General features: G+C 42.1%; 1 protein-coding gene and 1 pseudogene across 1 annotated transcript; one reads left to right on the top strand and one right to left on the bottom strand.

The window, feature by feature from the left end:
* Positions 1-27,287: 27,287 nt before the first annotated feature.
* Positions 27,288-27,358, bottom strand: LOC112632310 (annotated as a pseudogene).
* Positions 27,359-66,433: 39,075 nt separating this feature from the next.
* OTUD1 (OTU deubiquitinase 1) lies at positions 66,434-69,704 on the top strand. Its single transcript, XM_025397948.1, has one exon. It carries the CDS (start codon positions 66,823-66,825, stop codon positions 68,260-68,262), a length of 1,440 nt encoding a protein of 479 aa, XP_025253733.1. The 5' UTR covers positions 66,434-66,822; the 3' UTR covers positions 68,263-69,704.
* Positions 69,705-72,089: the final 2,385 nt, after the last annotated feature.

Raw genomic sequence — 72,089 nt, 5'->3', positions numbered from 1 at the left:
TTTATCCATCCTCAGGGTGCATATTATGATGTGTTAATTATATTTCAATTTAAACAAAAAAAGGAGCATGAACATTTCTTTCTCAGAAGTTCTTCGAAAACCTCTCCTCACTTATCAATGGCCTGAGCAGAGACACGTGAACCAAGACCAGTGGCTGGGGATGCCCTGTGTCCAGTGAGTTCGGTTTGCGGGTCCTTAAGGGTATTAGCCTGTTCTGGCACTGCTATGAAGACATATCTGAGATGGGGTAATTTACAAAGAAAAGAGGTTTAATTGACCCACGGTTCCACAGGCTACACAGGAAGCATGATGTTGGCATCTGCTTGACTTCTGGGGAGGGCTCAGGAAGCTTATGATCATGGCAGAAGGTGATGGGGGAGCAGGCATGTCACATTGCTCGAGTGGGAGCAAGAGAGAGCGAGGAGGGAGACGCTACACATTTTTTTTTTTGAGACAGAGTCTTGCTGTCTCGCCCAGGCTGGAGTGCAGTGGTGCCATCTCCGATCACTGCAAGCTCCGCCTCCCAGGTTCAAATGATTCTCCTACCTCAGCCTCCCAAGTAGGTGGAACAACAGGAGAGTGCCACCACACCCGGTTAATTTTTTGTATTTTTAGTAGAGACAGGGTTTCACTGTGTTAGCCAGGATGGTCTCGATCTCCTGACCTTGTGATCCGCCTGCCTCGGCCTCCCAAAGTGCTGGGATTACAGGCGTAAGCCACCACGCCCGGCCGAGGTGATACACATTTTTAAACAACCAGATCTTCTGAGAACTCTATCACAAGAACAGCACCAAATGGATGATGCTAAACCATTCATGAAGGATCAACCCTCATGATCCAATCACCTCCCACCAGGCTCCACCTCCAACACTGGAGACTCTAATTGCACGTGAGATTTGGGTGGGGACACAGATCCAAACCATATTACTGAGTGACTTAGATTCCTCAGGGCCCAGCCCTAGAGCTGAGATCAACTCTCACCCTATGACTGCTGCCCAAAGAGGAGAGGTGCGTGGGCAAACAATCACAATTTCTATTCCCGTGCTTCTCTTCTCCCTTTTTTTTTTCTGGAAATGGAGTCTCACTCTTGCCCAGGCTGGAGAGCAGTAGTGCGATTTGGCTCACTGCAGCCTCTGCCTCCCAGGTTCAAGTGATTCTCCCACCTCAGCCTCCCAAGAAGCTGGGACTACAGGTTCATGCCACCATGCCTGGCTAATTTTTGTAGTTTTAGTAGAGATGGGATTTCACCATATTGGCAAGGCTGGTCTCGAATTCCTGACCTCAAGTGATTCATCCACCTTGGCCTCACAAAGTATAGGGATTATAGGTGAGCCACCCCACCCAGCCACTCCTCTTCTCCTGATATCCCATAGTTTGGGTATGTCTTTATGCCTACTCTTGAAGACATCCTCACAGGTTAACAAGAATTCTGGACAGCAATATAATTATAATTAAGCATTAATCAGGCTGCACTTTGATCCACTTCCTTCCTGGTCACATAACACTAGACACTGACTATTTGCATCTCCATGTTCCTATAGATAGAATTTCTGATGTTAGATAGGATCTCTTATGTTAGAATTGTAAGGCTTTTGTTTAAGAATTGCTTAAGCATAGCCAGGCATGGTGATGCATGCCTAGTAGTCTCAGCTACTTAGGAGGCTGAGGTGGGAGGATCACTTAATCCTGGGAGGTCAAGCTGCAATGAGCAGAGTGTGCCACTGCACTTCAGCCTGGGAGACAGAAAGAAAGAAAAAGAGAGAGCGAGACAGAGAGAGTGAGAGAGTGAGAGCGAGACTGAGAGAGAGAGAGAGAGAGAGAGAAAGAAATTGCTTAAGCAGCTCCTGAATTCCAGCAGAATTGCTGACACCAACCAGTTTAAAGACCCCCACAGAGGAACCAAATAAGCATGAGAATACATCTTCTTCATCTCCCTGTCCCATGACTTCACCCTGTACTCTAGAACCAGTCAACAATCTCCACACTTCAGCCCACTCCAAACCCCTTGAAAACCCTACCCCCAAACTCCTTGGGGAGATAGGTTTGAGGTTTCCTCCTGTCTCCTCATTTGGCAGCCTTACAATGAAACCTCATTCTCTGATGCAACCTGGTGTCTCAGCACATTGCTTTGCACATTGGGCAACTGACCCGTTATGTTACAGTTTTACCCTACTATAATGTATTACAATTATGTCTCCTTCTGTTGCTAAATCACACACTCTTTGAAAGCAAGGGCTTCTAGGTATCCCTAACAGTTAGTACAGTGCTTAGCCATGCAGGGTAATTGTGATCACCCAACAGGTTCTTCCTGCCTGCTGCACAGACAAAAATCAACCCACTGAGCCCACAGCACTGCAGTAGAGAAAGAATTTAATTGATGTGAGGCCAACCCATGCAGGAGAACTGAAGTTATCACCCAAACGAGTCTCCCCAAATGCTTGGAGGTTTGGGTTTTTATAGACGATTTGGTGGGAACGGGCTGGGGAATGCATGATGATGCTGACTGGTTGGGCTGAGTCTACCTCTGAGTCAGGTCACAGGATCCACTGAATCACGAGTCACAACCCCAGGTAGAGTCAGTGTGAAAGATAGCTCAAAAATACCAACTCTAGCTTCTATGACAGTGACATTATCTATAGGAGGAATCGGGACAGTCATCAATCTTGTGACCTCTAGCCCCATGACCCCTGAGCAGTAAGGGATTATAGAAACTATGCCTATCCGGAGGCCAGTTTTGGTGGCTCATGCCTGTAATCCCAGCACTTTGGAAGGCCAAAGCAGGTAGATCAACTGAGGTCAGGAGTTCAAGACAAGCTTGGTCAACATGGTGAAACGCCATCTTTACTAAAAACACAAAAATTAGCTGGGCATGGTGGCATGTGCCCGTAGTTCCAGCTACTCGGGGGCTGAGACAGGAGAATCCCTTGATCCCTGGAGGCAGAGGTTGCAGTGAGCTGAATCACACCACCTTACAACAGTCTGGGTGACAGAGTGAGACTCCATGTCAAAATAAACAAACAAATAAATGAAACCATGCCTATCTTATTGGAATGCAGGCCCCTCTCATAATCCTAACATTGTGGCCTTTCATTAGTTTTACAAAGATGACTTAGTTTTGGAAAGGGCTATTATCATCTTCGCTTTAACATTAAACCATAAACTAGACTCCTCCCAAAGTTAGTTTGGCCTACACAGGAATGGCCAAGGACAGCTGGGAAGCCAGAAGCAAGATGGAGTCAACTATGTCAGATTTCTTACTGTCTGTGACATTACGCTCTATATTGGAGTTCATTTATGGTTCCTGGCTCATAACTCCTGTGGCCTCTGTTACAGCCTTTCGTTAGAATGTTGGGTGTGTTAGGCCTCAGAGGCAGGTCTCTGACCTTCTCCTGCCCTCCTTTCACTCTAATGTGTCACATCCACCCCCACAACCATCACTACCCCCCTCACCTGCCTTTCTAATTGTTTGTCTTAAGATCCTCCCCTACGCTATGCCCTAGGGGAAGGAATGCTGATGTCATGAAGCTTCCATAAAAACCCAAGAGGACAGGGTTCACTGAGCTTCCGGATAGCTGAACAGTGGTGATTTCTGGAGACTGGCACCCAAGGAGGGCATGGAAGCTCTGCACTCCTTCCCCCTTACTTTTCCCTACACACATCTTCATCTGCATCCTTTGCAATATCCTTTATAATAAATCAGTAAATGTAGATAAGTATTTCTCTGAGTTCTGTGAGCTGCTCCCTCCAATTAATTAAACCCAGAGAGGGGGTTGTGGGAACCCCAACTTGAAGCTGGTTTGTCAGAAGTTCCAGAGGCCTGGACTTGTGACTGGTGTGTGTGGAAGGGCAGTCTTGGGAACTGAGCCCACCTGTGGGATCTGATGCTATCTCCCCAGGTAGATAATGTCAGAACTGAACTAGAGGACACCCAGCTCATGTCCACTGCTTGGTGTGTGGAGAATGCCCCTCCAACATTTGGTCACAGAAGTCTTCCCCTGTGTTGGTGATTATTGTCGTGTGAAAGTAGAGGAAAAACACAGTTTGGGGAGAGTGTTTCCCTACACATTGTCATAATTTTGCAAAAGCAGTTTTATAATCACTAAATGCTTATTGAGTAAATGACTGATGGGAAACTTGTAAATGTGACTTATTCTGCCTGATGGTCAAAATCCCCAGTATTAGCAGTTAGTATGACGTCATAGCTTCTGATACATCCTCTTTAATGCCACGCCTCCAATAGGGATAATATTGAATCACTCACAGCTTTGTGGGCGTTTGCTTTTTCAGTTCCTCTCAGACCCAAGGGATGGAGCTGGGTTTCCCAGAAGCAAAACAGCTGAAGAGGAACTTGTCCACTTGACCTTTTAGTTTGAGGCAGGCTCATATGACAAGCACATGCCACAAAATAGGAATTTCCAACTATATAAGAAATACCAATGCTTTATCCAACTTGTTACATGAACACACACCCTTCCCCTACAAACACACACACACACACACACACACACACACACAGTGTCACATATGCAGCATACATAGAAATGGCTCTCCTCAATTTCTGAAAGGGGCAAGAGGCATTTGGCCTTCAGAAGGGAATATAAAGGGGAAATCAAGTTTTATTAATTTAAAACAGTTTTTGAGATGGCAAATAAGTATAGACAGGGGTAGAGAGAATGTACCTATTGTTCAAATCCCCGAGGCCTCTGGTAAGAAGCTTTTAATAAGATCTATAAAGATCCCCTCAGCTCTAATGACTTAATATTGTAGGATTTCACCACAGAATAGTTTGTTTTGGAAAGCATTTAAAGAGCGGCCACAGAAAACAATCTCAAGCTTCAGTTCTTGAGCTAAACAACTTTGATAGTTTATAATTGATTTGGAAGAGTAAGTATACCAGGAGCTCTGAAGTTTGTGGATACAGTAAGCTCACTAAGTAGAGAATTAGCTAATCAATGAAGGCGAAAAAATTCAAGGACACATTTGTGAGCAGAAAAGTAGCACAGGAGCTTTAATTAAGGACAAATGTTAAATAATGCAATTAAAGAAAAATGATACAACCTAAGTCTGTAAACTGACGAAGTTTGAGCTATCAAATATAACCTAAAAGAAGGATTAAACATTACCATGGGGACCTATATATAGAGATGAAAAATATATTCTATAGAAATATACACCAAACTGACTGTTTATATCATATGGCTTATAACATTGAAAAACTAGAAACCCAAATGTTTTCTTACCTTCTTTTTCTTTTTCTTCTTTTTTCTTTTTTTTGAGACAGAGTTTTGCTCTCGCTGCCCAGGCTGGAGTGCAATGGCGTGATCTTGGCTCACTGCAGCCTCCACTTTCTGGGTTCAAGCGATTATCCTGCCTCAGCCTCCCAAGTAGGTGGGATTACAGACATGCGCCACCATGCCCGGATTTTTTTTTCTTTTTCTTTTTTTCTTTTTTTTTTTTTTTAGTAGAGACAAGGTTTCACCGTGGTGGTCAGGCTGCTCTCAAATTCCTGACCTCAAGTGATCCACCTGCCTCAGCCTCCCAAAGTGCTGGGATTACAGGCATTAGCCACTGCACCCAACCCCAAATGTTTTCAAAATCGAATTTCTTTAATAAATTGTCATATACTTATGCCATGATATAATATACAGGCATTAAAATGATTCTGTAACAATGAAAAAATATTTATAGCATATAGTGAAACTAAATGAGGCTACCATGTATCACATATATTTATTCCCAATTTCGGAAAAAGGAAAATAAAAACACATGCGTGCATAGGAAAGAAAAAAAGATTGGGAAGAGATATATCAAACTTTAGCAATGGGCTGAGCATGGAGGCTCACACTTGTAATCTCAACACTTTGGGAGGCCAAGGTGGGAGAAGGACTTGAGCCCAGGAGTTTGTGACCAGCCTGGGCAACATAGGGAGATCCCACCTCTACTTCAAAACAAAACAAAACAAAAAGGCATCAATGGTCATTTCCTGAATTATGAGTGATTTTGTTTCTTGCCAAGTTTTCAATTAAAAAGTTTATACTTGGCATGTACTTTTTACTATAAAAAGAATAAAGACCTTTATATTTGGGGGAGGAATAAAAATGGCAAATACATGAATAGCACTTAGTATTATCAGACAAGATTCTAAATGCTCCATATAGTGACTGTTTTAATCCTCACAACCTTATGTGGTAAGGACTTTTATTAGGTATGGTTTTTGCAATTACTTTTGCACCAACCTAATAGTATTCCCACTTTACAGATGAGGAAACTGAAGCAGGCAGGTACACACCTGGATGGAAATGTGGAAGTGAGCAAATGGTGGAAATGAGATTCAAATCCAGAGAGCCTGGCACCAGCAACTGAGCTCTTGGTTTTTGTAACTCTTGAAAGATGAAAAAGGGGTGCAGCTTCCGTGCAAAAGTCAAGTAAATGGAATAGCACAGAGGATAGCTAGTTTGACTCTGCACCTGGCCTAGGATAGTGTGCTCCCACATTCACAGCCCTTGGTGGGGGGTAAAAAAAGTGAAGCTGGAGAAGTTACAGGAAGGGGTCATGACAAAGCATTCAAGTTATCAGAAGGGCTTTCCATTTAAACACAGACTAACATGATTCAGATCCTTCAGTTTGGAAAAACAAAAGTCACTGAGTGAATGTTATTAAATTTGTTAAGACCCTTGCGTGAAAGCTACAAAACCAGCTCACTCTTGGACTTGTTACACTACAGGTGTGTCCCATGTTACTAATGAGAAGAACTGGGTGTGGGAACCATCACATCTCTTTTCCTAGTTTGTACCCTGAGTGGCATCATGGAAGCATGACTTGCCAGGCGCACATGGCTCCAGGCTTACTAGGGCACCATGCTTGGTTTAATGCTCCATGGCCTTCATAATTATACTTTTCACCTTGTATTTTCTAAGTGAACTCTGCTGGGCCCATGGAACGTGTGTGTGAAGCAGAGGAGATACACAAAATATGTGTGTCTACCATGGTCTGCAGTTCACCCTAGCTCACATGTTGTGTTTGTGCAGCTCCATGAGCACAGAATTTTGACAAAGCCACCATGGATGGGAGTTAAGCAAGACTCAATGCATGTTATGTCTGGGAGTCAGTAAGCAAAGGTGCTGACAACCTTGGTGGACCACACTTTCCTAGGACCAGAACTTGCTTCCAATGCAGTTCAGACAATGGCCATGGCATTGACAGGGTTCAGAACATGCTGCCCCAAAATATGCCACTTTCACATAGTGATTATTTTGAGTTAAAGGTACTTGAAAAACAGCAGATGCAAGAGAGGCATGCTGACCTTCTCTTTTTCTTCCTGAAAGCAGTAAACAAAACTCCCAAGTAAAAGATGTCCTCTGTACACCAGGAGGAAGGTATCACCAGAATCAGGGAGTTGAGGCCCAGAGAAATATGTTCAAATACACCTTGTTAAACTATCCCTTGTTTTCCTAACCACTTTTCAACAATTAACTGCCCTAGCCCAGACCCCTTTGTCTTGTCACATTTCACAAATTACTCCTCTAGGTCCAACCCAGTATATAAGATTTTGTTTCTAACTTCTTCTTTGGGTCTTCATTTTTATTGTGGGAGCTCCTGTGAAAATGTTACCACATTAAATCTGTATACTTTTCTCCTGTTAGTCTGTCTTATGTCAGTTTAATTCTTAGGACTAGCTGGGTAATAGGAAAAAGAGAAATTGTAGCTCCCCTACAGCATTCTGAGAAATATGGATAACCAGTGAATTCCATCATATCCTTTCTTGTATTATTTCCGTATATTAGCTGACCCCCTCATCAACAATGAGGACAAAGGAAAGGGGAAGGTGGGGCAACCCATAGTTCCTTTTCCTTTTAGTCTTTCCTTACTAACCAGTAAACTGAAGATAGAGTATTGATAGAACGTGCGCATATTAAGAAGTGAAACAAAAACCTTTGAGTTAGTTTTATGCAGTGTTTACACTGTTCTGGTAAGAACAAAATATATCTGCATGTAGGAGTTATAAAAGAAGAATTGCACCATTTCAATGATTCTACATGTAAGTTAATGTTCTCATATTTTCCTTGAAAACAGGCATTACATTATGGTATGTGAATTTATCTCAATTTTAACAAAAAGAAAAATAGGTGGTACAGATGACCAAGAAACAAGGGTTGAGGGAAGGGCTTTTCTGTTACTCATTTATCAAAACAAAATTTATTGTTGTTATTTTTTATTTTTTATAAAAGGGTGGCTGCTCCATAGCAGAGCAGGACTACCCCACAGGCAGAGTAGCCATTTTTATTTTATTTTATTTTATTTTATTTTATTTATTTATTTATTTATTTAAGATGGAGTTTCACTCTTCTTGTCCAGCCTGGAGTACAATGGCATGATCTTGGCTCACTGCAACCTCTGCCTCCCGGGTTCAATTGATTCTCCTGCCTCAGCCTCCCGAGTAGCTGGGACTACAGGTGCGCGCCACCATGCCTGGCTAATTTTTTGTATTTTTCATAGAGACGGGGTTTCACTGTGTTAGCCAGGACGGTCTCGATCTCCTGACCTCCTGATCCACCTGCCTCAGCCTCCCAAAGTGCTGGGATTACAGGCGTGAGCCACCACGCCCGGCTGCTATTTTTATTTTTTAAAATCTAATTATAAGAATAATGATTCCTCACTGTAGAACTTTTAGAAACCATAGGGCAGTACTAAATGAGAACTTAAAAAAGCAGTAACTTACTTGGTAATTACGGACTTTAGGATTTGTTTTAGAGTTAAAAACAAAGAAGAAGAAACGATAACACGTCATAAAATGGACAAAAAGGTATCTTTAATGCCTTATGGCTCCATAAAATCAATTCAAACGTACCCCTGGAAGAAAGAAGAAAGATTGACTTTGCACAAGACAAATGGTAAAACGTATACTAATAATTTTAAATTAATTTTTTTTTTTTAGGCCAGGCGCAGTGGCTCAGGCCTGTAATCCTAGCACTTTCCGAGGTCGAGGCAGAAGGATCGCTTGAGAACTGGAGTTCGAGACCATCCTGGGTGTTACAGCAAGACCCCATTTCTACCAAAAAAAAATCAAAAATCAAATTTCAATTTTTCTTTATCTGGAATGGCATCAAATAGCAAATAAAACACACCAGGACAAACTGAGAGAAAGACCATGGAAGAAAGGAAAGAGCTTTATATTTTAGTTACTTAAAAATACATTTGTCCTGCTTTTTGAACAAGAGGCTCTGCCTTTCATTTTGCATTGGATGTAACAAATTATGTAGTTGGTTCTTCTCTCATCTTGGCTTCTTTCACAATACCTCCATTTTTGTCTTCCAGGGACCATGTTTTGCTCCTTCTCAAGTCCACTTGGCAGGCTGGGGCCCCTCACACTAGCCACATTTATCAAGCAGAGATGAACACTCTCAAGTCATTTTCCAGATTCCCAGAAGAAAGCATAGGATTGGCCCAGCTGCACCATGTGACCTAGCCAGGGGAGAAGTCATGTGATACAAACGTGGCTTAAGCAAAACACCCTGTGGATAGAAGGGTGGGCGGGTATCAGAGAAACGGAGCTGGGCAAGTACCCCAAACTTGTCTGGGTTGGCCCTTTCAAGTAGTCCAAAATTGGAGGTGGGCCTGTCTAGTCCTTTATACCCCCAGTCGCTGAAGCCCCAGACTGGTGGAAAGAAAATGTACCCTTTGGGGTTGGGCTTTCTGGGGCTCTCACTCTCTAAGGTGGAAATTGTTAGTACCAGCATTCCCAGTAACTGTGGAATGAGTCCCTCAGTCCTGAAATGATGTTAGGGACCTAGGCAGGGCACTACAGCTCACATTACACTTCCTCCTTGGAAATGATTTTTTTTTTTTTGCTTGCTTGTTTGGTTAAAGACATGTCTCCCTGTGTCTCCCAACCTGGAGTGCAGTGGCATGATTATAGCACAGGACAGCCTAGAACTCCTGGCCTCAAGCAATCCTCCTGCGTCTCTAGTAGCTCAGACTACAGGTGCACACTACTGTGCCTGCCTTTCAGTGATTTTATTTTAATGGAATCTTATTTATAGGGACTGAATGGTCCTAGTAATAAGGTAAAGGAAACATTTTTCTAATAATTATCTGGAAGTGCTCTGGGAACTTGATGTATTGTTTTTATGCATGAAATTTTGGCCTGTGACTCCATGAAGTTAGTGTCAGGTGTTATTTTAAAAATTGTAAAAATTTTTAAAGTTCTGTTGCTCTAGAAGGTGTTAGTGGATTGTCTGGGGTAAGGAGGAATAGGTGGAAAGAGAAGGAAGAATCTCTGTAGTTATTTATATCTTCTTTCAGGAAACATTCCTTAACTCCACACGGAAACAAGGTGAGGAGCCAGGGCTGACACTAGCAAGACCCCTAAGGACCTGGGGCTGGGCGGTGGGGGCGGCGGGGTGGGGAAGGGGTCTGACTTTCTGGCAATGCCTTTAGCAGGTAGCTATTCTCTTAGAAATACAGCTCAGACTTTTCCAAAACAGTTTAGAAGCTATGATTAAGTAAAAACTCATTTAAAAACAAACAAACAAACATGGATAGATCTGTCACAGTGGCTCATGCCTATTATCCCAGCACTTTAGGAGACCGAGGTGGTGGGATTGATTGAGATCAGGAATTTGAGACCAGCCTGGGCAATGTAGGAAGACCCCATCTGTACAGAAAATAAAAAAGTAAAAGTTAGCCAGGCCTGGTGGTGCTTGCTTGTAAGTCCTAGCTACTTAGGAGGCTGGGGTTGGAGGATCACTTGAGTCCAGGAGGTAGAGGCTGCTATGAGCCCTGATTGTGCCACTGCACTCCAGCCTGTGCAACAGAGGGAGACACTGTCTCAAAAACAAATGAGTAAAAAATATTTCTTCCAAAGGTCTCTGGGCTCACTTGGATTACAGGTTTAGTCATTTCTAAGCATTTCCTGCAGCCTCAGAAACTCAATAGTCAATTATTTCCATGAGTACAAAGCTTAAAGATGAAGAGAACAAGAGAGGGAAGGGTAAAAGGGCACTAAAGGGTAAAAGGAACCAAAGGGCTCCTAAATAATGTGAATGATATTAAATCCGCTCTAAATGGTACTGGAATGCATTTATCTTACCCCATCTTTGTGTCAATTGCCCAGTCAATGTATTTTGCCTAAAATGTAATCATTCTTGACTCCTTCATATATTTCTACCCCCAAACAATTAATCCAATAAACATTTATTGAGGCATTTGTATGTACAGATGCTCTTCCACTTAAGATGGGGTTACATTCTGATAAACCCATCAAAATGCGGTAAGTTGAAAATGCATTTAATACACCTAACCTACCAAACATCATAGCTTAACCTAGCCTACCCTAAACATGTGCAGAACATTTGTATTAGCCTATGGTTGGGAAAATCATCTACCACGAAACCTATTTTATGATAAAGTATTGAATATCTTATGTAATGTTTTGAATACTATACTGAAAGTGAAACACCGAATGGTTGTATGGGTCCCTGAAATACAGTTTCTACTCACGTGTATCGCTTTCACAGCACTGTAAAATTGAAAAATTTAAATCAAACCATGATAAGCCAGCGACTGTCTGTACAAGGCAACATACAAGAGCCTCTGATAAAGAAAACACTGATAGAACATTGTCCCTGATTTTGTGTGATCCCGAGGGGGAGGTTGACACATTTACAACTTTTAATAAAACCCACACAATACCTAATAACAGAGGGCAAAGAGCCATGGAAGTAGAGACAAGGGGAGTGAGAATTCCACTCAGTATGTTTACTGTGATTAATTCTCAAGTTGTTCCTAATCCACTAAAGTCAAATGACCTACGGGGTGAAGTGATGTTCAGTTAATGAGTCAATTCCCTGCAACCTTTCAACAATATGGGGCACCAAAGCCCTGCATGTGTAAGAGTGGGCCTTTCCGAATACATTCTGTGAAAATTGTATACTCCAATCTGATTTATATCATATCATGTTATGTAACAAATAATTAGCTACAAATGTATCCATGGCACGAGGCTTCTTGCTTTTGCCCCTGAAAAGAAACCACATCATAATTGCTAGGTGTCCTTGGTGATTATTCAGAAAACCTTTGAACTTGTGTTTCACAGAATAGAGAGGGGCATTCTCTTGACATTGTATGATGTTTTGCCTGTTATTGCAAGAATGCATTGCATGCTCCCCGAAATATTTTAACAGTGCCAACTCTTCCAAATTGTTCAATCCCTATATGACAAAGCAAAATAATCTGAATATTGTTTCAATAATAAAAGTTTCCCAAAATACCTTGCAATATTCGTATTAAAAGAAAAAAAAATCCATAAAACATGTGTTGAATCTTATTTGAAATAACATGCCACAAATAATTTCTCAGACAGCTCAAGCCTGTTCTATTCAAGCAGGTTCTCAAGACCCAACAAGTCATGTGGTGACTCAGGCAGCTCCTGAGAAGAAATAAAATGCTCTGTCCAACTTGTGTTTCTGAAGCATTTAGTGGGTGTGTAGCATTTTGTAATCTAGCTGGATTCTTTTTGCAAAACATGCAACAAAGAATTTAATCAGCAAAGCAAAACAGGTTTGTGGCATTCCAAAGGGATTCTCTAATCAAAATATAAATTATGTAAGTTCCAACCAATCTAGCAAATCACAAATGAACATGGGAAGGATTGTGATTAACCAATTACAAATCTAATGGTAGGCCAGGCACAATGGTTCACATCTGTAATCCCAGCACTTTGGGAGCCGAGATGGGGTGGATTGCTTGAGCTCAGGAGTTCAAGACCAGCCTGGGCAACATGATGAAACCCCGTCTCTATTACAGTTGGGATCGACTCAGTGGGCAATTGGTTTAGATTAACTTTATGCATTATTCAAGTTATTAAGAAAATTATAGGCTGGGCGTGGTGGCCTAACAAAGAAGAGATGGGTTCTTGCTATATTGTTTAGGCTGAAGTGTAGTGACTATTCACATGTGCAGTTATGGTGCACTACACCCTTGAACTCCTGGGCTCAAGTGATCCTTTTGCCCCAGCCTCCCAAGCAGCCAAGATTACAGGCAGGCACCACCGCACCCAACCTCAGCTGGCTATTTATACATATACACACATATGGAGAGGAAGAGAGGGAGAGAGATTGTCTAAGAATAAAGATATATTTTATATAACCAATCATAATATCACACTTAAGAAAATTAACATTACTTGTGTATTATCTAATATACAGTCTATGTTTGAATTTCTCCAGTTATTTAAAAAATGTCTTAGAGCTGGGTTTTATTTTTCTGAATCTGGGTTCCAAGCAAGATTTGTACATTGCATTTGATTATTTCTCTTTAATTCTTAATCTACAACAATTTTTCTGTCTAAAAATATTTCTATAATAATGACATTTTTCCCAATAGTCTTAAACAATGTCCCACATTCTTGATTTTTCTACTTTTTTCATTATTAGGTTAAGGTTAATAAAGTTTGGCAAAATACTTATATTACTGTCAAAGTAATGTTTAAAATGAAATTTTGAATTTTCTTTGCTTGATATTATGGCTTCCCCCAAATTCTAGTGTATAGAAACTTTGGTTTAAAAAAGTATCTATATAATAAACAGTATGGTCCTACTAGCAAATACAATATATGTTTCTTTAGTATATTTTGTTCTTTTGAGGACAGGAGATGTGTCTGCAGACTTTCATTTCAAACCTAACTTTCTAACACTGACTGTGGTCCCAGCTACTCAGGAGGCTGAGGCAGGAGGATCTCTTGAGCCAGGAGGTCAAGGCTGCAATGAACTATGACTGGGCCACTACACTCCATCCTGGGCAACGACAGAGCAAGAACCTGTCTCTAAGGGAAAACAACAACAACAACAGCAACCAAACTGCCAGGCATAGTGGCTCACACCCGTAATACCAGCACTTTGGGAGACTGAGACAGGAGGACCACTTGAGTCCAGGAGTTCAAGATCAGCCTGGGCAACATAGTGAGACCCTGTCTCAAAAAAACAAATCAAATTAGCCAGGCATGGTGGTGCGTGCCTGTAGTCCCAGCTACTCAAGAAGCTAAGGTGGGAGGACCATTTGAGCCAGTAGGTCGAGGCTGCAGTAAGCTATGATCATACTACTGCACTCCAGCCTGAGTGACAGAGTGAGACTCTGTCTCTAAGAAAAAATAAAAACAAACAAAAAACCCCCCAATATTTCTAATACCAAGCAAATCCAGAAAATGTTGAGTATAGATAGGTCCTCACTCTTGCTCACACAGTGAACACTTATGAGCATGTTTGTACAGCTTATCATCTGTATCATGGTGAGCCATCGCAGTCACCAAGAGAATACATGGTCAAAGTTAATATCAAGTAAAGGACTCTGCAGATAAAGAAACATGTTAGTTTATGACATTCCAATCTTAGGCAATTTTTCTTAGTTACTAAAATTTCCATAACAGTGCTTTTCTTCATAATTGTTAGTCCATTTGGGCTGCTATAACAAAATACCATTAACTGGGTGGCTTATGAACAACTGAAATTTATTTCTCACAGTTCTGAGGGCTGGGTGGTCAAAAGACTTGCTGTCTGGTGAAGGCCAACTTCTTGCTCTACACAGAAAACCTTCTCACTGTGTCCTCACATGGTGAAGAGGGCAAGGGAGCACTTTCAAATCATTTTTATAAAGCCACTATAAAGGAAAAAGAGGTCAGGCACGGTGGCTTATGCCTATAATCCCAATACTTTGGGAGGCCAAGGTGGGTGGATCACCTGAGGTCAGGAATTTGGTAGCAGCCTGGCCAACATGGTGAAATCCCATCTCCACTAAAAATATAAAAATTAGCCTGGCGTGGTTGTCCATGCCTGTAATCCCAGCTACTGGGGAGGCCAAGGCAGGAGAATTGCTTGCACCCAGGAGGTGGAGATGGCAGTGAGTGTGCCATTGCACTCCAGCCTAGGTGACAGAGTGAGACTCCATCTCAAAAAAAAAAAAGAAAATTATCTCTACTTTCATACTCCATATGGCACACTTTTGTGACCAGAGATATGTGGGGTTTTTCCTCATAGACCAAGCAATTCTCTAGTGGACACCAACTGGGTGTCCTGTAATTCAATTTGATTCTGACACTATTTCAAATAGTGTGAGATCCCACAGGTTAATGGCACAGTCTCAGAAGCCTGGCCCCATTTCAGAAGCCAATCTCAAGTCCAGGCCTCCAGTATTGTTGAATGACAGGTTATAAGTCAGAGGGTCGCATCACCCCCTCTTCAGGATTCGTTACTTTGCTAAGTGACTCACAGAACTCAGAAAACCCTTTACTTATGTTTACCAGCTTTTTACAATTTATTTTTTATTTTTATTATACTCTAAGTTCTAGGGTACATGTGCACAACGTGCAGGTTTGTTACATATGCATACATGTGCCATGTTGGGGTGCTGCACCCATTAACTTGTCATTTACATTAGGTATATCTCCTAATGCTATCCCTCCCCCTCCCCAACCCCATGACAGGCCCCAGTGTGTGATGTTTCCCACCCTGTGTCCAAGTGATCTCATTGTTCAATTTCCACCTATGAGTGAGAACATGCAGTGTTTGGTTTTCTGTCCTTGAGGTAGTTTGCTCAGAATGATGGTTTCCAGCTTCATCCATGCCCCTACAAAGGACATGAACTCATCCTTTTTTATGGCTGCATAGTATTCCATGGTGTATATGTGCCACATTTTCTTAATCCAGTCTATCATTGATGGACATTTGGGTTGGTTCCAAGTCTTTGCTATTGTGAATAATGCCGCAATAAACATACATGTGCATGTGTCTTTATAGCAGCATGATTTATAATCCTTTGGGTATATCCCCAGTAATGGGATGGCTGGGTTAAACAGTATTTCTGGTTCTAGATCCATTTACCAGCTTGTTTTAAAGGATACCATGAACAGTCAGATGAAGAAGGGCAGAGGGCAAGGTATGGGGGAGGGGGTGCAGAACTTCCATGGCCTTTCTGAGCACCCTCACTCCCAGCACCTCCAAGTGGTCAGCAACCTGGAACTCATCAAATATCATTGTTCAACAGTTTTTTGGCCAGGTGCAGTGGCTCACACCTGTAATTCCAGTGCTTTGGGAAGCACAAGTAGGAGGATTTCTTGAGCCCAGGAGTTCAAGAGCAACCTGTTAGGGAGACCTCATCTCTACAAAAAAATCATAAATTAGCCAGGCATAGTGGTGCATGCCTGTAGTCCCAGGTACTCAGAAGGCTGAGACAGGAAGATCACTTGAGCCCAAGAGGTTGAGGCTGCAGTGAGCTCTGATTGCACCACTGCACTCCAGCCTGGGCAACAGAGTGAGACCCTGTCTCAAAAAAAGAGTTTTTAAAATAAAGTTCAATCTCCAGTGGCCCCCATTTCCTGCAGGTTGGTGGGTGGGGCTGAAGTTCTGACCCTCTACTCCTCTAATTGCATGTTCTTTTTGGGGAGCAGCCCCCTGATAAAATTATCTGGGGACCCCACCCTAAGTCATCTTGTCAGTATAAACTCAGGTGTTATCAAAGGGCCTCATTATAAATAACAAAAGACACTAGGGAAACTCTAAGTTTTAGAGCTCTCTGACAGGAACCAGAGACAAAGGTCAAATACATTTCATATTACACCACAGTCAGTAATTCCATCCACAGGGGCTCTACTCTCAGGACCTAATCATCTCCTAAGGGCCTTACCTCCTAATAACTTCATCTTGGGGGTTAGGATTTCAACATTTAAATTTGGCGGGGGGACACTGCATTAATCCGTTCTCACACTGCTATAAATATACCACCTGGGTCTGGGTCTGGGTAATTTATAAAGGAAAGAAGTTTAATTGACTCACAGTTCCACATGGCTAGGGAGGTCTCAGGAAACTTACAATCATGGTGGAAGGTGAAGGGGAAACAAGGACCTTCTTCACACGGCGACAGGAGAGAGAAGTGCAATGGGAAAATACCAGGTGCTTACAAAGCCATCAGATCTTGTGAGAACTCACTTACTATCATGAGAACAGTGTGGGGGAGACTGTCTCCATGATCCAATCACCTCCCTCCCTTGACACACGGGAATTACAGGTCCCTCCCTCAACACATGGGGATTACAATTTGAGATGAGATTTGGGTGTGGACACAAAGCCTAACTATATCAGACACACACATTCAGACCATAGCAACAATTAAACCTATAGTAAGCATGATTTCCTATGATTTCCCTTGAATTTTATAGAGCTATCAATGAAGCCAAGCTGCAATTGGGGAGATTATATTTTCTTTTTCTTTTCTTTTCTGTTTTTTGTTTGTTTGTTTGTTTTGTTTTGTTTTGTGTTGTTTTGAGACGGAGTCTCACTCTTGCCACCCAGGCTGGAGTGCAATGGCACAATCTTTGCTCACTGCAACCTGTGCCTCTGAGTTCAAGGGATTCTCCTGCCTCAGCCTCCAGAGTAGCTGAGATTACAGGCACTCACCACCACACCCACCTAAATTTTGTACTTTTTAGTAGAGACAAGATTTCACCATGTTGGCCAGGCTGGTCTCAAACTCCTGACCTCAGGTGATCCGCCTGCCTCAGCCTCCCAAAGTGCTGGGATTGCAGGCGTGACCTCACCCAGCTGGGGAGATTATATTTTCTAATCATTAATGAATTGGCCTAAGCAACAATAGAACTGGACTCTGTCAATATTGTCGTTATCACTATCCAGTCATATTTACTGGATCACCAACAGGTTTAATACTCCTCCATATCATCAGAGTTTGACTGAGACCTTGAACACCACTTTGAGGTTGTGATCTCACCATTTTTAGCATAACATTTGCCATTCACTTACACAAATGAAAATGATCCTAGAATCATGAAACCAAAAGAAATTTCAAGAGGCTATTGATTACATTCTACTTGGCATCAAACATGCCAAAGCTCTCTCCTACCTACTGTTAGCAGCAGTGAATATGGATGAGTCTGCAGCAATCTCAATTCTTGCCTCCTCAGAAGAAAGAATTTTACTAAGGGGCAGAAGGCAGAAAGAGAGAGAGAGAGACGGCGGCAAGTTTTAGAGCAGGAGTGAAAGTTCATTAACAATGTTTAGAGCAGGAGGCCGGGCGCAGTGGCTCATGCCTGAAATCCCAGCACTTTGGGAGGCCAAGGCAGGTGGATCACGAGGTCAGGAGATCGAGACCATCCTGGCTAATATGGTGAAACCCTGTCTCTACTAAAAATTAAAAAAATTAGCTGGGTGTGATGGCGGGCACCTGTAGTCCCAGCTACTTGAGAGGCTGAGGCAGGAGAATCGTGTGAACCCGGGAGGCAGAGCTTTCAGGGAGCCGAGAATGCGCCACTGCACTCCAGCCTGGGTGACAGAGCTAGACTCCGTCTCAAAAAAAAAAAAAAAAATTTAGAGCAGGAAAGAAAGTAAAGTACACTTGGAAGAGGGCCAAGAAGGTGACTTGAGAGATTCAAGTGGGTGATTTGACTTTTGACTTGGGGTTTTCTACATTAGCATTCTTCTGGGGTCTGTGTCTCTTCTCCCCTGATTCTTCCCGTGGAGTGGGCTGTGCACATGCACAGTGGCCTGCCAGCACTTGGGAGGGGCCGCACGAACAGTACGTTTACTGGAGTTGTACACATGCTCGCTTGAGGCATCCTCTCCTTACTAGTTGAGTGCTTCTAGAAGAAGGTCATATACCAGCTATACTCCACCATTTTGCCTCTTCGTGGGCATGCTGGAGCCCACTTGCCTAGCTCCTGAGGTCTTATCAGGAAGCTGCCGATCACCAGTTTCAGGTGTTTGTCTACTGGGAGACTGCCGTTCCCTGGTGCCAGCTGTGACCAATTATTACTTTAGTGAGCCAGCTTAACAACTATCTGATCATCAACTGATGGTTGCCTAACAGTCTCTTTGGGGGTGGGAGGGGCCCTCTCCTGCCCTGCTCATGTCCACCTGTGTACTGTAACACCACCAATTGAAAATCTACTCTTTTCTTTTTTAATAGAGACAAAGTCTTGCTATGTTAGCCGGGGTGATCTTAAACTCCTGGCCTCAGGTGATCCTCCCGCCTTGGCCTCCCAAAGTGCTGAAATGACAGGTGTGAGCCACCATGCCCAGCCAAAAATCTACCCTATTTCTAATGGTCCTTTGCACAGTGCTTTTCGATGGTCTTTTGGGTAAATCATCCCATTGTGAGGATATTTAATATTTAACTTAAATTCTTTCTATATGGTAGCAAAGATATTAGCTGTCCTTCATTTGAAAGCTTTCCTCCGATTTGGGCTCACATTCTGTGCCACCAGCAGAATAAGCAAAGCCTCTTTAAGCTGAAGCTCATGGAGCTTGTTTTCCAAACCTTTAATCATTTTTATGGCTTTCCTTTAAACTCTCTCCAAGTGTTTCGTCTTCTTTTCGAAGGAAAGCCGAGAATTAAATATAGTATGTGAAAGGATATGATTAGTACCAAATTTAGGAGACAATTACTGCACAGTTCTTACGTTCTGAGCTCTAAGCTCTTTTGTTGATAGTTTAAAAAAATTATCAGATTTTCTAAACAACAACGCACGTTCCAAAGAGTAATCTTAAATAGTATATGGTCATATTTTAAAACTTTTTGAGCCTGGACATTGTGGCTCACTCCTGTATTCCCAAGCAGTTTGGGAGGTCCAGGCAGGAGGATCACTTGATCCCAGGCAGTCGAGGCTGCAGTCAGCAATGATTGCACCATTGCACTCCAGCCTAAGTGGCAGAATAAGACTCTGTCTCAAAAAAACAAAAAAGACAAAAACAAAAAAGCAAAATTTTTATGGCTATGATTCACTTTAGTGAGACAAAAGGACTCAAAGCCTACCTACCTGCCGAGTGTCACTTCTAGTGGAAAAGCTACTCAAACTGTAGAACAGATCTTAGAAAGAAGTGTAATGATGATTCATATTTGAACCACTATGCTTTCATGTCTTAAGGTCTAGTTATTGCAAAATTACAGGTTCAAAATAGCTGATATAAATTTACATTACTGCCTACTCTAGAATTAAACAAGCAACCCACAACAGCAATCGTATCCTGATGAAGTTACTCCAAAGTACTTGATACTTAAAATTGCTAGAAAATGTTGCCTTTCATTTCATTTTATAAGAGCCAAATGTCCCCTTGCCAGCAATGCTTCATAAGAAACCTGCGACAAATACATGCATTTTCCTTCAAAACACAGATTAAAAGCTTAAAAGAAAAAACAAGCACTATAAATAAAGGCAGATATACCATACCTTATTTTATAAATTAATATATGCTTAAAATTTATTGATAAAATGTAGATCCGTTCTTATTTTCTCAGTATCATTCTGTGAACCCAAAAGTATCTAAGACAGATCTCAATCAATTTAGAAATTTTATTTTACCAAGGTTAAGGACATGCCTACGACATGGCCTTAGGTGGTAACTGCCCAAGTTGGTCAAATACAGCTTGGTTTTATACATTTTAGGGAGACATGAGACATCAGTCAATACATGTAAGATGTACATTGGTTCAGTCCGGAAAGGTGGGACAACTCAAAGTGGGGAGGGGGCTTCCAGGTCATAGGTAGATTTTAAAGTTTTCTGATTGTCAATCGGTTGAAGTAATTATTGTCAATAGAAAGGAATGTATGAGCTATGATAAGGTGTTGTTGAGACCAAGGTTTTATCATGCTGCTGAAATCTCTAGGTAGCAGGCTTCAGAAAGAATAGATTGCAAATGTTTCTTATCAGATTTAAAGAGTCTGTTCTACCAGTAATTCCAAAAAGGAGGAGGGTATAATGAGGCATGTCTGGCTCCCACTTCCCATCATGGCCTGAACTAGGTTTTTCAGGTTTACTTTGGAATGCCCTTGGCCAAGAGGAGAGTCCATTCAGATGGTTAGGAGGGCTTAAAATTCTACTTTCGGTTTACAATTTAAAATGGAATTCAAGGAAGGAAAATACAGCTCAGTAGGAAAACAAGCTCACTTATGAATGTATCAACCTTTGAAAGCATATTCCTTAAGGAATATGCTATTTCTTGTTTAAAATGTTAACATTCTGCCAGAAGTGGTGGCTCAGGCCTGTAATCCCAATACTTTGGGAGGCTGAGGCAGGAGGACTGCTTGAGCCCAGGAGTTTGAGGCCAGCCTGGAAAACGTAGGGAGACCCTTATCCCTACAAAAAAATTTTAAAAAATTAGTTGGGCATGGTAATGCATGCCTGTGATCCCAGCTACTCAGGAGGCTGAGGTGGGAGGATGGCTTGAGCCTGGAAGCTGGAGCCTGCAGTGAGCTATGATCATGTCACTGTACTCTAGCCTGGGCAACAGTGAGACCCTTTCTCTAAAAATAAAAAATAAAATAAAATGTTAACATTCATATAAGCTAAGTACAATACAGTCAATCTGGCAGGTATTTCTTAGATTTAGAAAAATATTCTAGATTCAAAGGAAAAACCATCATCGATAAATCATTTGAACTCAATGATGTGGACTGCAGTTTCTGTTAATACTGTCTCCCCAATGTTGCAGAGCTAGTAATATATATATTGCGTTGCCAAAACTGTATATCCTGATGTGTTGGGAGTATATCTGGTTTTTACAAATGATTTTTTGTCGTTATTTTATTTTTATTTTATAGACAGGGCCTCACTCTGTTGCCCAGGCTGGAGTGCAGTGGTGTGATCATTGCTCACTGCAGCCTCCATCTCCTGGGCTCAAAGAATCCTCCTGTATCAGCCTCCAAGTAGCTGGGACTACAGGCTCAAGCCACCATGCCCAGCTCTATTGTTGTTGTTTTTTAAGCAAAACAAATATAGAAAAACACACAGTACTCAAGAAATCAAATTAAGCATTTAAAAAAACATTCCTGAAAGTCATCATATATATTTTTAGTGATTTCCCTGAATTTTAATGTCAAAAATTAGTCTTTTAGTGTACACATTTCTAAAAGAAAAGGCAAAATATGGCCAGGTATGGTAGCTTATGCCTGTAATCTCAGCATTTTGGGAAGCTGAGATGGGTGGATGGGTTGACACAGGACTTCCAGACCAGCCTGGGTAACACAGCGAGACCATGTACCTACTAAAAAAATCCCCCCAAATTGGCCAGGCATGGTGGCACACACCTGTAATTCCAGTTATTTGGTGGGCTGAGGTGGGAGGATCGCTGCAGCCCAGGAGGTTGAGGCTTCAGTGAGCCAGGTTCATGTTACCATACTCCAGCCTGAGTGAAATCGAGACCCTGTCTCAAACAAACAAACAAAACAAATAAAAGATAAAATATATACAGTTTATTTGGTGCCTACCTGACTCTCATTTTCGCAGGTTTTGTTTGTTTTTTGTTTGTTTTAGGTTCCACCCAAGGAACCTGGTCTTTCTCAGCATATCAACTCTCTATGCACCCAGTCTCTCAACCCAGGGAATCTACTTGTTGTCCACTCACCTTCTCTTAACACCCTGCCCACCCTCATCCCTCAAATGCTCCTCTTTTCCTTGGTTAAAAATATCTGTGATGCAAAAACCTAAGAATACATGAAACCTAGGCTGGAAGAGGAACAAGGAATTTTTCTTAAGGAAAGCTAAGCGGGTTCACATAATTAAAAGCTGGGAGAAGAAAAGGAAGTGAGAAAAATAAAAAAGAAAGAAAGGGAAAGGAAGAGGAAGGGAAGTAGGGAGGCCAGAGAAATTGACCTGGGTATTACAGGGAGAGACTATCTTTCTTGATTAGGAGGTATGTGTGGTTGGAGGGCCTTTGGAGCCAGTGAGATGGTAGAAAATTGTGAAAAGAGGAGGATTGAAGAATTATTTCTGGGATATATTTACTGGATAACTGTAAAAATTTTTTATTTTATTATTTTTAGAGATAGGCTTTAATTCTGTTGCCCACATTGAGTGCAGTGGCGTGATCAAGCTCACTGCTGTCTTGAACTCTTGAGTTCAAGTAGCTCTTCTGCCTTAGCATCCTGAGTAGCTGGGACTACAGATGCAAGCCACCACACTCAGTTAATTTTTAAAATTTTTGTATAGGGCTGGGGTCTTACTATATTGCCAAGGCTGGTCTGGAACTACTGGCCTCAAGTGATCCTCCCACCTCAGCCTCTCAAAGTGCTGGGATTACAGGCATGAGTCACCACACCCAGACAGCAATGGATGACTTTGAATGTTTTAGAGTCTAGGCAAGGTTAAAGGATGGGAAATAGTTTTAAAAACTAATATTGGCGCCGCCATGGGGGCTCACATCTGTAATCCCAGCACTTTGGGAAGCTGAGGCAGGAAGATTGCTTGAGGTCAAGCATTTGAGACCAGCCTGGGAAACATAGGGAGACTCTGTCTCTACAATAAAATAAATAAAATTAGCTAGGTGTGGTGGTACACACCTGTGGTCTCAGTTACTCTGGAAGCTGAAATGGGAAGATTGCTCAAGCTCAGGAGGTCTAGGTTGCAGTGAGCTGTGATAGTGTCACTGCACTCCAGCCTGGGTCTCAAGACCCTGTCTCAAAAACAAACAAACAAAAAACATAACAAAAAGCAAAAAACAAACTAATATTGGTTGATTCAAGGATGCCGCTTTGTTTTTTTTGTTTGGGTTTTTTTTTTTTTTTTTTCCGAGACAGAGCCTCACTCTGTCCCCCAGGCTGGAGTGCAGTGGTACGATTTCGGCTCACTGCAACCTCCACCTCCTGCGTTCAAGCGATTCTTGTGCCTCAACCTCCTGAGTGGCTGGGATTACAGCTGTCCACCACCACATCTGGCTAATTTTTGTTGTATTTTTATAGAGATGGGGTTCCACCATGTTGACCAGGTTGGTCTCGAACCCCTGACCTCAGGTGATCCACCTGCCTTGACCTCCCAAAGTGCTTGGGATTACAGACGTGAGCCACTGCACCTGGCCAAGGATGCTTCTTTGAATTTGGCTCTGCGCCACAAGCAGTACTCTGGGCCCTTAGGCCCAGCAGGAGCAGCCCTGAGCATAGCGGGGCCTTGCTCTGAACTTTCTCCACTGTAGCCTCTGGATGGGGAGATGCAGCTCAGGTGCCATGCCCTACCCAACAGTCACATGGCCCCTGTCTAGATCAAGCTGCAAAGTACGCAGCACCCCTGACTTCCCTGCCAAATGGCCTCAGGTTGATTTACAGGCCTTGCTCCAGCTTCTTCCTGGGGGCCCTCTTCTTAAGAGCAGATGGTGCAGTCAGGCATGCACCCAAGACCCTAGAGGGTGATGCACAGCTCAGAGCTCCTGTGGGTTGGAGGGCTGGAGGTGCAGCACACGATTCTTCATTGCGGAGGAAGAGGAGTGCCTCATGCTCTCACCTCCGGCTTGTCATGCTGAGAATTAGAAACTGAAACCTGGCCTTCCACACATCCTAAAGATATGTTTATCTAGGTAGAAAGATCGAACATAATCTATTTAGCAGCATGTTAACTTGGTTTGTGTTTACACATTTAGTCATATGGTATGTGGGCCTCCACCCATACTTGTGCCTTGGACCCACAAATAACAGGGACAGCCATGCACTTGACCAAACAGAACCATGTGCCTCCGAGATGCCTAAGGATTATCCTTAAAGACAGAAGCTAGAGTGTAACTTTTCTGATATGTTTCATCTGTTCAGAAGTCCCCTTGAGGAAGCACTGTAGTCTCTAGTCTGACTGACGGACCTGCTGCCAAACCCCACCTCCGTGCCTCTTACCTGCCTGATCTCGGGCAAGCTTCTTCAGCTGTCTTAAGATTCATCGGAAAACTGGTTGTAACAGGATTAAGTGAGAACACCCTTGGCTCACTTAGGCGTGACAGCTCACACCTGTAATCCCAACACTTTGGGAATCGAGGTGGAAGGATCCCCTTGACACCGGAAGTTCAAGACCAGCCCAGGCAACCTACAACATTGCAAGATGCTGTCTGCAAAAAAATAAAAAAGAAAAAGAAAAAAAAGATAACATTCTTGAGGCACATTTTGCACCATGCCTGGTATACAGCAGGTATCCATGAAAGTGGCATTTAAATCCACTTCTGTCTTTGACCTATTTCCATATTCACATTTTAGGCTAAAGATTGTAGAATCATTGAGCCGAAGGAATATGTGGTCACTTCATAGAATATTCTATTTAGGAGAACAAACTTTGGAGTCAAAGAAACCAGGGTGCTCTTCTTCCTTCATCCCTGACCAGGACCAGGTGGGTCATGAGGGGTAGTCACTTATCTCAGCATCCTCACTTGTAAGACGGCAGTAATAGCGGTAACTAAATCACTGTACCATTATAAGGATAAAATGAGAAAACTACACAAAAATGTCACCCACCAAGTTGATGATTTTCTCCAAGTGTTGTGCCTCAAACTTACATTGAACTTCATTCTATTTTAAATTATTTCTCTGATTTACTGAGATTCTGAATGTTGCTGAGTGAAAGTGAAATTTTATTAGCCCGGTGTGGTGGCACCTGCCTGTGGTCCCAGCTCCTCAGGGCAGGCTGAGGTGGGAAGACTGCGTGAGCCTGAGAGTTCAGGTTGTAGTAAGCCATTATCACGCCACTGCACTGCAGCTTGGGAGACAGAACGAGAATCTGTCTCAAAAACAAAAAAAGGTGAAATTTGTAATTATTTGGTACATTTAGAATTATTTTTAAAAATTTTTCTGCATTAAGGGAAAAACAAATACTTTTTTCCTTTCTACTCACCTGCTCAATGAAACATAGAACACAGTTCTATGACCAGACATAGGTTTTTCCCAACACACCAACCAACTGGGTGTCCTATAATTCAATTCAATTCTGACACTATCTACCTAGAGGCAGTGTCAGAGCCCACAGGGTGAGGTCTCAGTCCCCAAAGACAACTGCTTCTTTAGATCCCAATCTCAAGTACAGGCCACCCATTCTGACTCAATTGCCACAAACCAGAGCTCCAACAGTCCCCACTTGGGTTCAACTAACTTGCTAGGACAGCTCCCAGAACTCAGAGAAACACTTGGGTTTACCAGTTTCTTATAAAGGATATTACCAAGCATACAGATGAAGAGATGCAGAGGGTGAGTTTTGGAGGAGAGAGAGCAGAGCTTCCATTGTCCCAGAGTTTTTATGGAGTTTAATCTCCAGTGCCCCTGATGACCCTTTTGCTGGAGGTTGGTGGGAGGGGCCGAATGTTCTCATACTTTACAGTTGGTGGGAGCAGCTGAATGTTCTGATACTTTAGTCCTCTAATCATTTGTTCTTTCTAGTGACTGATTAGCGCCATCTTGAAGCTATCTAAGGACCCCGTCATAAGTCACCTCATTAGCATAAACTCAGGTGTGATCAAAAGTGCTTGGGGGGCCAGGCAAAGTGGCTTATGCCTGTAACTCCAGTATTATGGGAGGCCGAGGTGAGATGATCGCTTGAGCCTAGGAGTTCAAGACCAGCCTGGGCAACATGGTGAGACCTTGTCTCTAAAAAAATAAAAAAATTAAAATAAATGAATAAATAAAATTAGCCAGGTGTGGTGATGTGCACCTGTTGTCCCAGCTACTTGGCAGGTTTAGGTGGGAAGATCACTTAAGCCTGGGAGTTCCAGGTTGCAGGGAGCTGTTTGTGCCACTGCACTCCAGCCTGAGTGGCAGAGCAAGACCCTGTCTCAAAAAACACCCAGCAGTGGTGAGTTTCCTATCACTCAGGAAATTCGGAGGTGTTCAACAACTTTCTACAAGCAACAAATATTCTAACAGAAGATGCACCTATCACCATTATCGCTTGGGCAATTACAAGGCATTTAGGCGCTCCATGTCAGGAACTGGGGACAAAGCTGAAATGTATTTCACATTATACCAGTTTGTCTCGTTGTGCGACTGATTTTATTTTTCACTGGAGAGAGTTGTGTTAGCTTCTGCTTTGATTCCATTTGTATGGCTGGTGCTCACCTTTCGGACTTGGGCCTTCAAATGTAAAATGCAATTATCACCCACACAAAATCGTACAACTATTGTGTTGTTTCTGGCACTTTCTTTTCTTTCATGTCAGACAGCTAATATGCTGATGTCATAACAAGGTTCAAGGGTGGTAGGTCTCTTCCTTTTTTTTTTCTTAGACAGAGTCTAGCTCTGTTGCCCAGGCTGGAGTACAGTGATGAAATCATGGCTCACTGCAACCTCCACCTCCTGGGTCAAGGGATCCTCCCACTTCTGCCTCCTATATAGCTGGGACCACAGGTGCATACCATCACGTCTGGCTAATTTTTATATTCTTTGTAGAGACAAGTTCTCAGTTTGTTGCCGAGGCTGGGCTCAAACTCCTGGGCTCAAGCCATCCTCCTGCCTCAGCCTCCCACAGTGCAGGGATTACAGGTGGGAGCCACTACACCTGCCAGGGTGGCACATCTCACACATGTGCGTGAATACCCAGTCATTCATGCTTATGAACTACCAAAGGATCTCTGGCACTTTTTAAAAAGCCCAATAAGACAATTTCAATTGAAGTCACAGTAAAATGTGACAAAAGATCTGAGAAATGTGCCTACTGGAGTCTCCGAACTGTTTCTTGACCGTGGCACACATCTCTCCCTTTCTTCCTAGAGAAGCACTTGACGAAGAGAGGTGAGTCAGTCCAGGTCACTCAGACACAGCCACATGGAGCTCGACTCTGCCTTGGCAGCAGACATGCAGAGCCCAAGGCCAAGAGCAACGGGAATAGGGACTGACGTGACATTTGGATTGGGACTGGTACAGTTTGGAGAGATTAAGGGCCAGATACTCAGATTCACTTTCTGGGCGTTATTTAGTAGTCTGTTGAGCACTTGCTTGCTCTAATAATAGCCATGGGCCTGAATCACCCTCGTCACTGAGTATTACATGGAATCCTCAGCTGTTTCTATGACTTGCATGGTTGGTGTTCAGCACTATCTGGAAACCTCTAAGAATGTGCAGAGTAATCAGTGATTTTAATTTTAGCTATGCGTGACGTGAGGGATCTTCTATGTATTTCTACTGACCTGTCTTTAAAACACGTTGTATAATGATGAGAGAAATTCCACAGAAAAACTTCAGTATGAATCCCTACACAATACACATGTAAGTATATACAAATGTGACTTAAATATATTAATAGAAAATGTACATTACTATTATTACTGCTATACATACGATCAATTTTCGGATGTAATCGAGACAGATACCTGTATAAATGAGAACTTATTCAGTGGGTTTCTGGGGTACTAAGAATATTCAGTTTCTTGTTCTGGGTGCCAGCTCCATAAATACATTCAGTGTGTGAAAATTCACTGGAACAAAGACTTACAATATATGCCCTTTTCTGTGTTATGTTATACTTCCACAAGGAGTTCTCAACATTTACTATGTAATTTAAGTTTTTTGAGGAAAAACTTGAGCAACTGCAACAGTATACCATATACATATGACAATCCATATTTGAGCTATATCCAAGATCAAACGATTTTTGAAACTTTTGCAAAGTCAAGTACGATAGACCTAAATCTCCCATTTAAAGGGGACTCTGTTTTATCTTTCCCAACCTTCCCTCCAAAAACAAAAATAACATTTGTCATCTCACAATTACAGAGATGTAATAAATCGAGTTTCTAAATAATCCTCTCTTTAGTCATATGTATTTTGTTGCACAATTCCACATGTTTTGGAAAGTGTGGGAAACTAGGCTCTCTAATTCACTGTTGATGGAGTACAAATTAGTATAAACTCCTCACAGATCAATTTGGAGCTCTCTATAAAAATGTAAAATGTTCATGAATTTGATCAAGCAACTATACTTAAGAATTATTTCATATCATTGGAAGTGAAGTCATCGAAAATAATGATAATAATAATAAGAATTATCCCAGAAAGACACTGAGAAATCTGTAGCATTTTTGTTATTTAGTCATTCATACACTCAACGTTCAGCTGACATATATTTATTGAGTACCTGCTATGTGGGGGGCTGGGTTCTGGGGACATACTACTGGTGACCAAGACAGCTGCAGTCCCAGCTTTGGAGGACTCTTAGAATGTCTATATGCCAGTTGGAAACATAATTATCAAAATATGAATCACACAATTTTTGACTATTACATGTTTAATTTAAAATTACAAAGCCTCTAATCCCAGCACTTCAGGAAGCCAAAAAAAGGAGGATCACTTGAGTTCAGGAATTCGAGGCCAGCCTATATATCAGAGTGAGACCCGCTCTCTACAAAAAAATAAAAGGCTGAAGTGGGAGGATCACTTGAGCCCAGGAGACTGAGGCTGCAGTGAGCTGTGATCGCACCACTGCACTCCAACCTGAGTGACAGAAAAAGGCCTAGATTCCAAAAAATAAAAAATAATAAAATAAAATAAAATTACAAAAGAAACCAATGACAAAATATTCAAATGATTTTAATTATTATCCCATTTCAGTGAAGAAGTATGTATAGAACACATATAGAGAAAATTTAGAAGACATTAATAGGGATATTATCTCTGGATGGGGTTATGAAGTACTATCACTTAGGATACTTATTTCTTACTTAAATTAGAGGGAGGGTCTTGCTATGTTGCTCAGGCTGGAGTGCCATGGTTATTCCCAGGCTTCATCCTTGAACTTTTGGGCTCAAGCATCCTCCTGCCTCAGCCTCCCAAGTAGCTGGGACTATAGGTATGTACCACTATGCCTGGTTTAAAATGTTTGAATTTTTAATGATTACTTATAATTTTGTGGCTGGATATATATGTACATAGCACATTCTAATTGTCTTTTTTTTTTTTTTTTTTTTTCAATTGAGATAGAGTCTCACTCACAGGTTGCCCAGGCTGGAGTACAGTGGTGAAATCATAGCTCACTGCAACCCATAGTTCCTGGCCTCAAGCGATCCTCCTGCCTCACCATCCCTAATAGCTGCAATTACCAAGCTATTTGTTTTATTATTTTAATTTCTAATTGTCATTTTTTATTGTTTTGAGATGAGGGTCTCATTATGTTGCCCAGACTGGTCTCAAATTCTTGGCCTCAAGTGATCCTCCCAACTTGGTCTCCCAAAGTGCAGGATTACAGGTGTGAGCCACTGTGCCCTACCAGATCATCTTCTTTTTCCTTTTTTTTTTTTTTTGTTTTTGAGATGGAGTCTCCCTCTGTCACCCAGGCTGGAGTGCAATGGCACAATCTCGACTCACTGCAACCTCTGTCTCCCAGGTTCAAGCGATTCTCCTGCCTCAGCCTCCTGAGTAGCTGGAATTATAGGCACCTGCCACCACACCCGGCTAATTTTTGTATTTTTAGTAGAGATGGGGTTTCACCATGTTGGTCAGGCTGGTCTCGAATTCCTGACCTTGTGATCCGCCCACCTCGGCCTCTCAAAGTGCCGGGATTACAGGCTTGAGCCACTGTAGCCAACCCAAATCATCTTCTTAAACTAAATTCAGAGGGATCAGAAGTAACTCTGATGTTAATATGGGTTTAGTAGCTACTGCTATGATAGCTGATTAATAGGCAGTATACAACTGAGGCCAAAACATGCAAATATAACTGCATCCGTATGTGTAAGTCACTGATAGGAAAGCAATACTAAGAGACAGCTCCTTTTAGATAAACTAAATAATAAGATTAAGATACAGAGTGAAAAGCTGGAGGGGCGGGCAGGTAAACTTTCACTGACCAGAGGCAATTCTCCCCAAAGGCTTAGACCTGGGCACAGTATTTTTTAGATAGTTATGCAGAAAGCCCTCTTAACCTCAAATCCAGGCCTGAAAAATCCCAGTGTGGTGAGGGTTAGTGGCATGAACCAGTTAGTCCCAGGGAACAGATGTTAAATTGTGTCATGATTATTCAAGAATTGTGCATCTGAATTACTATTTTACTTGGGACACTTTGTATCTCAGGATTTCTTGGTCAGGTCGGATGGCTCATGCCTATAATCCCAGCACTTTGGGAGGCTGATTCGAGAGGATGGCTTGAGGCCAAGAGTTGGAGATCAGCCTGGGTAACATAGTGAGATCCTGTGTCAAAAAAAAAAATTAAATTAAAGATTAGCATAAGGGGATTTTAAAAAATTGTTTGTCTGTTTTAATTCCATAACGCTGGCTGGCTGTGAGTTACACCAAAGGCGCTCAAAAGGGAAAAATGTCCTTTAAGGTTGTTATTTATATTTGTTGACATTTATTGATTGCTTTTGATGGGCCAAGCACAGTACTAAACAAATTGTGTGCGTATTGTCTCATATAATCTGTGTAACATATGAGCTAGATACTAATATTAAACTCATGTCAATCCTCCCAACAACCCTATGAGGTGGTTACTATTATAAGAACCATTTCACAAATAAAGAACTTTCCCAAGGACACATAGCAAATAGGTGGGAAGAGTCAGAGTCTAAACTAAAGTTTGTTATAACTCTAAGCTTGAACTCCTGCTCTATGTATAAGGAAATACAAGGGAAGGGCTCTCAAGTATGCATGGCCTCAGGAAGAGACAGCCTCATTTCACAAGCATAAAGCTGCATGGACCTTGGAGATCTCTAGAACAACTTATTGATCATCCAAATAGGGAAACTAAGGCACAAAACTCTTGGTCACACACTTAGCAGTAGAGCCAGGAAGCCTGAGCAGGACTTCCTGACTCACAAGCCAGTTGTTTTTCCATTCCTCTCTGTGCTTGTATACATTGGAAGTGTGTACCTGCCAACAAGAGGATGATTGTGAACTAGGTGCAGTAGTGCACAACTGCACTCCCAGCTACTTGGGAGGCTGAGGTGGGAGGATCACTTGAGCTCAGGAGTTTGAGACCAGCCTGGGCAACATAGCAAGACCCCATTCCTATAAAAATATATATATATATTTTTTGAGACAGAGTTTTACTCTGTTACCCAGGCTGGAGTGTAGTGGTGCAATCTCGGCTCACTGCAGCCTTGACCTCCAAAGCTCAAGGGATCCTCCCACCTCACCCTACTGAGTGGCTGGGACTTCAGGCTTGTACTATCCCACTTGACTAATTTATTTATTTATCTATTTTGTGGAGGCAGAGTCTCACTATGTTGCCCAGACTGGTCTTGAACTCCTGGGTTCAAGCGATCTTCCCACCTCGACCTCTCAAACTGTTGAGATTACAAGAAAAAAGAATGTTTGCAAGCCTTCCATTATTGGAAACTAAACTTTTCCTCCTGAGCATTGCCAGTTCCTGATCTCCCACCCTTCTTTCACTTAAGCTTAACTTTGTGTCTCTGAGCAAGAATTCCACGTCTAAAGCTGTTACAGAAATATACCCATTGTTTCTAAATATCATTTTAAAAAATTCTAAATGTATAATCTAGACAAAATGTTTGACTCTAAGAGCACGCAGTTGCCATGGTATTCAAGACAGCATCTACAGCACACAAACATATTCCTAATATAGTTGTTTCAAATTACAATAGAAAGCTGCAGGCAGTGAATTCAGGTAGGGTGAGGGGATGAAAAAAATAGAACACACTTCGTGATTTTTTTACTGTTTTCAAAACCATCATTTCCAACTGCTGCCAATATCATAACTGTCATCATCTCTAGTCACAGGACTGGCATTTGCTTCTGTTTATTGGGAGCATCTGGGGCCTGTGTTACTGTTAGCTATAAATAGATGATCCTCAAAACTACTTATTGACTACTTACATAGAGCAAATGCTCAGTCACTAAACATGCAAGTATTGTCTTGTCGGATACAGAAGGGAATGTCACAGCTTGGCTGAGAGAGAAGGACTTTATTTCACTTATTTTATTTGTGTTTGTTTTGTTTTGTCTGTTGCTTTTGTTTTTTTTGTTTTTATTTATTTTTTTTGAGACAGGGTGTTGCTCTATTGCCCACACTGGAATGCAGTGGTGCAATCATAGCTCACTGCAGCCTCCATATCCCAGGCTCAAGCAACCCTCCCACCTCAGCCTCCCGAGTAGCTGGGACCACAGGTAAATGCCACCAGCCTGGGCTAATTATTATTATTTTTTGTCTTGAACTCCTGGGCTCAAGCAATCCACCATGCCTGGCCACAGCTGATTTTGAACCACAGGAAAAAATAACATAAAATAGGACTGGGAGCAGTGGCTCGTGTCTGTAATCCAAGCACTTTGGGAGGCTGAGGCAGGAGGATCTTTTGAGCCCAGGAGTTCGAGACCAGCATGGACAACATAGTGAGATTCCGCCTCTATCAAAAATACAAGAATTAGCTGGGTACGGTGGTGCACGTCTGCAGTCCCAGCAACTTGTCGGGCTGAGATGAGAGGATCCCTTCAGTTTTGGAGGCTAAGGCTGCTGTGAGCTGTAATAGCACCACTGCACTCCAGCCTGGGTGACAGGATGAGATTCTGTCTCAAAAAAAAAAAAAAAAAAAATTAGCATCAGCTGTAAGGGAGGAGCTTTATACAAAGAGGAGTCCCTGGCTTTCAGAAGCTGTCCTGGCAGCAACAGCTGGGCTCTGTTTCCCTGCTCTTAGACATAGATGATCTCACAGATAGCAAACTCTGACAAGGTTATCCTGAGACCATGACAGAATGAGACAAAATAAGCCTATTTCATAAGTTTGTTTAAGCACTTACAAAAGCAAGGCCACTGTACGATCCACAAAATACCAGAGTTTTTCTCCTCTCTTGTTAAATGAGTGACTGCAGCTGGGAATAGTGTCTGTGGTCACAGCTACTCAGGAGGCTGAGGTGGGAGAATTGCTTGAGCCTAGGACTTTGAGGCCACAGTGAGTTATGATTACATCACTGCACTGCAGCCTGGGTGACAGAGCAAGACCCTGACTCTAAAAATAATAACAATAAAATAAAATAAATAAAAATGAGTGACTGCTGCTTCTATGCCCAGTCATAGAATTGTCCCCTCTTTCTGACAGTTATCTAATTTAGGGCAAACCACCATGACCTTAGGCCTTCCTCCAAAATCATCCAGCTCGCTTCTTCCAACCAGATTCTTTCCAACACCCTCTTAGTGACACAACCCACAATTCTATATGGTGTGTGTTCTTGATGCAATGAGCAATAATCCAACTTCTTTAACTACAGGTGTGTTCCTGGTGGTCTTTGGCTGGAGGGAACTGACCTCCTCAGAGCATGTAATAGATGTTTCAATTATTTTATCTGTTTACTTTTCCTTGCAACCGCTCAACTAGCAGGTAACCTTTCAGAGAACAGAGACCATGTCTATCCTGTTCTCTACTTTATTGGAAGTTCATAGCTTTATCTGGAATATGGTAAATGTTCAAGGTTTTCTGAATAAATAAATGAATATGAGGGGTGTATTAGTCTGTTCTTGCATTGCTATAAAGAACTACCTGAGACTGGGTAATTTAAAAAAAAAAAAAAAAGACTTTTAATCGACTCACAGTTCCACAAGCTATACAGGAAGCATGACTGGGGAGGCCTCAGGAAACTTACAATCATAGTGGAAGACAAAGGGGAAGCTGGCACGTCTTACGCTGCTTGAGAAGGAGGAAGAGGGCAAAGTGGAAGGTGCCACACACTTTTATTTTTTATTTATTTACTTATTTTTTGAGATGGAGTCTGGCTCTGTCGCCCAGGCTGGAGTGCAGTGGCGCGACCTCGGCTCACTGCAAGCTCTGTCTCCCGGGTTCACGCCATTCTCCTGCCTCAGCCTCCCGAGTACCTGGGACTACAGGCGCCCGCCACCTCGCCCGGCTAGTTTTTTGTATTTTTAGTACAGACGGGGTTTCACTATGTTAGCCAGGATGGTCTCGATCTCCTGACCTCGTGATCCATCCGCCTCGGCCTCCCAAAGTGCTGGGATTACAGGCGTGAGCCACCGTGCCCGTCAGTGCCGCACACTTTCAAACAACCAGATCTCGTGAGAACTCACTATCTCAAGAACAGCAATAGGGAGTCTTCCATGATTCAATCACCTCCCACTAGACCCCTCCTCCAACACTGGGGATTACAATTCCATGTGAGATTTCGGTGGGGACACAAACCCAAACCATGTCAGGGGGAATTCATATTCCCTGGTTTCCTCACATCTCTCTTATATATCCAAAAAGCCAGCATTTAGATAGTAATCTGGCTGTGGGGAGGAACATGCCTCTTGTAACTATTAATGTACACTGGAAAAGGTACATAAAAGCACTTTGTAAACCATACTTAATCTTACTGTAACATTACTCTTAGTGGCAATGACAATTTGGCCTCCAAAGTTTGAATTTCAACTGTTCCCAAACTGCTGTGAAGATGTTTGCCTATTTCCCTGTTCTATAGCATATCATTTAAAAAATAAGTTTTCTTGTTTTGCTCTCTGATGACAAAGGCAATACCTACATATTTTGGTATTTGTAATTTGGTATTTGGAACCTTTGAAAAATATAGACAAATATAAATATAGATAAATATAAATTAGGCTGGGGTGGTGGCTCATTCCTGTAATCCTAGCACTTTGGGAAGCAGAGGCAGGTGGATTGCTTGAGCCCAGGAGTGTGAGACCAGCCTGGGCAACATAGTGAGACCTTATCTCTACAAAAAAAAAAAAATTGTTTTTAACTTAAAAAAAGAAGGAAGAAGAAAATAAACTGGCATTCTATTCTCAAAGCAGATTCCTTTTTCCCCAAATTGAGTTTAAGCCACCTCCTGGCTTGAAAGTTAAGGCTCAGTATTTCAGTATTTAGAGATTTACAGAGAAATGCAAAGTACTTTAGATGGTTAAAAAAGAAATTTTGAAGGTTATTTGGTGAATGGACCCAGGAATGCCAGAGTCCTGCCTTGCCAGTATCCTATCACCTTTTCCTGACTTTTAGGGCCCCTCCACCTACCTTGAGTAATGGCCACAGGAAACAAGATTTCTCCTTGTTTGTTATGCTTGAGTTTCAGAGAACCCTGGTAAAGCTGCATTCAACTATGCAGTTAGGCTGGGGAAATGGGACAGGTAGGGGTGGGGGAGGGGACTAAAGGGGAATGGTATAGTCTGTGTGTGTGTGTGTGTGTGTGTGTATTTATATGCTATATATATAGAGAGAGCATATGCTTATATATAAATGTGTGTATGTATATGTGTGTATATATGTGTGCATATATATATATATATATACTTTTTTTTTTTTTTTCCCCCTTCTACTCCTGGATTTTTACCACCTTTCACCACCAAAGGCTCCTTTTCCATCCTTGATGGAAATTCCTTTCATTAGCTGTCCCAGTGAATTGGACTCCTTTGAAAGAGTTCTTCTGGCTAAAATGCATATATTGGAAGGCATTTCTTTCAACTGTGTATCTCTTTTTTCTCTTGCAAAATCAAGCCATCCATTTATCAGGTAAAAATAATTATCAAAAGCTTTGTAATTGCTTTTTTCCCTTCATTCTTTCTTTCTTTTTTATTTTGATAGGTTTTTGAGGAACAAGTCATGTTTGGTTACATGATTAAGTTCTTTAGTGGTGATTTCTGAGATTGTGGTGCACCCATCACCTGGGCAGAGTACCCTGCACTCAATGTGTAGTCTTTTATCCCTTATCAAAAGTTTAACAATATAAAAATTGCACATATCAGACTGGGCATGGTGGCTCACGCCTGTAATCCTAGAACTTTAAGAGGCTGAAGTAGGTGGATTGCTTGAGCCCAGGAGTTTGAGATCAGCCTTGAAAACATGGTGAAACCGCATCTCCATCAAAAATACAAAAAAAAAAAAAAAAAAAAAAAAAAAACCAAAAAAACAGCCAGTCTCATCCGTCGGTTTCAAAATAAATAAATAAATATTGTTAAAATTGCACATATCAGTGTCATTGTTTTAATGCCATGCTAATAAACAAAATGTTAGTTGATACCAACAAGCAAGGATGTAAGTAATATACAGGCACTTTAGGACCATTCACAACTATTATTGCCCACTAAAATTTAACAATCTCTCAATGCTTATGTATGTTGTTAATTGTGTGTTAAATTGATAAAACTTGGGTTGTTAAAACTCTAGCATGTCATAACACTCTAACCATCTGGTTGATCTAATAAACCCCAGACCTCTCTATGATGTCATCAGCAGCCAATGAGAGCATCCGTTGGCATGCAGTCACTGCGCGAAATAACTGTTTACTCCCTACCGTATGCTTGGTACGCACTGAGCATTGCCCCAAGAAAGACGAATGAATGCCTTTCTGGAGAGCTCATGGTGAATTACCGGGGTGATAACCACACTGTTAACATATTCCAAGCAAAGGAATTGGTATTTAACTAGTTTGTATAACCTTATGAAACTATGGTTTTATTCATCTTTTGCAAATATTAAAAATAGCTCTAAATCTCCATGTCTCTCATCCAGGACTCCTGGTGGGAACTGCTGCTTATGCACAAGCTTCAACAACACTGACACCAATGTGTCAGCAAGTCAATCTCCATTTTCACTTTTATTATGCCTGTGGATGTAGAAATTTATTAAAGCTGGGCATGGTGGCTCACACCTGTAATCCCAGCACTTTAGGAGGCCAAGACAGAAGAATCGCTTGAGCCCAGGAGTTCAAGACCAACCTGGGCAACTCAGACCTCATCTCTACAAAAAAATTAAAAAATTAGCAAGGCATGGTGGTACACACCTGTATTCCTGGTTATTCAGAATGCTGAGATGGCAGGATTGCTTGAGTCCGGGAGGTAGAGGCTGCAGTGAGTCATGATCACACCACTACACTCCAACCTGAGTGACAGAACAAGATCTCATCCCAAAAACAAACAAAACACACACACACACACACATATGCACACACACACACAGAGGTTATATATGCAAAACTCTTAGTTATAAGTTATAAAATGAGGAGAAATATAAACAATTTTAAAGTTACGAAACATCTCTGAACTCAGTGGTATTGCCTGTATAGTGGGAGCGAAGTGATCGTAAGTGTCAAACTAGATCCCACATGGTAAAGTTCTTACAGAGGTTTTTCTTAAGATGGTTTTGCATGCAAAACTTCATTATCAGTGGTGTAATTTAAATGTAAGTAATATACAGACACTCCAGCACAGTTCACTGCTATTATTGTGCACTGAAATTTAAGTCACTCTATGCTTTTGTGTGATGTTAATTATGTGTTAGCTTGATAAAATGTGGGTTGTTGAAACTCTAGCATGCTAAGAACTTTATGTATTAAAATCCCACTTTCTTTTTTGTAAATTTCTTTTTCTTGAGACAGGGTCTCATGATGTTGCCCAGTCTGGTCTTGAACTCCTGGGCTCAAGCAATCCTCCTGCCTCAGCCTCTCAAAGGGCTGGGATTACAGGTATGAGCCACCATGACTAGCCCAAGACCCCACTTTCTAATCTTCACAAATATGCTTACTACAGTTCACTTAGGTATTCAAACAATTAATGATTGATCTCTCTCAACTGGATAAATACAATATTTATAGATTAATACACTCTCCTTTTAACTGACAAGGTTTCCAGATGGGTCCTAGAAATTTCACTCAGAAAAAGCACTAAAAGATCTTCAGAATCGACATGAATTAGATTCATCTTCATCACAATAGATCTTGAGAATAGATCTCAAGATGTATTCATGAGACCAAATGGAATTTACTTTCTTCCCAGGAAAGTCTTTAGACTGAAAAAGGCAGTAGGTATGACACACCAATTAAGAGTATGTCCTTGGTGGGGCATGGTGGCCTGTAACCCCAGCACTTTGGGAGGTTGAGGCAGGAGAATCACTTAAGCCCAGAAGTTTGAGATCAGCCTGTGAAACATAGCAAGACCTTGTCTGCACAAATGCTTTAAAAAATAGCCAAGCATATGGCTTGCCCCTGTAGTCCAGGCTACTTGGGAGACTCAGGTGAGAGAACTGCTTGAGCCTGGGAGGTAAAGGCTGCAGTGAGTAATACTGCACTCAAGCCTGGGCAACATAATGAGACCCCCTCTCAAAAAAAAAAAAAAAGAGTGTGTTCTCTGGAACAAGGCTGTCTTAGATTCAAGTTTTTGCCCTGCCACTTACTGTATATTCTATGCTTCAGTCTCTTCATCTGTAAGGTGGTGATAATAATAGTACCTATGTCATAAAGTAATTGTGAGGTTGAACTAAGTGAATACATGTAAAATTCTTAGAACAGTGACTGGGACATACTAAGGGCTCAATAAATATTAGTCACTATTATGTGGGTTTTTGTCTAAAAGTTGTTTTAAAAATAATATTTCCAGCTGAGCATGGTGGCTCATGTCTGTAATCCCAGCACTTTGGGAGGCTGAGGTGGGTGGATCACCTGAGATCAGGAGTTTGAGACCAGCCTGGCCAACATGGTGAAACCCTGTCTCTACTAAAAATACAAAAAAAAAAAAAATTAACCGGGCATGGTGGCGCACTCCTGTAATCCCAGCTACACGGGAGGCTGAAACAGAAGAATAGCTTGAACCCGGGAGGCAGAGGTTGCAGTGAACCAAGATTGCTCCATTGCACTCCAGCCTGGCTTACAGAGCAGGACTCCATCTCAAATAGTAAAATAATAATAATAATAATAATAATAATAATAATGTTTCTGGGTTGGGCATGGTGGCTCACACCTGTAATCCCACTACTTTGGGAGGCAGAGGCAGGTGGATCACTTGAGGCCAGGAGTTTGAGACCAACCTGGTCAACATGGTGAGAGCCTGTCTCTACTAAAAATACAAAAATTAGTCAGGTGTGGTGGCAACGTGCCTGTAATCTCAGTCACTCAGGAGACTGAGGCAGGAAAATCACTGGAACCCGGAAGGCGGAGGTTGCAGTGAGCCAAGATCACACCACTGCACTCCAGCCTGGGCAACAGAGCGAGACTTCATTTGAAAAAAATAAAATGAAAAATAAATAAATAAATAAATAAATAAATAAATAAATAAATATAAAAATAAAAATATTCCGGAGCTAACGGTAATCAGATAGTTTCTCAAGCAGTGGATTGAGAAAAAGGTGACTCCCTTCTCTGCCTGCCAATTTTTCTTTAACTTATTTGTTTTTAAATAAAGGTCATTTGATTTTACTTTTATTATTAAGTAAATAGAGATCCACTAGAGTGCCTTTCTCCCTAGTGGGTTTTTCAGTAATGTGAAAACTGCTGTGTGGTTAAAACCTTGCTTCTTGAGACAAGTATTTTTTTTAAGTATCAAATAATGACCGTTGGAATTTATTGATATACTAAGAATATTCTGCCTTTGTCTTTGCTATCATACTCAGAAAGAATCTATTAGACTAATCAATATAATGTAATGGTTGCCAAGTTGCAAAGTCCCATATCCCTAAGGTTGATGTGAAGCGACCACAGTTTTAGCAATGCTTCTTGACTCATCTTTTATCTCTGAGTCATTTGTCACCGCCCAAACTCTTGCCAAAGTTAATCCCCTTCTGAGAAAATGCCCAAGTAAATGATACAGTGTGGTATTTTTGAGTCTCTGACCTCACTTCAAGAGCCAGAGATAGAGAAAAATCTCTGTCTGGAAAAAACAAAAAGGAAAAGGAAAATCACGGTCAAAAGGAAGCCCCGCAGAAAAACAGAAGTTGCTATTTTCCATCAACTATTTTGAGATCATTTGTTTCCCTATCCCTGTGTTCTTTTGTTTTCTAAGCTTAGCTCTGGAGGAGCGTGAGTGCCCAGAATGGGAAGGAGAGATCACATTCAGATTTAAAAGAAAAATAGAGGCCGGGCACGGTGGCTCACGCCAGTAATCCCAGCACTTTGGGAGGATGAGGTGGGCGGATCAGCTGAGGTCCGGAGTTTGAGATAAGCCTGACCAACATGGAGAAACCCCGTCTCTACTAAAATTACAACATTAGCAGGGTATGGTGGTGCATACCTGTAATCCCAGCTATTCTTAGAGGCTGAGGCAGGAGAATCGCTTGAACTCGGGAGGCAGAGGTTGCGGTCAACCGAGATTGCATCATTGCACTCCAGCCTGGGCAACAAGAGCGAAACTCTGTCTCAAAAAAAAAGAAGAGAAAAAAAAAAAAAAAGAAATAATAAATGTTTGAGATGATGGATATGCTAATTACCCTGATCAGATCACTGTACATTGTTTGTATTGCAATATTACTCTGTACCCTATAAATATAAACGATTATTACATGTCAATTTCAAAAGTTAAAGGAAAAAGAAAAAAAGCAATACAGCCAGTTAAAGGAAGGAGCCGCATTTTGAGGAAGGAGGTAGGAGAATAAAAAAGTTTTGGAGAAGAGAGTGTGTTGTGTCATGGAAAAGGAAATGACAGAGAAGAGACCCAGAGGAAAGAGAAAAAGGATAAGAGGGGATGGAGCCCGAGAGAGCAGAGACTTGTTCTGGTCACTACTTCAACTGAATATAATATGCCTGCTCATTCTTTTTTAACAGCTTTATTAAGATATCACTCACAGGGCTGGGTGAGGTGGCTCATGCCTGTAATCCCAGCACTTTGGGAGGCTTGGGGGGGCGGGGGGGGCGGATCACCTGAGGTCAGGAGTTCAAGACCACCCTGACCAACATGGATGAAACCCCGTTTCTACTAAAAATACAAAAAATTAGCTGGGCATGGTGGCACGTGCCTGTAATCCCAGCTGCTCAGGAGGCTGAGGCAGAAGAATCACTTGAACCTGGGAGGCAGAGATTGCAGTGAGCTGAGATCGCGCCACTGCACTCCATCCCGGGCGACAAAAGCAAAACTCCATCTCAAAAAAAAAAAAAAAAGATGTCACTCACATGCCATGAAGTCCACCAGTTTAAGGCGTCTATTCAGTGTTGTAAAAGGTATTTACAACATTGTGCAACCGTCACCATAATCTAATTTTAGAACATTTCTATTGTCCTTAAAAGAAAACTTGTACCTACTAGCAATCACTTCTTACTTCCCCATTCTCCCTGCAGCCCTAGGCAACTGCTAAATCTATTTTCTGTCTCTTGTAGTTTTGACTATTCTGAACATTTCATGGAAATAAGATCTTATATTTGTGGTTACTTTTGACTGACTTCTTTCACTTAGGTCAATGTTTTTGAGGTTCATCTATATTGTAATCTATATCACTACTTATTCTATTGCTAATTTTCCATTGTGCCTTAGTCACAATTTATCCATTCATCAGCTGATGGATGTTTGAGTTGCTTTCAATTTTTGGGTTTTATGAATAATGCTGCTATGAGCATTTGTGCCTGAGTTTTTGTGTGTAGCTGTTTTCACTTCTCTTGTGTGTATAACTAGGAGTGAAATTTTTATGTCCGGCCAGGTGCGGTGGCTCACGCCTGTAATCCCAGCACTTTGGGAGGCTGAGCTGGGCAGATCACCTGAGGTCAGGAGTTTGAGATCAGCCTTGCCAACATGGCGAAACCCCCTCTCTACTGAAAATATAAAAATTAGCTGGGCATGGTGGGTACCCGCTTGTAATCCCAGCTACTCAGGAGACTGAGGCAGGAGAATTGCTTGAACCTGGGAGGCAGAGGTTACAGTGAACTGAGATCGCACCACTGTACCCCAGCCTGGGAGACAGAGCAAGACTCTGTCTCAAAAACAAACAAACAAACAAAATTCTTATGTCATAGGGTAGCTCTCTATTTATCCTTTTGAGGAACTACCAAATTGTTTTCCAAAGTGGCTGCACCACTTCGCATTCCCACCTGTACTATATGAGAGTTCTAATTTCTTTACATACTGGCCAGCACTTGTTATTGTCTTATTTCTTAAACTTTATTGAGACATAATTCACATACCACACAATTCACCCACTAAAGGTGTTTAATATGTTCACAGAATTATCAACCACCACCATAAGCAATTTTAGAACAGTTTTATTGTCCCAAAAAGAAACCTGTACTCATTAGAAGTCACTTTCCATTTCCCCCAACTTTCCCATTCCCCAGCCCCAGGCAACCACTAACCTACTTTCCCTTTCTATAGACTTTTAATTATGGGCTTTGATTATAGGCAGTTGAATGGGTAAGACACAGTAGCTTCTGGTTTTCATTCACATTTTCATAGAGATTAATGGTGCTGAGCACCTTTTCATGTGCATATTAGCCACTCCTGGATTTCCTTTGTAAAAATGCTTCTTAAGATATTTTGCCTATTTTTAAAAATTGGGTTGTCTTTTTGGTGTTTGTTTGTTTACTTTTGTGTGTCTTTTGAGACAGGGTCTCACTCTGTTGCCCTGGCTGGAGTGCGGTGGCACTATCACAACTCATTACAGCCTCAACCTCTCCGGGCTCGGGTGATCCTCCCACTTCAGCTTCCCAAATAGCTGGGACTACAAGCTTGTGCCACCATGTCTGGCTACACTGCTTTATTTTTTGTAAAGATGGAGTCACACCATATTGCTCAGGGTGGTTTCTCACATCTGGGCTCAAGCAATCCTCCCACCTCAGCCCTGCCAAGTAGCTGGGACTACAGGCATGCACCACCACACCGGGCTAATTTTTATATTTTTGTAGAGATGGGATCTCACCATGTTGCTTAGGCTGGTTTTAAACTCCTGGGCTCAAGAGATCCGCCCACCTTGGCCTCCCAATGGGCAGGGACTGTGGGTGTGAGCTACTTTGCCCAGCAATCCTCTTTTTGAGTTGTAAGAGTTCTTTATACATTTTGGATAAGTCCTTTATCAAATTTAGTTTGCAAACATTTTCTCCCATTCTGTGGACTTCCTTTTTACTTAGTAATGTATTCTTTTGACACTCCTTATTATTCCTGGCAACTCCACCTCTTCGGTCCAGCTTGAGGCCACATCTGCAGATCTGACTCTCTTCTTATTCCTCAAACTTCATCATCTTTACTTGCAACGCTTCCGATTTATTTTATTTTTTCAGGTAGGCAGTCTAATAGTCAATTTCCACTTCCTTATACCTCTTTTTCTCCAAAAACAAGTAGTACTGATAAATTCACCTGCTCTAAAGCCTTGGATTCCTTTAGAAATTAGGAGCGCAGAGTGCAGTGTGGAGGCACACAGTCTAAAAACAGCAACGCTCCTTTATTTGTAACACAAAATGTATTCAATTTTCTACTTGGGAAAAGATTGTAGATATTTGGTCCAAAAACATTATCAGAAGGCTGAGGTCCCTTTTCTCTTCTTTATGCTTTAATTTTGAACTAAATCTTTATTTGAGTACTTGTAACATTTTTTTTTTAAAAAAAACAAGGACACTGAATAATTTTTACCACCGAAGAATAGAAACATAACCAGGCATATATGGTATATATAAGTTAATTTAAAGATTTCTAAATTAGATATGATGCAGTTAATCATACTAATTACTAATCCGATTCTCCTCTTATTCCTCAAACTTCAGCATCCTTACTTGTAACCCTTCCTATTCATTTTATTTTATTTTTTCAGTGTAATAGTCCATTTCCACCTCCTTATTTATCTGTCCCATGTAGTTCTAAACGTACCTACAAATATTTGTCTCTCCCCTATGACAAGATACATTCAAACAAGGTTACTTTATTAATAACAATTAATTAGGGATACTATGATTATAATATTTAGGAAAGAGGGAAACTAACTATGGATGATCTTTTTAAAAAATTATATAATTCAGGCCAGGCATGGTGGGTCACATCTATAATCCCAGCACTTTGTGAGGCTGTGGTGGGCAGATTGCTTGAGCCCAGGAGTTCGAGACCAGCCTTGGCAACACAGCAAAACCCCACATCCACAAAAAAAATACAAACTTCACCAGCTTGGTGGCACGCACCTGTAGTCCCAGCTACTTGGGAGGCTGAGGTAGGAGGATCACTTGAGCCCAGGAGGTGGAGGCTGCAGTGAGCCAAGATCATGCCAGTGTACTCCAGCCTGGGTGGCAGAGCAAGACCCTGTCTCTAAAATAAATAAATAATATAATAATATATAATTCATAAGCTGGGCATTAAAAAATCTCAAATACATTTATTGAAGATGTGCTTAGTGAAGAAAGAACATCAAGTTTACATAACTTGATGCCTATTACTGTACTACTAAAAATTAATTATAATTGTAAACCAAAAATAAAATTCTGAGCCCCCTAACCAACTGATGGGCCCGTCTCTAGGTCAAGGGCATTCCAAAGAAACCTGAAAAACTCGTTCAGGTCATGATGGCAAGAGAGTCAAGCATGTCTCATGACACCCTCCTCCCTTTGGAATTCAGGCATGACTGACCAGCATTAATGATAAAACAGAGATCTTAAGACTGACAAAGCAGACTTTTTATAGCAATAAGATAGCAAATTCCAACCTGACTCCAGTTTAGCATCACAGGACAGATAGCAGGCCCTGAAAGAAACTGAAATATTTTACCCCAAAATATATTTCTTTGACATATTTTGAAATGGCCCTGCAAAGCTGTCTCTTGTGGGGAAAAAGTCTACATCCTGTAGAGAATCACCTTCCCTTTCTGGATTTTTTTTCCCTGATTCAGAAGATAACTAACTAACAGTCTGGCACCTTTTTAGGTGTGACAAGAGCTCTGAAGCCTGCTGCCTGGAGGCTTCCTCTGTGTTATAAAATCTTGATCTCCACAACCCCTCATCTTAACCCAGATACTCCTTTCTATTGATCCCAGGTCTTTAGATAGTGTAGTGACTCTTTCAACCAGTTGCCAACCAGAAAATCTTGGAATCTGGCCAGGCGCAGTGGCTCACACCTGTAATCCCAACACTTTGGGAGGCCAAGGTGGGGAGATCACTTGAGACCAGGAGTTCGAGACCAGTCTGGCCAACGTGGCAAAACCCCGCCTCTACTAAAAATTAAAAAATTAGCTGGGTGTGGTGGTGCACACCTGTAGTCCTAGCTACTCGGGAGGCTCAGGCACAAGAATCACTTGAACTTGGGAGGCGGAGGTTGCAGTGAGCCAAGATTGTACCACTGTACTCCAGCCCGGGTGACAGAGTAAGACTCTGCCTCAAAAAGAAAGAAAGAAAGAAAGTTTATTTTGTCAATGTTAAGGACACATGCCCATGACACAGCCTCAGGAGGGCCTGACGATACATGCACAAGGTGGTCAGGGCATAGCTTGGTTTTATAGAATTTAGGGAGATTTGAGACATCAATTAATATATGTAAGGTGAACCTTGGTTAGGTCCAGAAAGGTGGGACAACTCAAAGCAAAGGCAGGACAGCATAGGGTAAATAAGAGAAAAGTGTTTGCATTATCTTGAATTTCTTTTTTTTTTTTTTTTTTTTTTTTTTGAGACGGAGTCTCGCTCTGTCGCCCAGGCTGGAGTGCAGTGGCCGGATCTCAGCTCACTGCAAGCTCCGCCTCCCGGGTTTACGCCATTCTCCTGGCTCAGCCTCCCGAGTAGCTGGGACTACAGGCGCCCGCCACTTCGCCCGGCTATTTTTTTGTATTTTTTAGTAGAGACGGGGTTTCACCATGTTAGCCAGGATGGTCTCGATCTCCTGACCTTGTGATCCGCCCGTCTCGGCCTCCCAAAGTGCTGGGATTACAGGCTTGAGCCACCGTGCCCGGCCATTATCTTGAATTTCTAATTAGACTTTCCAAAGGAAGCAATTAGATATGCATTTATCTCAGTGAGCAGAGGGATGACTTTGAATAGAAAGGGAGGCAGGTTTGCCCTAAGCAGTTCCCAGCTTGACTTTTCCCTTTAGCTCAGTGATTTTGGTGTCCCAAGGTTTATTTGCCTTTTGTACATGTATAATCATGTCTTTGTTCCAGCCCTCAAAATTCAACACAATTGAATAAATATCCTTTTCGCCATTTTGTAGGCCCTGAAATGAAAACAAAGATGTAAGAGGCATTCATATATTTACACATAGTAATTGCATATTTCTGTTTTGATTTGAGTCTTATTAGATATATGTAAACTTCCTCAAACTGAAATAATATATTGTTCTTATGAGAAAGTGCAAGTTCGTTGATTTATATGATTTAAATGTTGATTTATTCAACAATCACTGTACTAATGGAAAGCCTAAATGAAGATTCAACAGGGAAAAGATAACCATCATTTCCTTACCTGAACAGTCTGTAATCTAGGAAATGGGCAAGTAACTGCGTGATGCATTTATAATGCTTGGTACATTCATGGACTGTTAAGCACAGGCTGTTACAAACGCAGATGGGAGGCAGACTTGCAAGGAAGCAGCATCGTTGAAATTGAGACCTTATGGGTGAACAGGCATTACCCAGATGAAGAATGTCCAAGCAAAGGAAACAGTATGTACAAAAGCCTAGAGATTAAAGAGACAGGGCCTATTTAGGGGGAATAAAGTTGTTTCCTATGAGTGAAAGATAAAGGGGAGACACAGGGTTGAGTGATGAGAGAAGAGGACTGAACAGGAAGCTGGGACCTGGTCGCCAAGGACACTGCAAACTGCATTAAGAAAAGCAATGGTGCCTGGCACGGTGGTTCCTCATGCTGCCCATGGTCCCAGTTACCCGGGAGGCTGAGGTGGATCAACTCCAGAGCCCAGAAGTTCCAGGTTGCAGTGAGCTATGATTGCATCCCTGCACTCCAGCCTGGGTGACAGAGTCACATAGGATCTTAAGCAGAAGGATAACAGTATGAGATTTGCACTTAAGAGATATAATAATAATGATGATAATAACAATAATGATTGCTAACATTCCCTTGTAAAGAAAATGCCAAATAGTTTCCTAAATGTTTTACATCATACACTTTGTAACATATTTTTCAAGTAAGATCACTGTGGCTGACAACAAAAGCTTTATAAATTAAAATAGAAAGCAGAAGAGAGAAACATTTTTGTTTCCTTAAATAGAGCTTTGCTCTATAATTACCAGCACAAGTATGGCTTATATGAAGTGTGAACATTGGCTAAAGAGATGATGATTTGACAATGTAAACAAACAGGGAATTTTTCATTCTGGGAACATAGAATTATTTGGAAAAAAATGGTTAAACTATAGTAAGTAGGTTTGATTTATGTTTATGATTTTGATTTATGCAGGGAAATAACTATATTAGCTTAATAATTGTGTGTGTGTGCGTGCATGTGTGTGTGTGTACTGAGGTTAGTGGAGATTCAGTGGAAAGTTCTTGGAAGAATATTAAAAATGGGCCAGGCGTGGTGGCTCACGGCTGTAATCCCAGCACTTCGCGAGACCAAGGTGGGCAGATCACCTGAGGTCAGGAGTTCGAGACCAGCCTTGCCAACATGGTGAAACCCCATCTCTACTAAAAATACAAAAATTAGCTGGGCTTGTTGGTGCACACCTGTAGTTCTAGCTACTTGGGAGGCTGAGGCATGAGAATCGCTCGAGCCTGGAAGGCAGAAGTTGCAGTGAGCCGAGATCATGCCACTGCATTCCAGCCTGGGAAATAGAGTGAGATTCCATCTCAAAAAAAAAAAAAAAAAAAGAAAGAATACTACAAATGTTTACCTTAAGTCATCAAGGTATACATAAAGGTTTTGGAAAGACATAAAACTACCAGAAGGATAGCTTCTTTTACTGATAGCTTCTTCAAAGGTATTATTGAAATGATTAGCTATGGAAATTCTCATAAAGTTACTTTGCAAGCCACAGGCTAGATATGCTCCCAGAAATGATATTAAATATTTTAAATATTTATGAATATCAGAATGAATTCAGGTCATGGAGCTGGAGGCTCCCTGCTGGTTTCTGGGTGCTGTGTAGATTCAGAGATCTAAGAGAGGGACAATACAGGCATAAGGACATCTGGGAACCTTGGAAGCCATAGGATGTTGGCTGTTCACCAAAGAATATGGAAGTATTTCAATATTTTATTTCCAATCTGTATGACTATACCAGTAGCTATTAGCTGAATATCAGCTGTATATGTTTTTGTTGTTGTTGTTGTTGTTGTTCGTTTGTTTTTGAGATGGAGTCTTGCTCTGTTGCCCAGGCAGGAGTGTAATGGTGCAGTCTTGGTTCACTGCAACCTCCGCCTCCCGGGTTCAAACCATTCTCCTGCCTCCTGAGTAGCTGGGATTACAGGCGCCCGCCACCACACCTGGCTAATTTTTTAAATTTTTAGTAGAGACGGGGTTTCATGTGTTGGCCAGGCTGATCTCAAACTCCTGACCTCGTGACCCACCCGCCTAGGCCTCCCAAAGTGCTGGGATTACGGACATGAACCACCACGCCCAGCCTTATCAGCTGTATATGTTTCTGGTTTTAGTATGAATAGGAAGAGTTATATAAAGATGGCATGATGGTAATCATATGCATAAGGTTACAAGAAAAATATACTCAGAGAACACTGCATTTGAAAACAATCAATAAATTTTACATCTCACAAATAGATTGTGTTGCACAGAAGATGAATCATGGCTGGGCACGGTGGCTCACAACTGTAATCTCACTGCTTTGGAAAACCGAGGCAGGAGAATCACATGAGCCGAGGAGTTCAAGACCAGCCTAGGCAACATAGTGAGACCTCATCTCAACAAAAAATTTCAAAATTAGGCCCGGCGCGGTGGCTCAAGCCTGTAATCCCAACACTTTGGGAGGCTGAGACGGGCAGATCACGAGGTCAGGAGATCGAGACCATCCTGGCTAACACGGTGAAACCCTGTCTCTACTAAAAAATACAAAAAAACTAGCCAGGCGAGGTGGCGGGCGCCTGTAGTCCCAGCTACTCAGGAGGCTGAGGCAGGAGAATGGCATAAACCCGGGAAGCGGAGCTTGCAGTGAGCCGAGATCCGGCCACTGTACTCCAGCCTGGGCGACAGAGCGAGACTCTGTCTCAAAAAAAAAAAAAAAAAAAATTCAAAATTAGCTGGGTATGGTGGTGTGCACCTATAATCTCAGCTACTCAGGAGGCTGAGATGGGAGAGTCACTTGAGAACCCACGAGGTTGAGGCTGCAGTGAGTCATGATCGTGCCACTGCATCCCAGCCTATGCAACAGAGTGAGACCCTGTTTCAAAAAGAGAGAGAGGAAGAGAGAGAGAGATTGGGAGAAAGAAAAAATACGAGTCAGAACCTCAAAAGAGTGCATAAGCAGAACTCAAATCTAAACTGTTTAACATTTAGCATAATGGGGATTTATTGTATTAAAACATTGGAAGAAGCATAGTTTTGGTTCTCCACTCTATAGGATATGAAATTGACAGAACGAACTATCATTTTCAGATATTTATTAAACTGAATAGGTAAGAATATTGGGAGCCAAAATAATACTCTTTTTTTTTTGGCAAGTACATCTCCTTGTCAAGGTGTATGGTGGGAGGTGATAGAGTAGAACTTGGAAAGCAAGGATATGTCAGGACTGCTCCTTGTTACTGCGTGACCTTTGACAAGTTCATGCATTAGAGTACTAGTTTAGCTTCTGTAATGCAAATCAAAGAAGAGTGGCTTAAATAGAACACCTTAATTTATGTCTCTCTCACTTAAAAGTTCATGTGAGAACTTTTAAGTAGGCCACTTCATGTGGTCATCTGCAGATTGGGTTTTCCATGTCATAAATTATGTTTCTTATCTACATTATCGAAGCTGATTCAACACCACAAACAATGCTCCTGTCTGCTGGGTATGGGGAAAATATAAGGAAGTGGAAGAAACTCCTTTTAAAGGTATGACCTACAAATTATAATCACTTCTGGGGACTTTTTTTTTTCCTTTTTGAGACATGGTCTCACTGTGTCACCAGACTGGAATGCACGGGTGCAATCCTACCTCACTGCAGCCTTGACCTCTGGGGCTCAGGTGATCCTCCTGCCTCAGTTTCCTGAGTAGCAAGGGCTGCAGGTATGGCCACCACACCTGGCTAATGTTTTAAATATTTTTTTGTAGAGATGAGGTCTCACCATGTTGCCCAGGCTGCACATTTTGAAATAGTGGAAACTAGTCAGAGTAGTTAAAGGCTGCAGGGTTTGATAATTGTTCACCACTGCATTCCAGGCTAAGTGGTAGAGAGAGACCCTGTCTCAGGAAAGGAAAGGAAACGAAAGGAAAGGAAAGGAAAGGAAAAGGGAAAGGGAAAAGGGAAAAGGAAAGGGAAAGGGGAAAGGAAAAAGGAAAGGAAAAAAAAAGGAAAGGAGAAAGGAAAGGAAAGGAGAAAGGAAAGGAAAGGAAAGAAAGGAAAGGGAGAAAAGAAGAAGTGTGGAGAGTGGAGAATTGTATCAAACGATCAGTTTGTAGAAACCACCTAGTCCAGCGCCCGGAGCATATTAAGTGCTCAATAGTAGTTAGTTCTTCCCTTCCTATCTTTATGCAATGGTAGCTCTGATGTTGTTCATAGGATTCTTGTTTCCAGAGGTTGTAAAAATGCAACCTGGCATAAGGAACAGCCTTGTGGTGCCAGTTCAGCTGCTGTTCTTCATTCTGTGCCACATTCCTTAAGATGTATTGACACGTTTTACTAGTTCATACTTTACTATTCAGTAGTATCTGAGTAGTACTGATGGGCCTCTGAATCTCCTTCTATTTTGGCGAAATGAACCTGAAGACATAAAGGAAGAGTATCTGGGAAATTTGAAGCATCCCATTGGGATCTAAGCTTTGAAGAAGAACCTGGTCCATTGGCTAGGCACAGTGGCTCATGCCTGTAATCCCAGCACTTTGGGAGGCAGAGGCAGGCGGATCACAAGGTCAGCAGCTCGAGACCATCCTGGCAAACACAGTGAAACCCTGTCTCTACTAAAAATACAAAAAAAAAAAAAAAAAATAGTCAGGTGTGTTGGCGGGGGCCTTTAATACCAGCTACTACTCGGAAGGCTGAGGCAGGAGAATTGCTTGAACCCAGGAGGCAGAGGTTGCAGTGAGCTGAGATCGCGCCACTGCACTCCAACCTGAGTGACAGAGCAAGGCTCTGTTTCAAACAAACAAACAAACAAACAAAGCCTGGTCCAAATCCTACTTTGCCTTCCCTCCAGCTATTTCTCCTCCACCCTCCACCTTCCCAAAATATATCCCAAGGAACTAGCCTTTCCTGGGGGCCATCACCCTTTGTTCTCTTTTCATTTGTTTTGAGACAGGGTCTCAATCTATCACCCAGGCTGGAGTCCAGTAGTGTGACATTAGCTCACTGCAACCTGTGCCTCCTGGGCTCATGCAATCCTCCCACCTCAGCCTCCCAAAGTGCTGAGATTCCAGGCATGAGCCACCACTCTTGGCAACATTTCTTTTCTATCCAGACCTAGGTCCTAAGTTCCTGAGACCTTTTGTGTAGTATCTCCCAACTTTTCTGACCAACCCCAATATATCAGACTTAAGATATCCTTCATCCATTATTATGTAAAGGAAAAGTCCTGTTTCCCTTCTAATTGTATTCCCCTTATTTTTTATTTTAATTTTTAATTTTTGTGGGTATGTAGTAGGCATATATATATTTACAGAGTACAGGAGATATTTTGGTACAGGCATGCAATGTGATGTGTAATAATCACGTCATGGAAAAGAGGATACTATCCCCTCAAGCATTTATCCTTTGTGTTACCAACAATCCAATTACACTCTTTTAGTTATTTTTAAATGTACAATTAAGTCATTATGACTGGATTCACTCTGTTTATTCTCCTTATTTTTATAATAGCTAGTCTCCAAGATGGCGCCCAATAATCTTTACCTCATGGCATTCACTTACATTTTCCCCTCACCCCTCACTTTCTTGTATAGCCTCCTCTCACACTGAGTCAAAGCTGACCCATGTGGTGGAATTGATGTAGGGTGACATCCAAGACTAGGTCACGAAGGGCATGAAATATTTTGCGTTGCTCCTTTTTGAATCCCTGGCTCTCAGGGAAGTGAGCCACCATGCCATGAAAACACTCAGGCAGTCCTGGTAAAACCCATGTGTCAACAGCCAGCAACAACCAACACTTGTTGGGGTTAGCCACCTTGGAAGCAGAACCTCCTGCCCTAGTCGAGCCTTCCAATGGCTGCAGCCTCTGCTGACATCGGACTCTGTTCTCATGAGCCACTAAGCCAAGCTTTTCTGAATTTCTGATCTGTAAAAATTGAAGAGACAACAAATATGTATTGTCATTTTAAGTCATTATGTTTTGGGGTGATTTGTTACATAACAATAAAGAATTAATATGCTATTGATTTTTACTCTATTTTGCTAGACTTGTCGTATTAGTCCATTCTCACACTGCTATAAAGAACTACTTGAGACTGGGTAATTTATGAAGAACAGAGTTTTAATTTACCCACAGTTCTGCAGGGTGTTCAGGAAGCATGGGTGAGAGGCCTCAGGAAACTTACAATCATGAAAGAAGGTGAAGGGGATGCAAGCATGTAGAGAGAGCAAAGAGGGGAGATGCCACACACTTTTAAACAACCGGATCTCCTGAGAACTCACTATCACAAGAACAGCAAGTGGGACATCTGCCCCTGTTATCCAATCACCTCCTACCAGGTCCCACCTCCAACACTCGGGATCACAATTTAATGTAAGACTTGGGTGGGGACACAGAGCTAAACCATATCATTTGTTATGTATTTCTTTTCTCAAATGTTCTCCCATTGTATTTGCTGGGCATTTTCCTGAGTGAATCACTGCTATTTTTCAATTAAAATGCACTAAAGAAATTGAAGGGAAATGGAATGCAAAGCAGTTTTCAATGGAAAGATGATACACATTGGTGTATTGCCATCAGCCAGTAATACATTAAAGTTCTTTAGGAATTATTTCTTTTTAAAATATAATTCACAGTTATCCATATAATCCTCCCCATTAATTCACTGCAATTTGCTTTCATGAATGGAAGGGAAAGGACTTCTTTTGCATGCTGCAAGACAGAAACACCAATGACCCGCAACCTGCCTTATCTGTGAACAATTCCTGCAGGTGCACCATTAATAGTCGTAGAGATAACAAGTTTACTTTTTACCTTTTCACAATTCTCCCCAAATCTCAGTATATATGTGAAAGTATAACATTTGTGAAAGTTATACATACCGTGATCAATAAGTAAATATTAATTGAGAAACCATTCTTAGAACAAATGAATGAAATTTCACATATGAAATATACTTTCTTCTATAATATATCCCATTTTTCCTATCCACAGTGACTGTCATTGTGTATGAGCAGAATCTACATACGATCACGAAGACTGTGGGATGCCTAACTTAGGCATCCTGGTAATAATCGGTAATGGTTATGACTGATATAAGTATCAGTCATGTGATGAACCATTAATTATTAAAACAGGTAAGTAATTAGCTTGACCATAATGATTTCAAGCACAGATTCCAATTGCACAACAGAGTTCACTATATTTAGCTTTATTATTTTATTCCCATATCCTTAGAAAGAAGACTTCAATTAAAGTTCCTGTTTGTTTGTTTTTGCAGAGACATGGTCTTGGTATGTGGTCCAGACCTGTCTTGAACTCCTGGCCTCAAGCAGTCCTCCCACCTTGTCCCCTCAATGTTCTGGGATTACAGGCGTGAGCTACCACACCTGGCCTTATTTAGCCTTATTCCAATTTTTTTTTTTAATTTACTATCCTTTTTCTTCCCAATCTTCCCTTTATTCCTGAGAGACTGTGATTTCTTCTTTCGAGGTTCTTTCTAGATCTATCTTTCTGGGAATCTAATGAGATGATAATACTGAGACCACCTATTAAGGTAGGTTTTACCCTTAATCCTGAAAATGTTCATGTCTTTGATGCTACAAGCAGCTCTAAGCACCTCACACTTAAGAAAACCTCTACTAGGGCTAATTCTTGCTCTTCCAATGAAAACACACATCTAAGCTTGGGTTTCAAAGTCTTCTAGTGGCTGGCTTATTCTCACTACTCTGCTTCCACAGTGTCCACTTTCCCATGGCCAGACTCCTGACTCTCCTGCTTCTGCCAAATTTCAAGTCCAGAATAGGGTCTTCATTGCTTCAAACGAGACTTCTATCCTTTAGGACAAAATTAACCTCATATCTCCTTTATGCAACTTTACTAGACAAAACATACTATAGATATTGAATCTGTCAAAGTTTTTAGTTGTAAGCAATAGCATTCTGTCTCAGTAGCTTTAAATATATAAAATGATCTTTGAAAGTTCAGAAAATTCTCCAGAGAGTCAAGTTGGAACAACCCTACATTGTAGCAGGGATGGCTCCAGGGAAGACATCAATCCCCCTGCCAATGCATATGGACAGAACAGTTTGTATAAATATTGCTGGGGACTCTGGCACAAGATGGACCACACTTCAGCTTCTTCCTGTTACTCATTGCAGGATTTAAATCCTGGGTGAGTGGGTGTGTTTGACCGACGGAGCCTCAGTTGAATCCTGGACATTGCTTCATGGGTACCTGGGAGAATGAATCCAGGCTCCTATCTGGCAGAAGAAGGGCTCTTAATGTGAGGAAAGGTTGTTTAAAAACACCCTGGGCAGTGACAAACATGAAAAATGCCCTCCATAGTCAGTAACTCTTAAAACTCTGTGTATTAGGCCTGGCACTGTGGCTCATGCCTATAATCCCAGCACTTTGGGAGGTCGAAGCGGGAGGATCACTTGAGCCAAGGAGTTCAAGGTCAGTCCGGGCAACACAGAGAAAACTCGTCTCTACAAAAACAAATTAGCTGGGCATGGTGGCACACACTTGTAGTCTCAGTTGCTTGGGAGGCTAACGCAGGAGGATCACTTGAGCCCAGGAGGTTGAGGTTGGAGCCTGGGTGACAGAGTGAGACCCTGTCTCAAAACGAACAAACAAACAAAACAAAAAAATCTGTGTGTGCTATGAGCTATGATCATGCCAGTGCTCTCCAGCCTGGGTGACAGAGACCCTGTCTCAAAAAAAAAAAAAAAAAAAAAGAAAAAGAAAAAAAAACCCTGAAACCCCAAAACAACTGTATGTGCTGTGTGTCATTCAACATGAGTATGACTATTAATCTATTCAGCAGCCATGATTTTATTTAGGGTCCACTTCTAACAAAATTGTGAAGTCAACCTCTCACTTAACTTTTTTGCATAGTGTTCTCCAATCCTAGACTCTCCATTTCTCTCTCTCTTTCTCGGTATTTTTCTGTGTTTCATCTGGTAAACTTACTCTTACTTAACATCAGGGTACTCTTATCTTTTCATGGAATTGTGGCTGGGTAGACAGAGGAAGGGAATACTTTCGAGGTCTCCAACGTTATTAGCGATCTGGCTGCTTGCTCTTTGAGCCCAGCCCGGGTATTATGCAGGCATTTGTACTGAAATGTTCTAAAAGTTCTAAGAAATTGTATTTTGGTGAAGGCCAGTGTGTTTCATAATTTAGTTATCCCATTTACACTCTAAGCTTTTAAAAGTTGTTTCCATATCATTTCCTATAGCATAAAAGTCATATAATTTTTAGGTTGAAAGAAATCATGGAGATCATTAAACCTTCTTTTATAGGTGGGATAATTAAGAGCCAGGGAGATGTAATGATCTGTTCTAAGTCAAACAATTAGTTTTGAGGCTGGGAGTAGAATCCGGAGGTCCCTATTCTAGCTTACATTAGCAAATTATAAGACATTCACCAAATAGCAAGATCCTAGGTGTTCATGGGTATGATATAGGAATAAATGCTATAAGAGGAAATAGAGAAAAGTATGAAAATAACCATTTTCTATCTCAGTTATTAATAGGTTGACCATATATCCTATTTTTTCTAGGCACTCCCAATTTACACTTGATATCTGAAATAATTATTAACAGGAATCCTTTTTACTCTAAAAATGTACTGGTTCAGAACATAAATTATAGGTTACTTAATGAAACACACTAAAAAATTGCATTGTTTTTCAATGATTCCATTTGCTCAGAAAATGTATTGAAGCGAGAGTTGGCCAGTACTGTAAATACAACAATCCATCAGAGTAAAACTGAAGCTGTAATGCATTGGTTTTCAAATTCCAAGTCACAGTCATTAGTTGGCCATGGAATGAACTTAAGTAATAACTGACATTTAAAATAAGGAATAAAATGGAAGATAAAACAGAATGCATTATAGGTAGTAACAATACATGTTATTTTATGAAACATCTCAGTTTTACATATATACACATGCCTTTACGTAAGGATGCTACAAAATTTCCAAAATACTCAAGAATAACTCATTTATTTAAATGCTATTAAAGATGTTGAAGTGTATTTTTAACATAAAAGGTATTTTGACATATCAAGTAAAAAACAGATGACAGAATAGTATCCCTTTTTTTTTTTTAAAGTCAGCATATGTGTGTGTGTGTGTGTGTGTATGTGTGTGTATGTGTGTATCAGGGTGTCTTAACCTTGGTACTATTGACATTTTGGGATAAATAATTCTTTTTTATAAAGGGCTGTCCTATACAGGATAGGATCTTTAGTAGATCATTGATCTTTACCCACAAGATGCCAGGAGCAGCTCTCCTTCCAGTTGTTACAACCAAAAGATGACTCCAGACCTTGCCAAATTGCTGTGGTTGGGAACCGCTGATACAGATATAATTGAAGAAGTTGTCACATTTATAGGTGGTGTTTTTTTTGTTTTGTTTTTGTTATTAAGAGATAGTGTCTGGCTCTATCTGCCAGGCTGGAGTGCGGTGGTGTGATCCTAGCTCACTGCAGCCTTCAGCTTCTGAGCTCCAGCTATTCTCCAGCTTCAGCCTCCTGAGTAGATGGGACTATGGGTGTGCCACTCCATGCCTGGCTAATTTTTTAATTTTTTGTAGAGACATGGTCTCTCTCTGTTAACCAGGCTGGTCTCAAACTCCTGGTCTCAAGTGATCCTCTGCCTTTGCCTCCCGAAGTGCTGGAATTACAGATGTAAGCCACTGCGCCGAGCCCTGGGTGGGTTTTTTTGTTTGTTTTTGAGACAGAGTCTTGTTCTGTTGCCCAGGCTGGAGTGCAGTGGCAGGAACATGGCTCACTGAAGTCTTGACTTCCTGGGCTCAGGGGATCCTCCCACCTCAGCCTCCTGAGTAGCTGGAACAACAGGCTCATGCCACTACATCTGGCTAATTTTTAAGGTTTTTTTGTAGAGACAGGGATTTGCCACATTGTTCAGGCTGGCCTTGAACTCCTGGACTGAAGCAATCCTCCCATCTCCGCCTCCCAAAGTGCTGTGATTATAGGCATAAACCACTACATCCAGCTCCAGGAGGACTACTTTTAAAAATTTGTTTCTCTCTCTCTTTTGCTTATTTATAGGTTTTGACTTTTTTGTAACGACCATGTATTATTTTCATAATAAGAAATCCCATAAAAACTATTTACATTTAAAACAATGTATTGGCTTCATACCAGTTACATTTATAATTTCAACCATCAAGAAGATTCTTAAGGAAAAAAAATACGTTCCTGTGAAAGGGAAAAAGTTATTTTTTCTCTGCAATCTCTACTCAACATAGAACACTTCTGTGACCAGATGTAGGGGTTTTTCTCTACATACCAAGCAGTTCTGCGGTGGACACCAACTAGGTGTCCTATAATTCAATTTAATTCTGACACTATCTGCCTGGAGTTAAGAGTCAGATCCCAGAGGTTGAGGGCTCTGTCCCACAAGACTGACCTCACTTCACATGTCAGTTGCAAGTAGTAGGTTGTCACCTATACCTCTGACCAACTGGTTACAATCTGGGGGTCCCATGATCCCCTACTTGGGTTTGATTAATTTGCTAGGATGGTTCACAGGACTCAGAGAAATAATTGCGTTTATTAGTGTATTATTACTAATGAAGAGTATTACAAAGAATAGAGATGAAAAGATACAGAGGCTGAAGTATGAAGGAGAGAGAATAGAGCTTTCATTGTCCAAGAGTTTTTATGAAGTTTAATCTCCAGTGCTGCCCACAACCCCTTTGCTGGAAGTTGGTGGGTGAGGGGGCTGAAACTTCTGACCCTCTAATCCTCTAATCACTTTGTCTTTCTGGTGATCAGCCCCATCCTGGGGCTAATCGGGATCCCACCCTAAGTCACCTCATTAGCAGAAACTCTGCCTGTAATCCCAGCATTTTCAGAGGCTGAGGTATGAGGATCGGTCAAGCTCAGGAGTTCGAAACCAGCCTGGGCAACATAGAAAGCCCTCCTCTCTACTAAAACTAAACAAAATTAGCCAGGCATGGTGGCACACACCTGTAGCCCCAGCTACTCTGGAGGCTGAAGTGGGAGGACCAGTTGAGCCTAGGAGGTTGAGGCTGCAGTGATACATGATTGCACCACTGCACTCCAGCCTGAGTGACAGAGCAAGACCCTGTCTGGAAATAAATAAATAAATAAATAAATAAATAAATAAATAAATATAAAAAAAGAATAAGGTGGAGCTACATATTGTGACATGAAACATGTCCAGTATATACTAATTAAGTAAAGAAAAAAGTATAGTGCAGAGAAAATATGTACCATATAATTCTGTAATGCCGAATTTTTGCTCATATGTATATGATATATATAATCTATATGTGCATATTAAAACGTCTGAAAAAATATATATAATAAATGTTAACAGTAGTTACCACTGGAGTGGGAGATGAGGGAGACGGGTGGGATGTAAAGGAATTTTACTTCTATTTTTACATGCGTGCGTTGCTTTAATTTTTTCACACACCTTTTTTATTAAATAAAAAGCAATATTAAAGTAACTTAATATCTCTCCTATTTTTTCTTCGTTTTCTTTCTTTTCTTTTCTTTTTGGTCACCCAGGCTGGTGTGCGGTGGCATGATCATAGTTCACTGCAGCCTCGACCTCTTGGGCTCAAGCAATCCTCCAGTTTCAGCCTACTGAGTAGCTGGGACTACAGGCACTTATCACCTTGCCTGGCTAATTTTTATATTTTTTATATAGACGGGATTTTGCCATGTTGCCCAGGCTGGTCTTGAATTCCTGGTCTCAAGCAATCCTCCCCTCTCTTCCTCCCAAAATGCTGGAATTACAGGCAAGAGCCACTGTGCCTGGTCCTCTTTTTTCATTTCCTTAAGTCTTGGCAAAATAGTGTTATAGTATCTGGGCATTTTTACAATTGAGCTCTTAGTCAAGAAGGGTGTGTTTCTCCGTCTGGCCTTCTACCCATATAGAAGGAGGGTGGGGTGTGGCTGTTCCCTGCTCCCCACAGAAACACCCTTATGGTCTCTAGGAGGGGTAAGTCATACTGTTATCACATTCACTTACTTACAGACATTTAGCTACTAGGTAAACATTACAAAGATTGTGAATTTTTAAAATGTTGCCACACAAACAGTCAACTGAGTTATGTTAGAAACATCCTTGGTAACAGATTTCTGCATTTACTGCTGTTATTCAACGTTTGTGTGCGTGCGGGTGTCTTGTTTTTCCTACTTTATGTTAAGCTCTTTACAAACAAGGGACATATGATTATACTTCTATTTATCCCTGTGCAGGCCTAGTTACTGTTAGCAGACCTGACCATCGTATCGGTTAAGGCAACTAGAAGCAGGCAACAGAGCACAGAACAAAATGGTTCTAGTCTAACTACTGTTCTTTTCTAATAGAAATTAACTGAATTCAGGGAACACGTGTGGTTTTGGGGCTCCTCCCTTCCACCATATGCTGGAATGATTCAAGGCTGTGTATGGGAAATGATCATTCTATTTAAATTATGTCATTTAAACCTCCCTGTTGAGTAACAGACTTGACTTCTCTCAATAGTCAATTGGATCCACAAGATGAAGAATGCCATTGTGTGAGTAGAGATTTGAACCCTATTGCTAATTACCAGATGACCCCTTGGACTATTATCAAAAGGATCTGCACCTTTTCTAATCCTAAACTCAAGAGTCAATGATTATCCATTTGTCACAGTCTTTTCCCCAAACTTTCTCCTACTTTTTTTCTCCTACAAAAGCCAAACACCTTAGCCCAGCATAGTCGTGCATGCCTGTAGTCCCAGCTACTTGGGAGGCTGAGTTGGGAGGATCACTGGAGCCCAGAAGGTGGAGGTTATAGCGAGCTGAGATCATGCCACTGTACTCCAGCCTGGGCATCAGAGCAAGACCCAATCTCTATTTGAAAATAAGAAGAAGAAAGAAAGAAAGAAAATAAATAAGAAATTATAGGCTAGGTACGGTGGCTCACACCTGTAATCCCAACATTTTGGGAGGCCAAGGCAAGCTGATCACCTGAGGTCAGGAGTTTGAGAGCCAACATGGTCAACATGGTGAAACCCTGTCTCTACTAAAAATACAAAAATTAGTTGGGCGTGGTGGTGGGTGCCTGTAATCCCAGCTACTTGGGAGGCTCAGGCAGGAGAATCGCTTGAACTCAGGAGGCAGAGGTTGAAGTGAACTGAGATCGTGCCACTGCACTCCAGCCTGGGCGACAAGAGTGAAACACTGTCTTGGGGAAAAAAAAAAAAAGCTCTCTCTCTCTATATATATACACACATATATGTAAAAACAAACAAACAAACAAACCAAACACCTACTGATTATTTGATCTTGTTATCATATATTGATTTAAAGTTTCTGGAGTTAAGAGGTCTTTACATAATAGAATTTTTAGTGATTCTTTTCCTTAGTATAATGTTCAAGTTATGCAAGTAATACATAAACACAATTTCAGAAGAGCCATAGGTTTAAATAATTAAGGGTAGTTTTCACCTCCGCCTGGTAATTTCACTTCCAGCTGGTGACGTGTCAGCCTTGGTAGATGAGCTGGAGAAAGAATACTGAGTTATATGTGCACGACATGATGCTCTTTATTTATTTATTTTTTCACTTTAAATTGTCAGTTCAATAGAACACAAAGAATGAATATATATCAACTCCACACATCACTTTCCAAGATGCCTGCCTTTATTGCTGAGGTACCATTTTTATTTGACAACATTCAGAAACTATTGAGAGGCTGCTATATGTTCTGGGTGCTTTTCAGAATCTCATAGAGCCATACACAGAACCAACAAAACTAAAAATATGACATATCTGTGTACAATTCCCATATGCTTTGTGAAATGCTCAACACATGTTTACTTTACAAAATGTAAAAGTATTTTTTATATCATGAAGATTACATAAAAAGTTTGTTAAACAATTATAAATTCAAATAGCATTTCTACTAGTCTAGAGCGCTAAATATTCGTTTCATCTGGGCATGAATGATTTGGCTTTAGTAGGCCTCAGCTCATTTATACCATTTAAACAATTACATTTAAGCTATCATATAGAGTACTGTGAATTCATCGGAAAAAATAATTAAGATATATAAAATGTTGTCCATGATATATGCAATAATGTCACAAAGTAAGTATTGTTGCTGCTGAGACATTTATGGTTAGAACATAATTATCTTTTTATCTCAAGCAATGAGCATAGTACCTGGCTCATGGTACGGTTTTTGAAAACAGCTTTTATTTAGATACGATTTACATACCATAGGAATCATTCATCCTTCAAATGCATAATTCAGTAGTTTTTAGTATATCCACAGAGTTGTGCAATGATCACCATAATTTTCTTTCTTTTTTATTTTTTAGAGACAAGGTCTTGCTCTGTCACCTGGGCTGGAAGGCAGTGGCAGGATCACTGCAATCTCAAAGTCTCAAAGTCCTGGGCTCAAGTGGTCCTCCAGCCTCAGCCTCTTGAATAGTTGGGACTACAAGTGCACACTACCACACTCAACTGATTTATTATTATTATTATTATTATTACTATTATTGGTAGAGATGAAGTCTTGAATGTTGCCCAGGCTGGTCTCAAACTCCTGGACTCAAGTGATTCTCCTGCCTCAGCCTCCCAAAGTGCTGGCATTACAAGCACGAACCACCTTGCCCTGCCATAACCCATTTTCCTTTCTCTTTCTGTTTTTTTTTGTTGTTGTTGTTGAGATAGGGGCTCCTCTGTCACCCAGGCTGGAGTGCAGCGGCACAATCACAGCTCACTGCAGCCTCGAACTCCCAGGATCAATGGATCCTCCCACCTCAGCCTCCCAAGCATCTGGGATTACAGGCGTGTGCCACCATGACTGGCTAATTTTTGTATTTTGTGTAGGGACAGGGTTTTGCCATGTTCCCCAGGCTCATCTCAAACTCCTGCACTCAAGTGATCTATCCACCTTGGCCTTCCAAAGTGCTGGGATTATAAGCATGAGCCCCTCGACTAGCCATAAGCTATTTTCAAACCATTTTCATCACTCCAAAAAAAATCCATGCCCATTAGTAGTCACTCCACATTCCCTCCTCATCTCAGCCTACTGTCTATTCTAGACATTTCGTATAACTGGAATAATACAGTGTGTGGCCTTTTGCATCTGGCTTTCTTCATTTAGCATGTTTTGAAGATTCATCCATGTTGTAGCATGTGTCTTCATTTTGTTCATGGCTGAATAATATTCCATTGTCTGAATATATCACACTTGGTTTATCCATTCATCATTTGATGGACATGTGGATAGTTTTTACCCTTTGGATATTATGAATACTACTACTATGAACATTGATATACAAGTTTTTGTATGGAGATATGTTCTTATTTTTCTTGGTGATATACACCTAAGAGTGGAATTACCTGGATCATATGGTAACTCTATGTGTAACATTTTGAGGAACAGCTAAGCTGTTTAAAAAGTATCTGCATCATTTCACAATCCCACAGGGAACATATGAGGATTTTAACTTCTTCACATTTTGTCCAACACTTGCTACTTTCTGTCTTTTTTTCCCCCTCGCCTTGATACAGGGCCTCGTTCTGTCACCCCAGCTGAAGTGCAATGGTGTGGTCATGGCTCTCTGCAACCTCAAACTTTTGAGCTCAAGCAATTCTTCCTCCTCTGCCTCCCAAATAGCTGGGACTACAGGTATGTGGCACCATGCCAGGCTAATTTTTTTCTTAATTTTGTGTAGACACAGGGTCTTGCTATGTTGCCTCAGCTGCTCTTAAACTCCTGGGATCAAGTGATCCTCCTGCCTCAGCCTCCCGAAGTGCTGGGATTATATGCATGAGCCATGGCTCCTAGTCTAGGAAATTTTTTTCTAGCTTAATTGGATGTATTTAATGTTTATCTAAAGACACAGGATTCAGCTTCTTTGCACAGTTTTTAAAAAAATCACATCTATAGTCTTCCCACGTTTTAATGTACAGTATATAGCAAAAACTTTACCAGTTATTCTGTGTTAAGTTTTGGGACCCTTTCGAGGAGTTTATAGTTGAGGAAGGGAAAATAGTCATGTAAACCATCAGAATAAAAACAACTCACCTCCTGAAAGCTTATACTCTTCAATCGTTCTGATCATGTAGCAATTTTCCTGCATATTAATTTTAATTAATTACATTATAGATAATTATGTGAACTCACGAGAAATCAGATTTGCCTCCCTAATCTCTTTGCTGTCACCTGCAAGGCCTTGTCTTCTCTTAGCTTCCAAGGGCCAAAAACAACATCCAGTTCCAAAGCTGCCATCATCTCTGCTGTGAAGGTTTCCTGAAGTATCACCCCCTCTAGGAAGTCTTTCCACATTGAGATACAGGGTGGACAAGGATTCCTACTGTCAATACGCAGTCTTGCATAGTCCACTGCCCCCAGACCAACTAAAAAGATTTTTAAAAATGCATTCATATGTTAATGTTTCAAATCTTCACCTCTTTGTTTTAGTCTGTTGCTAACTTGGTACATCAGAGGTAGTGTGTCTTCTGTGGACCTAGTGTTTTGTTGTTGTTGTTGTTAGTGCTGTTTTCTGCATTTACCCCAACCTGTTAAAATCTATTCTTGCTTTAGGATTTAAATTATAATATTTTCCTTATCTCCCTTCAGGCTCCAGTTATGCTAGCCCTGCTAGGCACACAGTGGGTATGGTAAATGTTATTTGATGATGGCCTTGCCAATAGTCTTGTCTTCTGTTTCAGAACACCAGCTAATGAAAGAGTTAAGCGTGAAGTGCTTCATGCACAGAGCAATAGATGCTCAACAAATCAGTGATGAAATCCAAGCATGGTAATTTCCTTTTCCTAATTAGCCATGAGCGCTTCAAGCTCCCAAAGGAGTAGTTACCAGAATTTGAAAAGTTAGACAGTCATTTACCTTCTTCTGAGTTAATTTACCTAACCGGCTGGAGTGACCTGAGCTGGGACCCTGCCAGTCATACCGCCCAAAAATAATTAAAAGCCCTGGCTACGGTCAAGGGACCTGGATAGTAATCTTGGCTTCACCACTATCTGATGAACCTTGGGAACTCGCTTTCCATCTACTCATTCACTTAGTAAATATTAATTAGGTCCAATTATGTGCCAGGTACTGTGTTAGGGAATGGAAATTTAAGAGCAAGACCCAAGTCTCTCAATTCATGGAATTCACATTCTACTGGAAAGGTTGGGGACCGGATTACAGCCTACATCACCTACAGGTTCAGTCTCCCTCTCTCTAAAATGTTAGGACAACCTCTAGGTTCAATTTGAATGTTTGGAGCCTGTTAATTTAGCATTTGATCAAAGCTCAGAATACAGCAAAAGTCTCCCACTACCTCTGGCCTTCCCTTACAAAGGCGGGTATTACAAAAAGTCTCGGTAGAAGTATTTTCTATAGCCTATCTTGCCCCAGAAAGCAGGTCACGGCTTTCTCTACCGCTTTTGACCTCTGGCTAGCAATCGCATCTATTTTCAAAAGGCCCTAGGTGATACTGCATTTGGTATTCTGAGAAAGGCTGTTTATAAAAGGCTAAAAGGCTTCCTTGCTTTCGCCCAAGCAGGTATTTGCCAAGTGACATAGGTCAGAGGTGCAGAAAAGCTGGTTTTGTCTTCGCAGGGCAGGAGAATCCACTAGAGGACTCACCCTTAATAGGTGAGTCCAAGGAAGTGCATAGAAAAGACGCAGTGGTAAAACTAGCTGGGCACCTGTAATCCCTGCCCAAGGCAAGGCTGAGGAAGGGGGATCGCTTGGACCTCGGAGGTGGAGGTCGCAGTGGGGCATGATGGCGCCAATGCAGTCAGCCTGGAAGGCAGAGCAAGACCTTGCCTCAAAAAGGAAAAGAAAAAAAAAAAAAAGAGGAAAAGACTCGTGGTGCCAGGATTGGTGGCTAGGGCCTGTAATCCCAACACTTTGGGAGGTCAAGGCGGGAAACAACTTGAGGCCAGTAGTTCGATACCAGACCGGGCAACTGTAATAGTGAGACCCTCGCCTTAAAAAAAAAAAAAAAAAATTAGCCGGGGGCGGTGGTGCACACCTGGGTTGAGGTGGGCGGATCGCTTGAGTCCGGGAGGTCAAGGCTTCAGTGAGCTATGGACTGCGCCACTACACTCCAGCTTTGGAGATAGGTGAGACCCTCATCTCTAAAAAGATAAAAGAAAAGAGGCAGTAGTGAATGCAAGGAGGGATGGTAGCCCATGACCATGCAGAGGCCAAACAGACTTTAAGGCAGCATTCTGTTCTCCACACCCATGCCAGAAGCTTTCCTGCCAAGCAAGCTTTCCGAGCATGCTAACTCGCTCCAAGAAGCGCCCATCCCGCAGCACCCACTGCAGCCGCTGCGGAGAGTGGCGCAGCGCAGAAACCCGTGCCCAGGTCGGGGAAGCGGTCTGCGGGAGTCACGTGGGCGGGAGGCCCAGCCAGGAATCCCCGGACTGCTCAGGCCTCCGAGCCCCCGGCCTCGCCCCGCCCGCGCGCGCGACGAGGGCCACGCCCGTGACGTCGGCGGAGCGGAACAGGGGGCGGGGCGCGGGCCGGAGTGGGCGGGGCGAGCCGACGCGGCTGAATCGGGCGCCGAGACAAGCCGCGCATTCCAGCGGGTCCACGTGACGCGGCCGCGAGGCCTGAGGTAAACAACCGCGGCCCCGCCTCCCGGGCCTCTGCGCGCACCGCGCGCCTCCTCGCCGGCAGGACGCGCTCCAACGGCCCGGCTTCCTCCGTGAGTCCCCAGCGGCCGCCGCAGGCCGGAGCAGCTGCAGCGGGCGCGACGCCCCGGGTCTGCGGGCCGAGCGCACCGGCAGGAGTCGAGCTCGCGTCCCGTCCCCGCCCCCCCCCCCACGCTGTGGCGCAGCAGGAATTTGGCCCGGACCCGGGCGCTATTCGCGGCTGCTGACGCGCGGCTGCCAGCGGCCTTGCGCTCATCTCTATTCTGGGGCTGTTGGGTCACCGCGCTCCGCCGGCCCCCTGCCCCGGGCCCGGAGGGTGTGTCCCCCGCTCCGGGGCTCGCCGCGCCTATAAGGGGCCGAGCGGCGGGCAGGGACATGCAGCTCTACAGCAGCGTCTGCACCCACTACCCCTCCGGGGCACCGGGTCCCACGGCCGCAGCCCCCGCGCCACCCGCCGCCGCCGCCCCCTTCAAGGTCTCGCTGCAGCCCCCGGGAGCCGCCGGCGCCGCGCCCGAGCCCGAGACCGGTGAGTGCCAGCCCGCCGCGGCCGCCGAGCACCGTGAAGCCGCCGCTGTCCCCGCCGCCAAGATGCCCGCCTTCTCCTCCTGCTTCGAGGTGGTGTCCGGGGCCGCCGCGCCCGCCTCTGCCGCCGCCGGCCCGCCTGGCGCGTCCTGCAAGCCGCCGCTGCCGCCGCACTACACGTCCACCGCGCAGATCACCGTGCGGGCCCTGGGCGCCGACAGGCTCCTGCTGCACGGGCCCGAGCCCGCTCCCGGCACCGCGGGCTCCGCTGCTGCCCCGCGCGGCCGCTGCCTCCTGCTGGCCCCAGCGCCCGCAGCCCCGGTCACGCCACGGCGGGGCTCCTCGGCCTGGCTCCTGGAGGAGCTGCTGCGGCCCGACTGCCCCGAGTCCGCGGGCTTGGACGCGACACGGGAGGGGCCCGATCGGAACTTCCGACTGAGCGAGCACCGCCAGGCCTTGGCCGCCACCAAGCACCGAGGCCCCGCGCCGACCCCAGGGAGCCCCGACCCCGGTCCGTGGGGCGAAGAGCATTTGGTGGAAAGGGGCCCTAGGGGCTGGGAGAGGGGCGGCGACCGCTGCGACGCTCCCGGTGGGGACGCGGCGCGGAGGCCCGACCCAGAGGCCGAGGCACCCCCAGCCCGGAGCATCGAGACCGCCCCGAGCAGCGCGGCGGAGCCGGTGATCGTCTCCAGGTCAGATCCCAGAGACGAGAAGCTGGCCCTGTACCTGGCCGAGGTGGAGAAGCAGGACAAGTACTTGCGGCAGAGGAATAAGTACCGATTCCACATCATTCCCGACGGCAACTGCCTCTACCGAGCTGTCAGCAAGACGGTGTATGGGGACCAGAGCCTGCACCGGGAGCTGAGGGAGCAGACGGTGCACTATATCGCCGACCATCTCGACCACTTCAGCCCCCTGATTGAGGGCGACGTGGGGGAGTTTATCATCGCTGCTGCCCAAGACGGGGCATGGGCTGGGTACCCGGAATTGCTGGCCATGGGGCAGATGCTGAATGTGAATATCCACTTAACTACTGGAGGGAGGCTGGAGAGCCCCACGGTGTCTACTATGATTCATTATTTGGGCCCAGAGGATTCCCTGAGGCCTAGTATTTGGCTCAGTTGGCTCAGTAATGGACACTATGATGCTGTATTTGATCACTCCTATCCTAACCCAGAGTACGACAACTGGTGCAAACAAACTCAAGTGCAAAGGAAACGCGACGAAGAACTTGCCAAATCTATGGCCATATCCCTATCCAAAATGTATATTGAACAAAATGCATGCTCTTGAAATGTCTCAAAACCTTACACCCTGGGAATAATTGCATACATAACTTGTGTTTGGAGAATCACATGAACTCTAATCAGGGTAATAGCACTTTCAAACTTGCTAGTAGATTTTATTGTAGGTGTAATGCCTTAATCATCTTTTTGAATGTTTTCTCAGAGCTGAAGGTTGCTGGGCCACCTAAATGATGTTTCATGATAGCTTTGGGTGATTTTATTGCTATTTATAATTTGCTGTATAAAGTGAGCACTACTTAATTTGCAAGCTGATTTCTCACAGTGTAAATTTGTTCATTCCTGGTAGTCTATTTTCTATAAAAATGTATTTTTGCACAACATTTTTAAAAACTGGTGTACCTTCATCTATGTTGTGTTCAGGCATAAATCCAGAGAAGTGCTTTATATGAAATGTATTATTTTGAACAGAGTTTGTGATTTGGTAGTTATTTTATGTTGTTGAAATTTGAATTTCACAATTCTTAGATAATTATTTCAAATGGATATTGAAACATTCTTGTTACCAGATGTTTGGCCCATTCCATTTTGATGAAACAGAGCTGTTGTTTTGGAAATCATTATTTTTCTAGAAATGGTGAATCTTTTAAAGAAAATTACTTAATGGAAGGTTGTGGGAAGGTGTTTTTTTTCTTTTTCTTTTTTTTTTCCTGTTTTAAGGGATAGTACCAGGTCTTACTTGAATGAAAGTCTGATATTTGCTGATGGCAGAATGATTATTCTGTACCCTGGTTGATGTGTAGAGTAGAAGATCGTCTGGTGCTCTCAATTGTTTTTATTGACATTTGTTATTTTGTTATAAAGAGAATGTTAACATGGTATAAAACTCTGTGACAAGATAAGCCTCCTGCTTTAACTTCTTGGGTCCAACTAAGAGATTTATAAACTAATGGCATAAATGTCTGGAGCCACCCTTGGCAGTTATAGCAGGAGAACACTGTCTTAATATTTCTTTTACATTATTTCAGAAGGTGAAATAGGATTGCCCTGTATTAATGTAGAAATGTCTCTAAACAGAGCTTGTATGGTTTGCTGGGTCAAACAATGTTTCCAACTTAAAATCTATCTCATTGCCACTTTAACTACTTTTAGTCATATTTATTAAGTAATGCAGTTTGTACTTTTTTTATTTTGTAACATTTTGTGATTTTTTTGTACAAAACTGTATTTGTACAATAGAGCAATTCCCAGCTGATGGAATGAATGAATAAAATGCAAAATCATACTTTTACAATGCCTTTTGGATAGAGTGGTTTTTAAATTGTAGTGTTTGTAGGAAACTTTCTTACACGTATGCATGTAAAGATGCATTTTTTTTTTCCGTAAAGATGCCACAGCAATAGGTTTCCTGAATTCTCACATGGAGAAGAGAGGCTAATCATGAGTAATTTCAAAGGATAAGTCTGAATAAAATATAATTTAAAGGTGGAGAATCCAAGAAATTGCTCTCATTATTTCTAATTATAATTTCTGTCTACAATTTTAGCTGTACCTATTGGCTAATGAAAAAGGAAGTGCAAGTTTTGTGTCAGCCAGCAGAATGTCTAATTTAATGTCATACTTGTGTATTCCACTTACTCTCAATATAGAGTTTAACGTTTTAAAGATTAACCAAAGATATGCCCTAATTTTTGTCTAGTCTGGCCTCTTGAGATCACGGGAATCTGTTTTAAGATGTTGAAAAGTACATGCTATAGTTTGAATATATGTGTCCTACCACCCCAAATTCATGTGTTAATCCCCATTATGGTGGTATTAAGAGGTTGGGCTTTTGGGGAAGTGATTCAAGACATGAGCACCCTGTCTTCATGAACGAATTAGTGCCTTTTATATAAAGGGCTGGAAGGAACGAGCTTAGGCCCATTTTGCTCTTCTCTTGTTCTGCCACAGGAGGACACCTAGATGGTGTCATCTGTGAAGAAGGGGCCTTCACCTGATGTGGAACCTGCAAGCGCCTTGATCTTGGACTTGCCAGCCTCCAGACTGTGAGAAATAAAAATTTCTGTTCTTTACAAATTACAGGTATTTTGTTGCAGCAGCACAAATAGACTAATTTGGCGCACCTGTGTGCATAGTGTTGGGGTATGTTTACTGCATAAGAAAAGCAGCTATTTTGGATATTTCACTTTTCGGTTAGTCATTTAGACAGCACAGTCATAGACGCAACTGAACTTGATTGAGTTCATTGGTTAACCACATTCTTGGAAGGATGCCGTTGAATATCAAGGAAAGAATTTGTCAATGGTTTAAATGTTTACTAATCACAGATCTCTAGATTTTTGTGTAGGTAAGTTTTGCTTCATGGCTTCAGTAAGTAATTTGGGAAGAAAAAATTTCTGTTATTTGAATTACCTGGCTACCCCTTTTCTCCACTTTATTTAGAGCTGTATAACATTTGGAGATGCTTACAATTTTATACAAGTGTGAGTAGAATACACAAGAATTCCTAAAAAGGCTTCTGTCAGCCTATTACTGTTTTAGATAGGTTCTTCTGTGTTCTGTTTCATTTTCAAATTAGGATTCCAAGTCCTGATTTTTTTTTCTTTTTTATTATGTTTTTATTGAGACAGGGTCACCCTCTGTCACCCAGGCTGGAGTGCGATGGCACTCAGTCATGGCTCACTGCAGCCTCAACCTCAGGACTCAAGTGATTCTCCCACCTCAGCCTTCTAAGTAACTGGTACTACAGTAGTCGTTCACTATCACACCCAGCTAATTTTTTTTTTTCTTTAAATTTTTAGTAGAGATGCAGTCTCACTATGTTGCCCAGGCTGGTCTTAAATTCCGGAGCTTAAGTGACCCTCCTGCCTCAGCCTCCCAAAGTGCTGCGATTACAGACTTAAGTCACCATGCCCAGAACTGTTTTCAAATTTAATTTTAAAATTTTGTTTATTATTTTTGAGACAGGGTGTTGTCATGTTCCCCAGGCTGGAGTGCAGTGGCACAATCATGGCTCACTGCAGCCTCTACCTCCTGGTCTCAAGTTATCCTCTCACCTTGGCTACTGAGTAGCTGGAACTATAGGCATGTACCACCATGCTCAGCTAATTTTTTATTTTGCATAGAGATCGGGGGCGAGGGAGGATCTCCCTATGTTGCCTAGGCTGGTCTTGAACTCCTGGCCTCAGGCAATCCTCCCACCTCAGCCTCCCAAAGTGCTGGGATTACAGGTGTGAATCACCACACTCAGCCTTGAAAAAAAAAATCTGGAGGTAATTTCATTACTTTGTTCAGGTTTATCTTATGTCCTTTTTCTTTTCCTAAAAGAAAGTTAATCTTTTACAATTTTTTCCCCAAGTTTTGCATTTTGAGAATCATTAGCACTTTACCATGACATTTAGTGCTCATGTGTAAGAAAGGCATTTGGGGAGAAAAATAGATTGTAATCCTTTGGACATTTGATAATTTGATATGTAGGTAAATGTACTGGATAAATTCAAGTATGTAGCATGTTCACATTAAATAGACAGTTATTTGTTATATCCTAAGTTCAGACCTCATTTTTTTTTGTACATCCCTAGAGTGTCTACAGCTATCTCAAAGAGGCACTGAGAAACTAGATGACATTTAATTCAGTTTGATTCCCCAAATGTACTAAGCTCAATAGGCACATTCCCTGTTGAATGTCTGGGTTCCAACCCAAGTACCTAGCAGAGTGTGTGCTCAGTAAATTGCTTTTTTTTTTTTTTTGAGACAGAGTCTTGCTTTGTCGCCCAACCTGGTATGCAATTGTGTGGTCTTGGCTCAGTGCGGCCTCCGCCTCCCGGGTTCAAGCAGTTCTTCTGCCTCAGCCTCCCAAGTAGCTGGGATTACAGG

The sequence above is a fragment of the Theropithecus gelada genome, chromosome 9 (genome assembly GCF_003255815.1).
Source record: "Theropithecus gelada isolate Dixy chromosome 9, Tgel_1.0, whole genome shotgun sequence".
Taxonomy (NCBI): Eukaryota; Metazoa; Chordata; class Mammalia; order Primates; family Cercopithecidae; genus Theropithecus; species Theropithecus gelada.
Note: the sequence above shows the minus strand (reverse complement) of the source record. Positions and strands in the feature narration are given on the sequence as shown.

Excerpts from the sequence above, each read along its gene's own strand:
- OTUD1 (XM_025397948.1), top strand. The coding sequence starts at position 66,823 with ATGCAGCTCTACAGCAGCGTCTGCACCCACTACCCCTCCGGGGCACCG.